Source organism: Tenrec ecaudatus, chromosome 10 (assembly GCF_050624435.1).
Source record: "Tenrec ecaudatus isolate mTenEca1 chromosome 10, mTenEca1.hap1, whole genome shotgun sequence".
In the NCBI taxonomy this organism is placed as follows: Eukaryota; Metazoa; Chordata; class Mammalia; order Afrosoricida; family Tenrecidae; genus Tenrec; species Tenrec ecaudatus.
Window position 1 is genome coordinate 73,878,441 of NC_134539.1, and position 68,172 is coordinate 73,946,612.

At 57.7% G+C, this 68,172-nt stretch overlaps 3 protein-coding genes across 8 annotated transcripts in view; 2 read left to right on the forward strand and 1 right to left on the reverse strand.

The window, feature by feature from the left end:
- The window catches only part of GBGT1 (globoside alpha-1,3-N-acetylgalactosaminyltransferase 1 (FORS blood group)), a 9,364-nt gene extending 5,301 nt beyond the window's left edge, over positions 1 to 4,063 (forward strand). For both annotated transcript variants that reach the window (XM_075560566.1, XM_075560567.1), the window contains 4 exons: positions 189 to 239; positions 321 to 356; positions 1,846 to 1,980; positions 2,974 to 4,063. In XM_075560566.1, the coding sequence (XP_075416681.1) occupies positions 189 to 239; positions 321 to 356; positions 1,846 to 1,980; positions 2,974 to 3,658 (907 nt within the window). In that variant the 3' untranslated portion in view covers positions 3,659 to 4,063. The remainder of the gene's footprint in view (positions 1 to 188; positions 240 to 320; positions 357 to 1,845; positions 1,981 to 2,973) is intronic.
- Positions 4,064 to 15,306: 11,243 nt separating this feature from the next.
- RALGDS (ral guanine nucleotide dissociation stimulator) lies at positions 15,307 to 59,030 on the forward strand. Of its 5 annotated transcripts, none has more exons than XM_075560572.1 (18): positions 35,528 to 35,755; positions 44,019 to 44,129; positions 45,857 to 46,050; positions 46,504 to 46,599; positions 47,523 to 47,716; positions 49,022 to 49,386; positions 49,881 to 50,096; positions 51,423 to 51,526; positions 51,884 to 51,968; positions 53,202 to 53,270; positions 53,585 to 53,671; positions 54,772 to 54,804; positions 55,058 to 55,179; positions 55,305 to 55,400; positions 55,579 to 55,780; positions 55,913 to 56,155; positions 56,714 to 56,828; positions 58,085 to 59,029. In XM_075560572.1, exons 1-18 carry the CDS (start codon positions 35,573 to 35,575, stop codon positions 58,258 to 58,260), a joined length of 2,691 nt encoding a protein of 896 aa, XP_075416687.1. In that variant the 5' UTR covers positions 35,528 to 35,572; the 3' UTR covers positions 58,261 to 59,029. The 5 variants fall into 5 exon arrangements, with proteins under 5 accessions (XP_075416686.1, XP_075416683.1, XP_075416685.1 ...); XM_075560573.1 differs by having other exon boundaries at positions 35,529 to 35,755; positions 46,540 to 46,599; XM_075560571.1 differs by lacking the exon at positions 35,528 to 35,755 and adding an exon at positions 15,307 to 15,428 and having other exon boundaries at positions 55,579 to 56,155; positions 58,085 to 59,030.
- A 5,558-nt stretch (positions 59,031 to 64,588) lies between these two features.
- Positions 64,589 to 68,172, reverse strand: part of CEL (carboxyl ester lipase) — an 8,731-nt gene continuing 5,147 nt past the window's right edge. The window contains exons 8-11 of the mRNA XM_075559551.1: positions 67,542 to 67,728; positions 67,227 to 67,430; positions 65,268 to 65,465; positions 64,589 to 64,934 (exon numbers count right to left, since the gene is read on the reverse strand). Of these exons, the coding sequence (XP_075415666.1) occupies positions 64,589 to 64,934; positions 65,268 to 65,465; positions 67,227 to 67,430; positions 67,542 to 67,728 (935 nt within the window). The remainder of the gene's footprint in view (positions 64,935 to 65,267; positions 65,466 to 67,226; positions 67,431 to 67,541; positions 67,729 to 68,172) is intronic.

Sequence of the window (68,172 nt, forward strand, 5' to 3'; positions counted from 1 at the left end):
AGCCTGACCAGCCCCCACCCCTCTTCAGAACGGGCAGACTGTGGTGAAGGTTAGCGGGTCAGCATGGTCTCTAGGGCAGTACCTGCCCATCTAAAGGTTGATTAATCATGGCTTCATCATTATTCACATGTTGAGTATCTCAGTCACAGGCCCCGACACTAAGGCCTCTTTCTTGCCTCTGCCACCAGTAACATGAAGCTGCAGTACAAGGGGGAGAAGCCATTCCAGCCTACAGCACAGTAAGGAGACTGCCCTTTCTCCCCTTGGTGGGCCCTGGAGGAGGGCCACCTCCCCTCATCGCTGGCCCTTCTTGGTTGCAGGTCAAACTACCCACAACCCAAGCTGCTCGAGAAGAGGTAGGTGTTGGTTAGGGCCTGAGCACAGGGCGTGGTGGTGGGTGGAAGAGTCAGCAGGAGCCCTGATTGGAAGCTGGGGTGGTAGAGGTGGTTCAGGCTGGCATGGGGTCCGGGCAGTCTGGGCCTGTGGAGGCACACAGGCTATGTGTGAATTGAACTTGGGTGGATTTCAACCTTCCCAATGTCACTAGCTGTGTGATCTTAGGCAGGTTACCTAACTGCTCTGAGTTTGTGTGTCTGTGTGTGTGTGTGTGTGTGTGTGTGTGTAAAATAGATAATAACACACCCACCCCTCACCTATTGACTATCTTGTTACCTGATGTTTCACATTTGCAAGATTAGTAAAAAAAAAACCTATTTGGCACATTAATTTGTGCTTCCGACAGTCACAAACACCAAGCTCTGAGGTAAGGACCTTGCTGGCTGTGGCGGTGACGGCTCTGTGTCAGCCTGGCTGGGCCATGACTGGGCACAGTGGTTCCTCATCAGCAGTTATGTACCGATGGAAGTCGGCCGCTGTGTTATGATGTAGTCAGTCTCCATTTTTGCATAACATGGATTTCCCTGAGTGGCCTGGAACCATTTTGATAAGTGAGGAATGGGTGTGATACCTGCCTCATCAGAGACGGTGGCTTGGTGCTGCAATGATGATTATGGTCTTGGCTGCTAACCGAAAGGTCAGCGAGTCCGCAGGTAAAAATCCCTGTAAAGACTACAGCCTAAGAAACCCTGGGGGGTAGGAGTGGGGGTGGGGCAGTTCTACTCCGTCCTTCCTAGGCTCTGTGAGTTGGAATCGACCTGACAGCACCCAACACCTAGAACCTTCTAGGGGCTGGAAGACCAGATGAGGTGATGCTTATAAAATCCACTGCCTTGTGGTTGCTCCACTGTCCGTGCTCCAAACCCAAACCAAACTCACTGCCGTCCGCTCCTGCTTCTGGCGACCCTGTAGAACAGGCTGGACCTGCCCCTGTGAGTTTCCGAGATGAAATCTTCATGCAAGAACAGAAAGCATCACCTTTCTCCCTCGGAGTAGTTGGTGGTTTTGAACTGCTGACCGTGGAGTTAGCAGTCCAACACACAACCCGCGACACCACCAGGGCTTGGAGCTCTTGCTCATTAAGTCCTCAGAAGACCCGTGACATGCCTGATTCCTCCAGACACTGTGGGCATGAACTCCTGGTCATCCCAATCAGACTTGTTGCTGTCGAGCTGATTTTAATACCTATCCAGCCTAGAGGACAGAGTAGAACTGCCTGAGTTGCCATATTTTTCTCGGATGCAGTGGATGCAGGGTTTGAACCATCGACCTTTGGGTTCATAGCTGAGTGCTAAAGCACCATGCCACCAGGCTCTTTTATCCTCACATTCCACATGAGGCTGCTGAAGCTCAGAGACAGGGACAGAACTGCCCTGCATGGGAGGCAGGGCCAGGCTGGAATTTCACAGAGGGGTGGGCTCAGCGCCCCGTGGCCTTCCCTGTTGCCAGACCCACAGAGCTGCTGACACTCACTCCCTGGCTGGCACCCATCGTCTCGGAGGGGACCTTTGACCTGGCGCTTCTGCAGAGCATCTACAAGCCGCTGAACCTGACCATCGGGGTCACAGTGTTTGCTGTAGGAAGGTGAGTCCCAGGCTGAGGTGCAGGACCGTACAGTCTAGGGGAGACATAGTTTCCCAGACCTGGGACCTGGCCTGTCACCATGGAAGGCCTTGGGCCAGATGCTGAACAAATGGGAAGGTAGTCGGTGGTGGAGGTGAGGTGGTGATTGCCTGGAGGAGGGGGCCTGGCTGTGGTCTCGAAAGAGGGAGGAGACAGCCTGGGAAGAGACCAGCAGGGAGAGTTCAGGTATATTTAAAGGAACAGAAATTCAGACCATTGCACATCCGTGGGCTTCCTCAGCCACAGGCAGGCCAGGTACCCAAGCAGGCAGGCCCCAGGAGCCGCTCCTCTCCACTCCCTTACTGTTCTTGCCTTCCTTTCTGGGTTTCTCCTCTGCTCCCCCCGCTCCAACCTGGTCTGACATGGTATTCCCGTTAGGAGCTCCCACCAGACAACTTCCCTGTGGGATTCCTGAGAGAGGGCACTGGCCAGATGATGGACAGCCTACCTGGTGGTCCCTTATTCAACTACCTGTAGCTTGGAGCTGGTCATGAGGTCCGCTGCCCATCCTGCACCCCCGACACCCTCAGCCTACCCACCCTGGATGCCTCCACTTACTTGTGTCTGGGTGACTGTCCTCTTGAACCTCAGTCTTCCTGCCTATAACAAAGGGATTTTAATGCCTTTCTTATATGGACCGAAAGAGGCAAGAAGCCCATAGAGCCTGGTCCAACCCTTAGAAAGCGCTCAGTAAAAGTTAGCCTGGTTTATGACTGTACACATCAATACTGTTAAAAGTGTCTTCCTTACAACAGTCTGGAGACTGGTCCTGTCATTTGAATTTAGGGTCTTTTGGGACAAGGCCGTAGTAATGCAGGTGGTGGGGGAGCAGGGAGGTGGGGCCCATCCTGGCTGACTCCAGAGCTCGTAGCTCAGTGGTGCCAGCACATGGGGGTGTCCAGTTGGGGGGTCCTGACATGGGAGGGTAGATTTGGACTGGGGCCTTATCACCAGGTACACCAGCCTGGTCCAGCCCTTCCTGCAATCGGCCGAGGAATTCTTCATGCAGGGCTACCAAGTGAACTACTACGTCTTCACCGATGACCCTGAGGCCATTCCCCACGTGCCGCTAGGCCCTGGCAGGCTCCTCAGGATCATCCCCATCCAGGATCACTCCAGCTGGGAAGAGATCTCCATGCGCCGGATGGAGACCATCAGCCAGCACATTGTCAAGAGGGCGCACCGCGAGGTGGACTACCTTTTCTGCCTCGATGTGGACATGGTATTCAGGAACCCGTGGGGCCCTGAGACCCTGGGGGACCTGGTGGCTACCATTCACCCGGGCTACTATGGCGTATCCCGGCAGCAGTTTCCCTATGAGCGCAGGCACATCTCCACTGCCTTTGTGGAGGACGGTGAAGGGGACTTTTATTATGGTGGGGCGGTCTTTGGGGGCCGGGTAGCCAAAGTATATGACTTCACCAGGGGCTGCCATATGGCCATCCTGGCAGACAAGGCCAATGGGATCATGGCCGCCTGGCAGGAGGAAAGCCACCTGAACCGCCGCTTCATCTCTCAGAAGCCCTCCAAGGTACTGTCCCCTGAGTACCTCTGGGATGACAGGAAGTCCCCGCCACCTTTCCTGAAGCTAATCCGCTTTTCAACCGTGAATAAGGACACCAAGTGGCTGAGGGGCTGATGGCAGAGCAAGACCTGCCACATCCAGAGACCCAAAGCCTTGCAGCCAGATCCTCCCAGCAGAGCACCTGGGTCCTCCAGTGCTCCCTGCAGACCACCTTGCACTAGGATCTCTTCAAGCCGTGGGTGGGCACCAGCCCTGCCCTGCTTACCTCTCTGCCTACCAGGAGAATCCTGTCAGAACATGGATGGGAGAAGCCCTTTGTGAACAGGGAGATCTTGCCAGTTCAACCCCAGCTGGTTGGCTAACAGACTAAGGTGGGGCAGAAAGGCTGGGGGAGACCCAGGAAGGAACCTTGGAAATGGGAGGGATCTGAGCCAGCCATCAACCTGTGTCCAGCGGCATCCTTTGTCAAGAGGGCTTGAGCCAGTTTTAATAAAGTTGGTATGTGGTGGGCCCTTGCTAGTGGTCTGTGCACCTGCATCTTGATTTGTGCGCTGGCTGTGCCATGCGCTGGAGACCCAGGGGGCTTAGGCTTCAAGCGTACCATGTGCAGTGAGGATTATTCCAGAAAGCCAGGGCCGCTACAACAGATGGTGGGATGTAGTACCGATCCTCACGGGAGCCCTGGTGAAGTGGGAACCTGCTGATAACTGCCTGTTCTCTCAGCTGAGTGTAAGTGTGCAGGACTTTCAACCGAGAACCCGTGGGCTTTTCTGGGTCGGCCCCCGGGCTGGGCTGGGTTTTCTAGCGAAACAAAACCAGTGACACCCATCTACTATATGTAGGAACTTGCTATTAAGAGCGAAATATCCAGGACGCACCCCAGCCCAGTCTAACCCACACCCAAGGGTCAGATGCTAGCTGTGGGTTCCTCCTGGCGCACACAGCTGCTGGCTACAGAAGCCAAAAGGCAATTGGGACACTGGGAGATCACAGGTTGGTGAGTGCGGAGTTGCACAAATCCAACAGTTAGCACATGCCAACAGCTCCCAGGGTCAGCAAGCCTTACAGGCCAGCAGCCCCAGAAGCCAGGCCAGGATCCAATCAAGGAGGGAAGAGAAGAGGGACAAAGAGAGAGACCAGTTTTCCACAGGGTCTCTTATAAATAGGCCACACTCCACCAGGAGGCCTCATCAGGTTGTGACCTGCACCTTATGGGGAGGGTTTACTGCCAAACCACGGAGAGTCCTGACCAGGCCAAATTGTCACAACCCCTATCACCAAGCCATCAAGTGGATGCTGACCCATGGAGACCCTATAGGCCAAAGCAGAACTGTCCCTGTAGGTTTCTAAGCCTATACCTCTGTAAGGGAATCGAAAACCTCATCTTTCTCCCATGGAGCCACTGGTGGTGTCAAACTGCTGACCTTGCGGTTAGCAGTTCAACAAGTAACCACTATACCACCAGTGCTCCCTTTAGCTATCACAGTCCCTGATGCTATCATTGATGATACAGTAGCTGCAGCTGACCTCAGCCCTGTGAAGCATTAGGCTGGCAGGAGGCCCACAGGAAGTGGCGTGTGTCCAGGGTTTGAAGGCGTGTGTAAGGGCAGCCTCCACCGCCTGGACCAGAGGGCCATCAGAGACCTACATTGGTGCTACCCACGACATGGAGGTGGGGCCTGGGGTGAGGGGCTGGGCTGCCTGGTGCCTGCTCCCCTGGAGGCAGCAGCATCTTTCCCACTGAAGATGCAAAAGATAGGGAGCAAGTGCTCACCCAACTGGCTATCCCTGGCAATGCTGGGGACCAGTCTCAGCTCACTCTTTTCTGGGGCCTATGGATTGGATGGTAAGTGGGGACAGATGGAGTGGCCATGTGAGGTGACAGCTTGGGCAGAGAGGAAGGGAGAGGCCCAGATCCTGCTTGACCAGAAGGGCAGAGTGATGGTCCATGTGCCCCCAGGGGGGAACACCTCCAGGCTGGCTGCCCAGCCCAAGGGGAGGGCAAGGCCTGTGGAGCATGGAGGAGGAGGAGCAGGGCCTGTCTTCCAGGAACTGCCTGTACGGAGGTAGAGACCAGGCAAGGCCCCGGCTGGGAAAGCCCTGGGGCTTGGGCAGCATTGGCTTGGCAGGTAGGGAGCTCCCAGTCTAGCACTGAGCCCTGGCTTTCCCAGGCCCTGATGGCCCCTTCTTAGCCTTGGCCCAAGTTCTAGGGGCAATGGCTGTCCCTAACTCAGTCCCAGGGTGTGACTGTATCAAAAGTGACGAAACACAATTCCTGGAGCCACACCAGTCCAGGCCACTTTCTAGAAAGGAATTGAAGGCAGAGGTGCTCTTTGGGTGGGAAGAAGTCAAGGGCCTTGGGTCGTATCTCCTTTTGAAATGTAACAACCAAAATTATAAATACAAAGGCCTTTCCTGTTCTCCTATCTTAAAATGAGGGTCTTGTAAACTTCCTGTCCTATTTTCACAGTAAACAGGTTTTACTCAATATGAGAGGGTACCCCCCCAAAAAAGAACACCCAAACATTTTTTTCCCAAAGCTATGTACTTAAAAAAATGTTTTTCTACAAAACAACCTATCACCTTCAAAGTATCATTACACTTAATACATCTGTCAAATCTGTAATTCCATTCTTGGAATCATTGTTCAAACTCATCTGCTTGGATGGCTCACAGCACCTCCCTCGTGTTTGTTTGTTTTTTTTTCTTCACCTCTTCTACATCCTCAAATCGCTGTCGTTTCATTTTGGACACCCGCACGTATGTTACAGTCCAGCACCATCTTGGCCAGTAGGACCTGGCTCAGCCCATACTGTTCTAACAACCATCCCACCACTGGACCAGTGCCAACTGACTCCCTCTTAAAGCACCTCCTCCGGGAAGCCTGCCTCCTTGTTCTGCGCCCTGCCTCCATGCTCCCATGATACCTCTTCATCTGTGCTGTCATTCGCACTGTGCTGATCTCCTTCCCCAGCCCTCCCCTTGCTGTAAGCTCCAAGAGGGCACAGATGTGTCTGTCTGACCAGGCTTTGGGGCTGTTGTGCCAGGTAAGGCCTTTGAGGTGAGAGTGGCCTGGGTTCAAACCCACACTGGAGACCCAGCCTAGCAAGCTCACCTTGAGACTTCTTGGACGCTCAGTGCCCACAATTCCGAGTGCAGCCGGCAACCCCACCCTCATGGGAGGCGCTGTGGGGAGGCCCTCTGGGGTCTGCCCAGTCTGGGGAGCCCTGGATACCACGTCATCAGCCGTGTGTTAGCATAGAGACCAGGAGCCCACATGGAAAGCTTGGTTCTTTAGAGCCATGTGACGGTCCCTCTGCAGAATGGGGGAGGGGCTCCCTAACAACAGTAACTGTTCTGGTCACTCAGGCCCGTCCAGTCGGCCTGCCTCTCCTTCCTGGGCCCCCTCCCAGGTCCCTCAAACAGGGTTAGGGCTTCAGCCAGGGTTAAGTTCCCAGCCCCAGTCAGGATAAGGGGTGGGGAAAGGCCCCCTGCCCTGCCCTGCCCTAGGCTTGAACTCCCTGGCTGCTGCCTGCTCCAGGTCCTCCTAACCCTAGCCTGTCCCCTAGCTGTCCTTGCGGTGGCATCAGGAGACTAGGCCCGGGGGAGGGATAGTTAGTGGGTCCTGTGTCTCCAGGCTCTCCTGGCTGAAGGGGAGTAGCTCTGAGGCTCCCAGGTCTCACCACCGTAGTAGGTGGGTGCACAGAGCAGACATCGGAAGAGAGGCACGTGGGACCTGCCGCGCGGAGCCGCGGGTGCGTGGCGCGCGCGCGCACGAGCTGTCCGCAGGTCTCGTGCCCGCGCCCGAACGTGGACGCGAGGCCTGGCTGCCCCGCGTGGAGCCCACCCGCGTCCGCAAGCCTTGGAGAGGCCGCGGGACAGCGAGTTCCCGCCCCCCCACCCCCAGCCGGTTGGCGGGCCCCGCCCCTTGCACCTGCGGGCCGGGGCGGGGCCGGGGCGGGGCGAGCGGCCCCGCCCTCCCCGGGCCGAGCCCCCAGAGTCTCGGCGGCACCGAGCGGCGGGGCCGAGCGGCCGGCGGCGCGGCGAGGACAATGGGAGCGGCGCTGGCGGCGGCGGCGACCGCGGCCGGCCCGGAGGGGAGGGCCGCTGAGCCCGGGGCCCGGCGGGGGAGGGAGGCCGCGCCATGAGCCCAGCAGCCGCGCGCCCCCCTGCGCTGCGCGCGGGTCGAGGCGAGCGGCCGCCCAGAGCCCCGGGCTCCGCCCTGGGGCCGGCGATGAGCGGCCGAGGCTGAGGATGATGGTAGATTGCCAGGTGAGTGCCCCTCCCGGTCCGGGCCGCCCTTCCCCCTGGGGAAGACCACACACCCACACCCACAGCCCACAGCTCGCCCCGGTCTTTGCTGAGCTCAATCTGATGCAGTTCCACGTTCAATCTTCATCGTACAATTGGAAAGCCAAGGGCTCAAGAGAGGCAGGGGCTAGCCCCCCAAGGGGCGTGAGGTTGGCAGAGATACGGATAAGGTGGGGGGTTCCCAGCCGGCTAGGCCGGGTCTCAGCCCTCCCTTAAGGAGGCAGGGAGTTGATTTGGGAATGAGAATGCCTGAGATCCGATCGGGGGACCCTGCCCACCCCATCCCCACGTGGGACTGTTTCGTCTCCGCATCCCCTCACGTGCACAGGCATGCCTGAGCACACACGCACGCACGCACACGCTGGTTTCACAGGTGGAGACCATGGGGGTGGGATCAGAGGAAGAAAGACCCCCAGCAGAGGAGGTGACTGCGAGAAACTGGGGGGGGGGGTTAAGAGACACTGCCATGGGGCAGTGGCATCAGGTCTCCTAGCAACGTGCCCATGGGTCTGTAACACAGGGAGGAGGAGAGATGCCAGGCTGATGGGTAAGGGGATCCCCAAAGTTCCCAACGGGTCTGCCTGGACAGGGGCCATCCCTGGTCAACCTTGAGGGGCCAGGGCCGAGGGTTTTGCTATCCACTCCCCTTCTTGCCTGGAAGTAGACTGTGCCCCATGTGGAGGTCCCACTCTCGCCCTCTGTGAATCCGGCTGGGTGAGCACAAGTCCAGCGATGTCCGGGAAGTCAGTGTCCGTCGGCCTTGGGTCGCCCTCAGTGTCCGGCTGGGTTCTCAGGGCCTTGGAGAGTGATTTCTTTTCTCTGGATGTCAACCAAACAGAGAAAGGTTTGAGGCTCTGGAGGACTGAGGACTTGGGGAGGGGAGGAAGGAGCACTGCAGAGCACCGGACTGTGCGCCCAGGCTCCAAATGCAAACCTTGGGGTCCTCCTTTGGAAGTGAGGGGAGAATGGCCCAAGAATGACAAGGATACCTCATGACTGGACAGGACACTCCAGGGTGAGTGGAGACGGGACGGCTTTTGAGCTAGTGCCCTTGCCCTGCCTGTGGAACCTTCCGGGCCCTCTGCAGTGCCCCCTGGGGCTGGGGAGAGGTGCTGCCTTGGCAACCCTGGAACAAAGGTGTGTGTTTTGTTTTGTGGTTTTCTTGTCAGGGCTGCAGTGTTAGTGCTGGCCGCCAGGGGGCAGGCAGCCTCTTCTGCCAGTGGTACCCACTGGACTTTGCTGGAGCAACTAGAGCGTGGGAGAGTCACCCAGAGGTCATTCTGCCCACCCCTTTCCTCAGACTCACACCTCCTCAGACTTCCCTCTCTACCCCCTGTGCTGAGAGATGGGAAGGGCATGTGAGAGCCTCTTATTCAGTAGCCAGGTCCCAGCACTTACTCTCTACCAGGTACTGTGGGTCCAGGGCTGGAAATGACCGCGTGGTCTAGTCGTCCTGCAGCAGCGCAGAGACTGGAGGGGGAATGGACAAAGGCATGGAAGAAAATACAGGACCTGTGGAAGGAAAGAGCAGGTGCTGGTGTGAAAAGTAAGGATGCAGGGAGAGCGGGGCTGGGAGGGGAAGTCCCAGAGGTCTTGCTGAGGTGACATTTATGTGTGACCAGACTGACAAGAGGAACCAGCCCTGCACAAGTCTGGGAACAGTGGCAGAGAGCAGGCACAACAGGTGCAGAGACTCAGCTGGAGTGGAGAGGAGGTTAGAAAGGCGGCCAGTGTGGCGGGGTGAGCTTCGGAGAAGCAGAGCCTGGTGGACTTGTATTCCTTATCGCTGCTGTGTGGCATGACTCTAGAACATAGCGTCTCCTATCACCAAACATTGTATCCCAGTTGCTGTGGACCAGGAATTCGGGCTCCGCCCAGCTCGGTGCCTTTGCCTCTCTGGAAGCTGGGGCTGAAGTGTCCAGTCAGGGTTAGCAGGGGAGAGGGCAGGTTTCCAAGCCCAGTGGGTGTGAGAAGGCAGGCACAGGCCACTCTGTTGCTGGGCTGAAAGTGCCCACTCCACTGTCCTCTCTCCACTCCTGGCTGCGGGCAGTTTCTTGTGAGCATTTGGGTTGAGAATTGCAGTTTCTCTCTGTGTTATTCTGGGTAGACTAGAGAACAAATCCATAGACACCTATATGTGTAGAAGAAAGAAGTTTATAGACAAGAGCAATTGAACAATGAGAAAACATCCCAGCCCAGTCCAGATCAAGTCCATAGGTCTGATATTAGCCCATATTTCCAATATCAATCTATAAAGTCCTCTTCAGACTCATGAAACACATGCAATGATGCCGAATGCAGAAGGTCACAGGCCAGTGAGTATAGAGTCTTTGGATCCAGTGGTGTTGTAAGCATCTCAGTGCTGGGAGGGGTCTCTCTGTGGCTTCTCCGGCTTCTGAGGTCTGGTTGCGACCATGTGGCTTGCCTTCTGCCATGTCTCCCAAAGAGTAGCAGAGAGAAAAAGGTATCTTCCGCCTCCCAGGAGGAAGTACCAGATTTCCCAGAATTCTCAGGAGAAGACCATGCCCACAGAGGTCTCATTGGCTATCTCCAGATTGACAGCCTAGACTCCACCCCTACACTCTTAATCCTTAAATTGACACCAGATTAGGTGACTGCCACACTCTCTGACTGTTGGGGAGGGGCTCTCCTTTGATTCTTTGCCCCAAACCAAATCCATTGCCCTTGAGTTGAGTCACCTTGACTTTACAGGGCAGAGTAGAGCTGCTGGCGCTGTAGATCTTCGTGGAAGCAGGTTGCCTCATCTCCTTCTCCGGGAGCAGTGGTAGGTTCCCACCAGCGAACTTGTGAGCAGCCTGCTGCTTAACCCACCACACCACCAAGGCCTCCAGGTCGCTCCAGGTGTTGAGTCAATCTGGACTCATAGTGACCCTATTGGTCAATGTCTCAAATTGCCATTGAGTCCATTCCAACTCACGGTGACCCTATAGGACAGAGTAGCACTGCCGCTGTGGGCTTCTCTGACTATAAACCCTTACGGGGTTTCGAACTGGTGACCTCGTGGTTAGCAGCCCAACAGAGAGCAGCCTAGCTCTCTGCAGCATATATATTATCTACCGTTGTAGCCTGCTACTCCAGAGTCAGGGATCTGAGGGATGTGAGAAAGACAGACACACACACGGAAGCCGCACTGTCACCCATGAGTTGTCTCTGAAGTGACACCCCATCACGTTGAGGGTAGTCACTAAGTCCAGTCCACAGTAAAGAGGAGGGGATGACACACGGATCCGGACGCCAGGAGGCGGGATCCCGTAGTTCGAGGTGAGGTACTTGGGTCTGGTTTAATAGAATGGAAGGCCTTTGGAGGGCGAGGATGGCTGATTTTCATTTCATCTTAGCCCCTTCCTGGAACAGACTGGGACACGTGGCCAAGATCGCGCTGCCAGGCCCCAGCCCTGCTTTTGTTCGCACAATCCCAGCCCTGTTCTGACTAGTTCTCCCTGCTGCTCACCCCTCGCCACTCACTCGGGACCACAGAGCTGGTCAGTGGGGGCGGCTGGTGGCCCCAGTGCTGTTCTGTTTCCTCACTCCAGAGACAGCCCCCACCCAGCTCATTTGGCCAGAGAAGCACAAGACAGTACAGTGTTCTCTTGCCCGGATGGAGCCCTCGTGGCACAGTGGTTAAGTGCTGTTCTAAGCAACCAACTACACCGGGGAAGAAAGATGTGCAGTCAGATTCTGTAAGGATTTGCAGCCTCAGAACAGTTTGTGGAACAGTTTGACTCTGCCCTGTGGGGTCGCTAAGGGGAGGAATCCAGTCGACAGCAGTGGGTTCATATCTTCAGACATTTTCTGGGGAGCCCTCAGAACCTTTTCTATCCTTACAGACCTAAGCTCAGCTCTCAGTCCAGGGGATCTGGCAGGAGGTGGCCAAAGGTGACACAGAACAGCCTAGGGGAGGCCGACACAGTCCAGGCCACTGTTAGGATCCCATGTGGATAGTCTTCAACTCTTCCTTAGGGATGCCAGCCCCAACCCCCAAGCCTGCCTAGAAGGGCTGGAGGCTCAGGGCCAGCTCTACCCTAACAAGTTCCTCTGTGGCCCCGGGGAAAGCGGCTTTTCCTCCCTGAGCCTCAGCGCGTGAGAATATAGACAAGGTTAGTTGTCTGAACTCAGGGATCCCAGGAGGACCTGGAAGCAGCCCTCCCCCCCTTGGGGCTTCCCTCCTCCCCTGCCATTTATTGCTTTCCCCACTTTCTGTCGCCGCCAGGGTTGCTGTCCTTCCATATTTTTGAACCTCTGATCTAGAGAAGTTACACAAGAGGGGATCCGTCCATTCCTTCAGGAGACACCCCTTTCCCAAGCCCCTGACCATGTCCTGACAGCCGGAACACTTGGGAGGCGATGGGGGCAGAGTTCGTTTGTCAAGAGATTCTGGAAGGTGATGAGCTCTCGTGTGACAGGGGGAGAGGAAGTGTGGCAGTGAAGACGGGGTGGAGGGCAGCACTTGCCTCTGCACCATCCTCATTGTCCTAGGAGGTGTCCCTCATAGGATTCCTCAGCCATCCCTGGACCCTAGACCCGGGGTTGGGGTGGAAGAAGTGGGGTCTGGCCCAGCGGGGAGTATTGAAATGATTCTCCTCCCAAAGGCCAGGTTCCCAGGGGAGGGAGACACTTGGGGTCCGAGGATGTCTCAGGGACCTCATCTCCCAGCAGGGGTTGTGGGGTGTGGAGTCTGACTGGCCCTGCTTCTCTGTGGTGCAGTCTGGCCCAGGACCAGCAGGTGGCGCCGTGTGTCCTCGGTGGACCTCCTGGGTGGGGCCTGGAGCCCTGGTGGAGTAGACAAAGGTCTCACCTTCTAGTTGCCAGGAGACCACGCTCAACTGTAAACAGACAGGAGTACAGCTGTCAACAGACTAGTACAGTCAGGGCAGGGGTGACACACAATGGGGAGAAGATAAAACAGGGTGGGGCCATGTGATAGTGGCTTGGGGAAGCCGGGAGGCCTCCTGGAGGAGGTGACCTGAATGAGGAAGGAGGGCATACCTGGAGTAGTGAGGTGTCCCAGGGGCAGCGGGAAGGCTGGCCAGTGCACTCAGGTTCTCGGGGTCAGAAGTGTGCATTTCATGCTCCACTTGGCCACTGAAGGGCCCTTCTAGAAATATCAAGGGGCCCTTCCAGTCTGATTGTACTTTCCACCTCGAAACAGCTCTCCCGTGGCCGCACGCAGCCTGTGTGTGCACGTTTGGGGGCACACGGAGGTAATGTGGGGATAGTGGGGAGGACTTGAGGATCCCATCTTCAAAGAGACCTTGTCCAGAGAGAGTGACGATATCAGAACCCCCCCACCCCCGCCATTTGGTGGGGTTCATCTTTGTCTTCCCAGCCCACTCTCCCTCTTTTAATATACAGAGAGGAGGGAAGTGCATTCTGGGCTTGGGAGTGGGCCCAGGTCCCTTGCCTTGGTACGGGCTCAAATGAGACGGTTACGGGAGGGAGGCATTGACATGTAGCCCCCTGGACTCTTCTGAACCCTACTGGGTCCTCGGAGCTGCCAGAACCACCACTGCAGCCACGGGGCCCAAGAGCCACTTTATCAAGGGCCGCCCGTCCGGCTGGGCACCTTGGTCTGGCCTGAGGGGACTAGGCAATCAAGAAGGAAGGTGGAAGCAGGGCCATGGGGGGCAGCCGGCCTGAGAAGGCATGGCCTGGCAGCTGGGACCTGTGGCTGCCCCTTTGGCACCGTGGGTGAAGGTTTTCAATTGACAGCCTCCATCCTCACGCACAGGTGGGGACTTGCCCTGGGTTCAGACAAGCTGGGGAGGGGCCAGTCTCAGGTGGGGGAATTGAATTCCTTCTGACCACAGTGGCCTTCCCACTGGCAGGACTGGGCTGAAGGCCCCAAGGTGGTGGTTAACGGGCAGGCGGCGGGGAATGGAGACATAAACAGAGCTAATGAGCCCCTGTGTCCTAGTCCTCGCCCTGCACCTGCCAAGGCCAAGGATTCCTGTCTCTGCACTTTCTCGGGGTTCTGGGTGTTTGAGCCTCAAAAATTCATCTGGGCTCCCACAGTCAGAGGGAGCACGAAGGGGATGGAGGTCTACGGCCAGGTTGGATAGGCTCCAGGTGAGGGGCTCCATCTCCATGCCCAGGGCAGGTCCTAGGACAGCCAAGCTAACGGGTAAGAAAGGAGTGGTAAACATTGCGGCATCCCCTAAAAAATCCCACAAAGCCAGAGGGAGAGTTGCCATGGCAACCCAGAGCCCGTTGCATGGCAACTGCAGGGCCCCCAAAATACTTGCGTGGAGGGAGACTCTACGGTGGGGGCTTTCCACAGGCTTGTAAGTCAGGCCGTAGCGGCTCTGTTCACCCCCACACTCCTTGGGGCTGATCCCCCACCCCCAGCACTGTCTACAAGGACCCAGCGGCCACCACCCCCAGAATCCTTCCTGAGCGAAACCCCAATCTATTCCCCTAACCCCTCCTTCTCCTCGTTGCCCCACCCCACCAGCCTCCTGGCCTCTGGGCCATCCCCTAGCAACAAAACCCATTTCCTGGATACCTGAGTGACAGTTGTCAGCCTGCAGGTCTGAGGGCTCTGGGGTGGGGCACTGTGGGCGTGGCTGGAGGGGAGCCTCAGGCTGCACCCCCTCGGTGCCTCGCAGGCCACCCCCGGCTAGGGACAGGACCGCTGAGCTGGGGTTGACTGGCAGCTGGGTGCAACCTGAGAAGAGGGGTCTGCGAGTGGGACCTTGGCAAGTCCCTTCTCACTGGCTTCCCCGCGACCCCTCACCCTTTGCTGCCTCTTGGGGGGCCCTGGGGCAGGATCAGCTGAGTCGCCGCCCTGGGATCCCCAGCTCCTGCCTGTGCCATCAAAAAGTTCGTGGGAAAAATGAGATGGAAAGATCGTGGAATTTTCCCACGGACTTTCTGAAGCCCCCCGATCCCTGCCCTGTGGTGGGTGTGAACTCTAGGAAAACTTGGTGGGTTCCAGGACAGGGAAGGGGTGGGGATGCTGTCGGAGGGGCAAGAGGGCAGGGAGGGAGGAGCCAGACTGCCAGTGGTTGGACTCTGGAGGGGGGCGTGGGAGGGATGTGAGGCTTTTGGAGCAGTGAGGGTGGGGGTGTTAGGGACTGTTCCATCAAGGAGGGGTTTTGGGGTGCCTTCGGAGCCAGGATCCTCTTCTGGGTGGGAGCGTCCCCACACTGCGTGACCTTGGGCCATATCCTTAGCCTCACTGAGCCCCAGTTTCCCCACCCATCCACCGGGAAGCGCCACGTCTGGTGTGGGAGAGGTCCCCACGCAGCAGCCACTGCCCTGTTCAGGCCGCGTCTTGAGCACGCTCTGGCCAGCAGCTGTGTTTGGCTTGCTGGGGCAGGAGCCTTGACTGGCCATTCAGGGCGGTGGGAGGAGAGGGCGGGGCGTAGGCAGTGCCGATGATGGCCTTTTGCCAGAGTTTCTCCGGAGCTGGGCGCTGCTGGGACCAGACAGGGAGCTGCTGGGACCCTGCGAGAGCAGGCCTCTGTTGTCTTACCTGGTGCTGCCCAGGACTGTGTGCATGCTGGACTCCCCGCTGAGCAGGCAGGCGGACGAGGTAGATGGGGTAGACAAGGTGAGGCCCTGAGGCCCTGGTGGGGTGGCTGCAGCCCCAGAACTCTGTGTATGTGGGGGAGGGGGAGGCCTGGGGGGAGGGAGGCCGCACAGGACAGAGGTCACAGCACAGGGAAGGAATAGAGATAGGAGCTCAGTGACTCCTACTCCACAACTGGTTTGGCTTCTTCTTCCTGTCTAGTGGGTGGAGGAGAATTAACCAAGTTGAAACAGCCCCTGCCCCCACTCCCCCCCCCCCCCCCGCCGCCCGCCTCAGGACCAAAGGGGACAGGATCCACCCCAGAGAGAGAAGGCACCCTGGGCTCTCCCCACCCTGGTGGCCTCATGGCTACACGGTGGGCTGCTAACCGCAGGATCAGCAGTTGGAAACCACCAGCCGCTCCTCGGGGGACACTCACAGGGACAGTTCTCCCCTGTCCTGTAGGGTCGCTGTGAGTCGGCATTACTTAGATGGCAGCGAGTTTTAGGTTTTGAGGTGGACAAAGGGCCATTTCTCTGGACTCCACCTGAGAATCCAGGTGTGGTGGGCCTGGCCAGTTGAGACAAAAGACTCCTAGCCAATGAGTGGCCCTGAGTCCTGGAACATGTCCCTCCCACGTCCATCCTGACCCAGATTGTCCATCGCAAGCAGACTGGGGGAGGGGGGTCTGGTGAGTGCTAGCCCCTTGTTACATTTCAGCTCCACAAAGGGAAGGTAAGAATCTGTGAGGGGTGGCCACCCTTGGGGGCTGCTGCACCTGGGTGAATCTGCCCCCTTGGGATGCTTGCCCCCTCCCCACTCACACCTGGCTGGGCTGTGGCCAGAGGGAGAGGGGACAGCTGAGTCCCCACCAGTTCCCGACGGAGCCTGGGCTCTGGCAGGGATGGGCTCTGGCAGGGAGCACAGGCTAGTGAGAACTTGTGGCCTGGAGGCCAGGAGGTGACAGGGGTATGGTGTTTCGTGGGAGCAACCCTGGACTTTGGGACCTGGATAGTAGGTGACTTGACTTACTCCTCCAGCCACAGTTGCTGCTGTGATCGTGTAGAGAGTATCTAGATATCACCTGGCCCAGTGCTTGGCACCAGAGTCCTCGGCAGGTATTAGGAAATGTCTGTCCCTAGGGAAGGCAGCCGGTCATTACAGTAGACAGCTTGTACAGTTCCAGGCAAGGGGCTCTGCCTTGAATCCACACAGTGCCCCCTGTGTATGAACTGGGGCTGTCCAGGCCTGCTGTGAGCCCCAGCGGCCTCTGCTTCCTTCCTTCCAAAGGCCAGGGTCCCGGCCCCTCTCCCTCCAGACAGGATGCACTGACCAGGAAGCCAGCCCCATGGGGTCATCCTATGATCCTCCATTTGCTCAGACATGGAGTTCAGAGTGAGGCTGCCACCTGGCTGGTGGTCAGGGGGTGGGCTTGTGGGGGCAGCTGAGCAGCGCACAGCGTTGACAGACCAAGCCGGCAGCACTGCCGCTGCCCCTCTTCCCTCTCTCCGCAACCCTTGGGAAGCGGCAGGATTTTCAGAGGAGTTTTCCTCTCAGCCACTTGGGACCAGGAAATCCCTGCACAGGGCGCTGCCGCCTCCTCCTCTCAGCAGCCTGCCAGAAGCAGGCGCCAGGCTGGCACAGGGCAGGTACCCCTGGTGCTGAGCCACAGCGTGGCCTTGGGCGCTGCGGGCCCTGCCTGGTGAGCCTGTGTCCCTTCCTCTCAGGGGCTTCTCCCTGCCTGCAGGTGACCTTGTACACATTTGAGCAAATGCATGAGCATGTCACCATGTGTGTGGCCACCCGTGCCCATGTACCGGACAGTGACAAGCCTGCCTTCCCGGGCGAGTGTGGAGACGTGCAACTGGTGCCTGCAGGAGGAGGACTGTGTGAGGAGTTGTGCCCGCCTGTGTACCAGCTTGTTTGTGTCCCACACCTATGTGTATATGCACCTTGCTGTTCCCCAGACTTGACCATGAGGAAGCCACCGGAGTCCTCACAGCCCTGCCCCTGCCACCCCGAGCATCAGCTTTCTCATCTGTTAAATGGATGGGTGAGGAGCCCTGGAGGCGTCTTGTTTACACACTGGGCTGCAGCCTACCGGTTGCCACCAGCCGCTTCCTGGGAGAAAGACAGGGCTTTCTACTCCTGTGAAGAGTGACAGTCTTGGGAACTCACGGGGACGGTTCTGCCCTGTCCTACAGGGTTGCGATGAGTCGGCATGGACTCGATAGCAATGGGCTTGATTTTTTTTTTTTTTCAAAATGGATCGATGCCCACACCCTCCTCTCCAGTAGTGGTGTTAAAGGCCTTGGCACAGTGTCTCACGTGCCGTCCAGCCATTTGCTGCCCTGGCAGCAGTGTGGGGAGGCCTAGGGGCTGGCAGAGGGACAGCGTGTAGCAGGAGGGTGGGACACGAGCACTGTCTCGGAAACCATCCCTCTGCCCAGCGCTCTGGAAACTGCAGGCTCTGCCCTTGCCCTGCCCTCGGGCAACTACCCTGCCTGAAAAGGGCTGTGGGAAAGAGGGCAGCAGGCGGCAACTCCACCACCTCCTGGCAGCCAGTTGGCGCCCCAGGGCCCTTTCCAGAGACCAGGGCATCTCGAAACCCTTCCCTGGAAGGGTAGCCCTGCTTCCCAGGCCCCCTGCCTCCTCAGGCAGACAGCAGGCGGGCGGCAGTACCCGGGACGCAGTGTTCCTGGCACAGCAGACAGCCTCTTGAACCACAAGGGCTCGTTTGTCCTAACTCCCCTGGCCCTGGAACCCTGGGTATCCAGAGCCTGCTGGGCACAGGAACCTGCCTGTGGGCTTAATCCCCCACCTGCAGATCCCTTCCCCCTGCCTCCCCAGACCCCTGTGCTTTGGAGAGAGGCTTCTTAGTCCAAACCAAACCCCATCAAAGCCTAGGAACCTCTACTGTGAGCAGGGACCCATCCCCCAAGAATTGTTATCGTGGCCAGAATTTAGGAAGGGGCAATACCCCGGATGGGGCCAGAGCCCAACTGACAACACCCCTCACTCCTGCATCACACCTGCCGTCACTGCAGGCTCCTGGGAACCTACAGCCTCCTTTCTGCTTCCCAGAAAGCTTGACTCCCTCAGTCTCTGCCTGTCCACCTCCCTCCTGACTTCTTCCCACCTCGGCTGGCTCACCTCCCCACGCATGTACCTTGGTTTAACTGGAGGCAGGTGGCTGAGATGGCCTTGCTGTCCCTCAGGTTTCTTGCTAGTCCTGGCCTCTGCTGGGGAAGCTCTCTTGGTGCCCTGACCCCCAAAGAACTCTCTGACTTTTTCTTTTTAAAATCATTTTATCAGGGGCTCGTACAACTCTTATCACAAAATCTCTCTGACTTTGAACTCTCCGATTGTCTTAGAGCCCAGGAACTTGGGGACTGGGGCATCCTCTGGTACTCACTGGTCCATTTCAGGACTCCCTGAGAACCCACTATCTACCAGGCCCTGTACTAAGGGACAGAGTCCTGGCTTTCAGGGAGCTTCCGTTCAAGTTCCTCAACCCTGCTATTTTAAAAAGTGGGCAGGGGACACCTGCCCAGCTTAGAACCGAAAAAGAAAACAAAACAAAAACCAAACTCTCTGCCATCACATCGATTCCGAGTCATAGCAACTCTATAGAACAGGTTAGTACTGCTCCTGTGGGTTTCTGAGACTTTAATTCTATGGGAGTAGAAAGCCCCGTCTTTCTCCCTTGGAGAAGCTGGTGGTTTTGAACAGCTGACCTTGCAGTTAGCAGCCCAATACATAGCCATTATGCCACCAGGGTTCCTTCTGGCTTGGAACACTAGTAGGTTTTCCTCTGAATCGTAGGCTCTTTCAGGTGGTGCCTTGTGTGCACGTACAAAGGACTTCAGAAAGTTCACGGAGCGATGGAATGGGAAGACCTTGGAAGCCCGCCACCCTCCATATATATGTGTGTGCTGGGGTACACATGCGCAAGTGTATTGTATTCCTGTGCCCTGGTAGCAGCTGTGAGGACTCAGTGCATGCAGGCCTTTGCTCCGGGTGCTTGCAGGGGGAGGACAGCGTGGCTGCTGCCTCCAGGAAACCTGGATCCCGGTGGGTTTGTTGCTGGGGAGACATGGCCCAACGCACGGTAGATGGTAAACCCTTGGTTGTATTTCTGTTCCTCTTTGGAGTCTTCACTCACGTGTTGCTCTTTCAACCTTCCCGTCCAGTTTCACACCACTGCACACCCACCTCAGTTGTGTCCCATCCGCCTCCCTCGACAACTCTGCGCTTTTTCATCCCACTTCATTTTCACCTTGAAACGTGTCCTAAAGCCCAGAGCCAGGGGGTTGTGCATGGAAGCATTGGGCTGCTAACCTCAAGGGCGGTGATTCAAACCCAGTCAGCTACTCCAGGGGAGAAAGGCGAGGCTGGCAGCTCCTGTAAAGATTTACCGGCCTGGGAAGCCCTAGGAAGTAAGTAGTTCAACATTGCCCTGTCGGGTTGCCAGGAGTCGGAATTGATGGCTTGAGTATTCTCCCTGGTGTACTGCCAGTGTGGGGACAGTGCTAGGGACACAGCACAGCAGGTGGTGCCTGTGGGCTCTGTGAGTGTAGGAACTGCTCTCGTTGTGCCCGGGGCCACTCTGTGGCCTGCAAAGTTTGTCACCGTTCTCGGCAGCATCAGAATGGAAATGCTTTGCAGCAACTTGGCATAGCCGTGACACGCTTTCCACTTTCTGGATGTGAAAGTAGATAGGACACAGCATCTGCCCATTCAGTGCTGGTTTGCTGGTTTGTTTTGTGGCGACCTCTGGATGCATCTCCCCTTGGCCAGCCCTGCATGGAGCACTAGAACATGAAATTACTCGCTCTTCATTGCAGAGCGTGTCCGAGGCTGCTTCGAGATCACGTTTTTGAGCATGTCTCAAATTCCAGGTCCTGGGCCCACCCCCTCCTATCCCCTCCTCCACATTTCGTTTTGTCCTGGCCACATTTGGAGGCATCTGTGTTGATGGGCTGGGAACCTGAGGCTCAGTAACAGTTCAGACTTGCCTCCTTTGCCCACCCAGGTGGCAGGCTTGGGATTTAAACCAGACTCCATCTTTTCTCATCTCTGCAGTTGGAGAGACCAGGCCGGGGGTCCAGGGGGTGGGTATAAGGTGGGCATGCTCGGCAGTCCTGGGCAGTGCTCCCGTAGCACTGGTGCTGGGTCCTGCCGGGGCACGAAACCTGCAGAAGCAGCTGCGCCAGGACCCTGCTTTTTGGCTTCTCAGCTTCTTGGCAACATGACTGTGGGCTGGTGAGAGGGGCCACAGGCAGGAGAGCCCCGTGGTGAATCAGCGCCAAGGGAAGCTGACCGCTGAGTGACCCGGCCACCTGAGGTGGGGCCAAGGCCCAGATGCCAAGTAAGCACAGCTCTCCTCCTCGGCCTTCTGCTCACGGCCTGGGCGGCTCCCCCGCTCCATGCTTCCCACATGTATGTTTCCCATGGGACCCCCAGGTTTTCCAGGCTGGAGCAGACAGAAGCAGGGGCCTCAAAGTTTGGGACCATCTCCTACTCCATCCTCCCCCCCCCCATCACTTGCAAAGCCTCCCTATTTAACCATTGGGTGTGGGGGGAGATTAAATGGTCCCCGATTTGCTGTGTTGTCAGGGAATGACAGGACAGAAGTGTTGGCTTGTAATTAACTGGGCTGGGAAGGTTATGGGTGGGGGTGGAATGTGGGGGTGAGACAGGAGGGGAGACAGAGGTCGGGAAAATGGAAGTCAGTGTACTGTGCCTCCGGACAGACTGCCCACCCAGCGGTAAGGACACCCACCCATACCCCCAGGGCTGCAAATCCACTTAAGATCTTTATCCCTAGGCCACATGGGAGCGGAGAGCAAGCTGCCCGAGGGAGGGCAGGCATAGGGCCACATGTGGCCTGGAAGCTGGCCACTGTGCGAGTTGGAGTGGGTGCTTGCCTCCTCTGGGCCTCAGTTTGTGGCTGCACTGTCTCACAGTCGCTGTGTGGGTGCTATGTCCCAACTCAGCACTAAAGGTGGGGCCAGGCTGTGCTGTGTTGTGGGGTGGGGCCGAGAATTAATTATGGTTCCAGGGCTTCTAAATTATCACCTTTGGGCTATGTTTGCCAAGCTAGTCCTCTGTAGGTAGTCATGGGGGCAATAGATGCCCCCCAGACATGCATGCTTTCCCGGCTCAGTGGGCCAAGGTTTAAGGATTGGGTCTCAGGACTGGCTGTCTCAGGAGGTTGTGCACAGCCCGGGCCCAGAAAGCTGGCGGTGGTCCTGTGTCTGAGTGGCAGGTCTCAGATTTCAGAAACAAGGAGGGAGGAGACTTGAGCTGCCCCCGCCCACCCCTTGGACCAACCCTCATCAGGTCAGGGGGCTGCAGGAAAGAGGATGAAAAGCCTGGGCCAAGGCCTTTCCTATCTACTTCCTGGACCGGATGTTGTGCTGAGCAAACAGCTTTGAGGTCAAGTCACCACTCTGGCTCTGAGTCACCGCGCCTAGCGACAGCTACAAGGTGTTTATAAACAGTAAACCTCGCACCAGCCAGGGCTCATCCCCCCAGAGAAGGGGGCCTGCAATGAGGGAGAGCCTATTGGCTCCTGTGCACAGTGGGGAATCCAGATGGGAGGTTCAGCAGGACCCCCATGAGTTCCCCCGATGTCTGTAAAAGCACTGGGGTGGGGGTAGCACGGGGGTTATGCCGACACGCATCTGTGCGTGCATGTGCATCTGTAGGCTGGTTTCGCTTGCTCTGCGGCTGGCCAGGTGCATTGTGCCAAGGCCCCCTGGGTAGGTGGCCGGGCATACTGGGAACATCCAGGCAGCGTCTGAACACAAGAATTGGTGTAGTCTGTCCAGCCCACTCAGCCCAAGTTCCCTGGGCGGATGCTCCCAGCCCCCCAAGCCCTGGCTCTTTGTGGCTGGTCCACGTTCCAGGCAGTGACAGTGATGTGGTACATCATGTGGTGACTCCCAGGCTGCAGGGAACAAAGGCGCTTCTACTGGCCCTGGCTCTGGGGACTGGGACCATGTGTGTGTGTGGGAGGGGGCTGCAAGCCTCCCTTCCCACCCACCTCCCTGAGGGCTGGTGTTTGTGGGCTGCAGCTGGCCCTGCTCCTCCCTCTCCCCCTCCCCCTCCGCCAGGGTTCACTGCCCCACCCCCTGAGGCAGCTGGCCACCTGGACCTGGCTTGGAAGGAGTGAAGCTGGGAGTGGGTTCTGAGGATAGAAATAACCTGTGCACAAGGTACCAGGGATCTGAACCTTTTGAACCTGACTAGAGGCTGGGCTGGGGGTGCAGATTGGCCATTGCGAGGCTAGGGAAGGGCGAAGCAGGCCCTGGTAGCCAAGAGGCACTCAATAAATGTTTATTGAATCAGCTCCTGTAAAACACGCCCTCTCCCCTCACAGAGCAGCCTGCTCCTCCCTGCTCACAGCTGAGCACTTCTCCCAGGACCTCTGTGAACGGCCCTCCACCCACCAAACACCACCATACCCACTGGTCCTTCCCTGCCACCTTGCCGGGAGACCAGAGCTCAGGGATGGCCCTCCTCTCTTCCCTCCTTCACCGAATGCCCCCAAAGGCTGGGGTGGTAGCAGGCAGAGGTGCAGGGCAGCCCAGCAAGACTTCATCACCTCTGGGACGCTGTCACATGGCAGCCCTGGGGGAGAGGTTGACATTGTGCGTGCGCACCCTGCTATCCAGGGCTGCCTCTGGCCACGTACCCCATTCTCATACTGCCCTTGGTGTCCTCATGGCTGCTTTCCCCAGAAGAGGAAGAGTACATTCCAGAGGGTGGGAGCCTAGAGGCTTAGAGGCCAAGCTTTACAAAGCACCACAGGCCGCCCACCCCTGTGGACCACTCTCCTGGGATCTGGTTATAAGATCCATTCTGAGCTCCCCTGGGCAGCCCCCAAATGACTGTTCCAGAGCTTGCTCGTGGGGGTGGAGTCCGGCCATAGAGCGCCCAGGCAGGGGCAGTCGGGCCAACATATACCGAGCATTTATTAGGGGACAGGCCCGTCACCTCAGCGTACTATCCTCAGGTGGCCACGTGGGCTAATCAGGAGTCAGGGTCTGCTCAGGGTGCACCGTGAGCCAGGACTCAGCATTCTTGTGGGAATCCTCCTGCCTCTGCACCTACAGAGGAGAACCCTGAAACCGCAGACCCTGCATCGGTGACCCAGAGGCCCTGCATTAGTGTAGCCGCCGGGATTCGAACCCTAGGCCTGCTGGTCAGCTTGCTGCGTCTGACAGGTCAGGGTCTGTGCCAGCAGCAGGACGCCACGCTGAATGAAAAGGACGCGAGCAGAATTGTTGGCGAAGGGACATAAGGGATGATGGCAATGCAGCCAGGGCCACGCTGGAGGACCCCGTGGGTGTCCAGCCTCTCCCACATGGTGCTCTGTTAGTAGACAAGAGTTCCCCACCCCCTTCCACTCCTCTAGAGAACTCACACCCCACAGTTTACCTAACTCTGGTCTCCGGAATCTTTTCTTCCATGAAAGGAAGTCTGCTGCAGGAGCTCCACTGGGTGGGAGGGAGTTCAAGGTGGAAAGTTCTGGGTGCAGCTGGAGGTGGGGATAGAGCAAAGGGACCGGAAGAGGTAGGGGGTGAGGGCTTGGGTCTGCGCTTGAAGACATTTAGACAGCGCTCCCCGTCCTCTCCCTGGTAGGAACAGATCCGGAGTGTGAGGCTCAGAGAGAGGAGGAACGTGCAGGTCCCACAGGGAGGCTGTGCTGAGCAGGGACAGGAACAAAGTCTCGGCTCAGCTGGGTCCCCTGTGCCCCACAAAGCCACCGGAAGAGGATGTGAAATGCTCTGAGAGGCAGGGCCAGGACAGCAAGAAAGACTGGTGGGGCTTCAGGTCAGGGTGTGATGCTGGGCCCTGGTCACCTCCGCCAAGGCCTGGGGGCCTGATGTGCCTGTGGGGCAGCAGAGAATCCCCTGCCCTCCTCCTGATCTGCTCCAAGGATCTGCACAGCCAGCCCACTGCCCTCCACTCACAGTCAGGGTCCAGATGTCCACCTGACCGTAACCCTGGCTCTACCTGGGTAAGTAAGCAACCCAGCCCCTCAGCTCTGGCTTTGCCCTGCACTTGCTGGGACCTGACATCTGATAGGAGAGTCCATCGTCCCTCCAGAGCTGCTGGACAGATGTGGGATTTTCCCCCATGGGGCCAGTTTTTCCACGTGTGAGGTTGGCTGTGTGTGGTTGCATTGAGATGAGAAGAATGTGGAGCAGGCAGTAAGCTGTCTTTGTTTCTGAAGGTCTGCCCTTCCTAGTAACGTTGGGTGTCCTCTCTGAAATGAGGGTGATGGCCGTGGTCGGTGGGGTTGTGGCTGCTATTGCTTTTTACGACCGTACTTGGTGAAATTAAAAAGCCAACAACCCTGGGATTGTTCCCCTCTTCTCCCCGCCACTCCCCACCCCCCACCCAGTTTAAAGTAGAGTCCCATGTCGGTGGCGAGTACCCGAGGACCTCCGAGGCCCTACTGCCTGGGTTTCGGGAACTGAGGGTTATAGGCAAGGACCTGAACCCATTGGTGGCGTGGAGTAATCAGAGTCCCCTTCCACCCAACTGGGCTGGGCTCACACCATCTGGGAGCTCTACGTCTGAGCCGGGGTGGGAGGGTCCCAGTCTGTATTTTGTGTGGCTCTGGGCTGGACTGCTCGTGGCCACAACCCACCCTCCTTGGACCCCCAGGCAGGGTGGTGTCGGGTGGGAATAGGGTCTTAGGGTAATGAAGGAAAGAACCAGGTCCACCCAAGTGGAGCAGGCCTGAGATAGGTCCCCTAGGACACAGTCCTGCCTACTCTGCCTACTCTGACTAGCCCAAGGCCTAGTAGGAGCGGGAATTCCTGGCCCTGCCCGTCACAGGAGCAGGTATGACAGCCATGCGGGTGACACCAGGTGTAGGCACTTGGGTACTCCACTCCACTGGAGTGGACAGGCAGGGTGGCAGACTGGCAGAGGGCCTCCTGGGTACCCTAGTGCCCCCACCGGCTCCCACCCCTCCATGGCTCGGGAAGCAGGCCCGGCTGACACTCGGCCTGCGGTGGGCAGGGGGAGGAAGACCTGGGTGCTGTTTGCCTTTGTCTCCGTGGTGACGGCCAGGCGACGTGCCGCTGTCCGCCAGGCCACTCTCCAAAGCCCAGCACCTTTGCCAGCAGCACCGTCATCCCCCGTCCCTTCAACCAAGGTGAGTTTCCAAGGCAACCGCACCTCTACCTGCCGAGGAGGCTGGGCAGGTCACAGACAGGGCTCCAGGCTCCTCGGTGATTGCCCGCCAACTTCTTCCCCTCCTTCCCTGACAGAACTGGTTGAAGGAGTTTACTGGCAGCTACGGGGCAGTCTGCTTGCCATTTGATGTGAGGGACAGGGTGGGGGTGCCCACGCCGCTGGCCTCCCTTCCTGCTCCCAGCCTGGGCCAGTTGGTCGGGGAGGGCCATGGCATGGGTACCGTGCATCTCCCATGATAGAGGGCTTCGGTGTGTGGTTCTGCCATCTGCCCTCCTGAGGACCTGTGAACCAGATGGTGGTGTGGTTACTGTGCTGCGATGGAGGAGCTGAGATAAGGTTAGCCGGCCACCCGCCAGGGCAGCAGAGACACTGGGGAGAGCCAGGAGCTCGCAGGCAGGGCTGCTGTCTCCTGCCAAGCACAGAGGTGAGACTCTGCCCACCGCCTCCCTGTCCGTAGCACCTTGGTACACAGTGGTTATTTGTTGGGCCGCTGAGGTCAGCAGTTTGAACCCACCAATGTTCCTTGAGAGAAAGACGGCGCAGTCTCTTCCCTTTAAAAGTTACAGGGTCGCGATGGGTCGGGATTGACTCAATGACAGCGAATTTGCTTTTACTGGTTTTTTCCTGTTAGGGCCCCAGGGCCTGGGGACAGGTGTAGGGCAGAGACTGTGGGATGCCCTGGGCCCTTCCTTCCCACAGAGGGGCGGGCCATGTGTACCCAGCATGTCCACCTTTGCCCACGCTGTGGCCAACTCAGCTTTGGCCAAGGATGGGACCCTCTGTCTCCACGTCTTTCAACTGTTTCCCTCCTTGCTGTGTCTCTCTTGCTCCCCACTCACCCCCCTACCCCACACTGCCGTGTTTCAGTCCAGAATTTGAGTCTCCTCATCAGTCTGTTTCTCCTCTCCCTCTGCTTCTCCGCAGAGGAGCCCACGTGGATCTGCTAACCACAGGTCAGCAGTTTGAAATGACCAGCTACTCCTAGGGAGAAAGAAGAGGCTTTCTCCCATAAAGATGTATAAAGGTAGCCTCAGAAACCCACAGGGCAGTTCTCCCCCACCCCACCCATAGGGCCACTGTGAATTGGAATCAGCTTGATGACAGTGAGTTTGGTTTGGGGTTTGGCTTCGCCTTCCAGGAAGGAGCCCTAGTGGTATAGTGGGGTATGTGTTGGTCAGCGGTTCAAACCCACCAGCTGCTTCAGGAGAAAGATGAGGCTGACGGCTTCTGTAAAGATTTATAAGGCTGGAAACGCACAAGGGCAGTCCTGCTCTGCCCTGTAGGGTGGCTATGAGTTGCTGCTGGTGGGTTTTTTGTTTTTGGCTTTTGGCCTCTCTTCCTCTCTCTTTTATGCCCTTCTGGGCTGTGTCGCACGTTGAACTTGGTACCCCTTAGGGCTGTCGATGACCTGTGGGTGTGTCGGAGCGAGCCCCTTAGGATTAGGGGAGAGTTGATGGAGTATCCCCCTACGGTACCCACTTCTCACACAGATGCAAGGGCCCTGCCTACGGGCCTTCATGGGCACACTCAGAAGTCAAAGGTCATGAGCACCCTTTATTGGGAGGACAGCAAGGTCCCACAGTGATATTGCAGCTGAGCTAGGCCCCTCTGCATCCAAGTCCTGACTCCCAGGCTTCGGTACATCTTATGCTGGGTGCCTCAGGACAGTGATGCCCAAGGAGGTCAGAGGTTTGGGGTGGATGTGGTTTCCCATCGCTCTGGGTGCACCCTTTCCCACTTCTTGATCAGCGCTCAGCTCAGCCCAGCTGAGCCCCTGGGACTTCCCCTGGGAGAGGGAGGCCCCTGAAGTTCCTGGGAGCCCAGCTAGAGGGAGTGCGTCACCTCCGCCAAGGTGTGTCCTCGCCGCTGCCGCCCACCCACAGAAGGCCACCCTAGGACCCAGGCAGTCCAGGAATGGTGACGTTGGTGCTAGGAAATGACCAGGGAACCAGGCCAGGCCACACCCTTCTCGGGTCCTTCCTGGCCTCTAAAAATAGGCCGCAGTAGAGAAGCAGATGGAAACCTCTGCCGGCCCAGGGCCAGTTGAAAGGTTGTCCTCAACATCTGGCCGGAGTTTGGGGACCGAGCTGTGGTCTCACTCTGCCATGAGCTCCCTCGGTCAAAGCCCAGTGGGCAGATAGGCACGATGTGCCACCGCCTGGAAGCTGCCCTCTCCCCATCGCTGGCCCAGGCTGCTGTGTGCCTAGTAGACGTGATCGAAGCTGCACCCAGCTCGATTACCCTCGAGGCCCTGGGCTACGTCTTGACATGAATGCCAGTTGGAACAGCATGTATGACTCACCTCTTGTGCCCGGCAGAGGGTTGGGACGTATGGGAAGCACAGGTCGAAGGAAGGAATGACTGACGGGGGACAGGTCCAGAGTGGAGACAGCCTAGAGTGTGTTTCTGACTGGGTGCAGTGAGAGACTAGTGTGGAACACTGGCTGGAGCCACACCACACAGTGGGTGTTTGGCAGAGGGCACTGGGAGGCCCCTGAAGGAGCGGAGATCCTTTGTCTGGGGACCAGTGCTGGGTAGTGGCACGGAGAAAAAGGGACCGCAGAGATTGGACCTGAACCCACATGCCTGGGCCCTAAATGGAAGCTGCCACTCAGGGGCTGCGTCAGCAGATCTGTGCATCTGCGTAGCACACACATGCTCAAGGCTAATGGATGTGTGCCCATGCAACAGCGCTTGGCTAGCCAAACACTACACACGAGTGAGTTGGCTTTGGCCTGGTTCTCGGGCCCTGGCTGGCATCTGCAGCCTGCACCTCTTAGCTTATTTGCAAGGAGCATCCCTGTGTGTGTGTGGGGGAGGGGGGCACGAAGTTGAGATATGAGCCCAGTGAGGAAGGAAGGGAGAAACAGCTCAGCTGGCACTGGGCAATACCCCCAGGCTTTGTTGGGTGCTTTATCCTCTCCAGAGCGCTCCAAAGAATTGTTCCCTTTGTTCCTCCCAGCAGGCCCTCCTTCACGGGCCTGGATCTCTAGGAGTGCCCCTACCTCCAGCACCCCCAGGCTCCTGTAGCAGCCAGTCCAGCCACTGGGACTCGGCTTTCCCAAGGCCCACAGCCTGGCCCCACAGCAAAGCCCCCAGTGCTGTCAGCTGTGAGGTGGTGGCAGGGCTGAGGTGTTGCTGCTATAGCCCCCCTGGCCGGGGTATGTCGCTCCCTGGGAGGCTTCTGGACACTAAGTCCCCAATTGTGTCCTTGTCCTTGTTTTAGAACTATGGGAAACTGGAAATAGAAACAAAAGTAGAGAAAGTGGCTTAATAAGTCCCATTGCCCATCCTCAGATCCTCACAGGTCATTCTTGCTTCACCCCCTAGAGCCTGTCCTGCTCGCCCCCCAGTGTTTCTGCAGACCTGGGTGTCTGTACCATCCCTCAAGATGAGTTCCCATTTAGCCTCCCAGTAACCCTGCCAGCACTCTCCCCCCGAAGAACAGACTCTGCGATGGTAGCAACCCCCCAGCAGTGTTCTGATAGCCCTGTTTGCCGCTTGTTGGACCGAGCATGGAACTGGTTAGCATTCTCTCCCACCGTAGACTATTCTCGACCAGGATTTCCTTATGGAGTCTTGGTGGCGCTGCCAGGTAAGTATTGGACTGCTAACTTACAAGGATCTACCTACCTTACAAGGTTCAGCGGTTCAAACCCACCAGCCACTCTGAAGGAGAAAGATGAGGCTGTCTGTTCCCATAAAGATTTACAGCCTCGAAAATACTATGTAGAGGAGTGGTGTAGTGGGTTACACATTGAGCTGCTAGTCCCAAGGTCAGCAGTCCAAAACCACCAGCTGCTCCACCAGGAGAAAGATGAGGCTCTCTACTCCCGTAAAGTGGTACAGTTCCGGAAACCCACAGGGGCAGTTCTACCCTGTCCTACAGGGTTGCCGTGAGTAGGAATCGACTAGATTGGCAGCAGGTTTGTTCTTTGCCTCTGTTCTTCCCTTCCTGGCACGGAGGCCTTCTGTTTGTAGGTGTGCATCCCATTCCTGAAAGAATCCTAGAATCTCCCCTCCGGCGCGCTTTCCTCTTGCTTCCTCATGGTCCACGCTGCCAGCAGAGGCTGTCAGGATGGTGAGACTGAACTGCCGGGACGTGACTGACTGTGCTGCCCCTTGTCTGACCTTTGATCAGCCCCGTGAAGTTCACAGCCATGCTCCCAGCTCCGTGACCCTTCGTGATTTCAGTTGCGCCCACGTACCCAGGCTCAAGGTCCAACGATGGCAGAGCATGGCTGCTCAGATCTTGCCGTTTGGCCGTCTTCTCAGTGTCGTCGGTGCTCTTGAGTCGGCCGGCTAGGACGTCCGTGCGTGGCGCTGTGCAGCGCGGGAAGAGGGTGGTAGGGGAAGGGAGCCCGTGTGAGCTAAAGCTGTGCTTTCAAATCGTGATCCAAAGTCCACACGCGGCGTTTGCTTTCTGTCCCTGTCCTTTCTTTTACTCTGCTCCTTCCCTCTTCTTTTTGTTTTCCTCTACCCCCTCCAAAACGTCAGAGAACCCCATAATCTGAAGGTTGCTGACTGCATCCTCCTGGGGTGCTACCGCATTCCTCTGTCTCCCGGGTTGCCCCCAAACTGGCAGTTCGATCTAGAAGCTTGTTGGGACACAGCCTTAGTTCCTGGCCTGGGTGGCACTCTGCTCTTGTGTCTGGTGATGGCACAGCCCGGGCGGGTTTTGCGGTGAGGGACGTAGGGCTTAAGAGATGGCCTTGCACGCAGGAGGTGCCCAGGACTCCAGCTCCTGTTGCTTATCATCTTAAGGTGGCGTCACCTGCCGGCCCGATGTCAGGGCCATGGGTGTCACATCCCGTGTGAGCTGCTTGGTCCCTGGCTGGTCCCGCCATCAGCCATCACACTTGTTCCCATTCTTCTCACTTCCACAAAAGAGGAATGGAGACTTACAATGGGGGTGAGGCGACCTGCTGGGAGGTCACAGAGTCAGAAGCAGGCGGAGCTGAGATGCCAGTCCAAACCTTTCTGTGCCAAAGCCTGCCCTCCACCCTCCACCGCCAACCTGGGAGTTAGGGCGTGTGTGTGTGTGTGTGTGTGTGTGTGTGTGTATGTGTGTGTTGGGGGGGGCGGGATTTGCAGCTGAGCAAGAGTGCAGGCAGGTGGGGTGGTGGTGGGGGGTGTCCAAAGGGGAAGCAAACAAGGCAGGGAGGGGAATCTGGTAAAAACAGACAAACAACCAGAGAGATGGGCTCAGTAATTGAGACCTCAGTCCCCCCATGTAGGTGATGCTCCGGCAGAGAGATGGGATGCAGCCTGGCTGGCCCCGTTCAGGGAGAGTTGGTGATAGTGAATGGCCAGGCACCCCTGGGCCAGAGAGGTGGTGTGCAGTGACCAGCACGGAAGACCAGCTACACCTGACCTCCTCTAGCCTCTTTATTGCCCATAGGCAGGGATCAGACATGCCTCCCTGGTCCGTCCTTCCCAAGGATTCTTACCCCAACTGTTCCTCTCAGGCCACTTGGCATCTGCCGAAAATTCGTTGTAATGGCCACACAGAACTCACAGACAATACTGACGGCTCCCGGGGTTTATTCTGGAAGTTAATAGGTTGCCACAAGTCAGAATCAGCTGACAGTAAGGCTCTGTCATGGATCCTCCTCAGCCAACAGCCACGCCTCTCTCTGGTCCTCAGCCTCTCAGCCTTTGCTTCCATGGGCCAGGAAGCCAGCCCTGCCTGTTGCCCTGTCTCTCAGTCCCATAGTCTCGGCTTCCTTGAGGACTAGGTGTCCTGTAGGCCCGGCGCTGCTTTTCCGGAGTCCCCGGTGCCTCCGTCTCCGGTGCCTCTGGTCTGGCATCATCTCAGACAGAGAGCTCGCTGTGCTCTTCCAAATGGCCCTGCAGTTTTGCTCTGTGTTCCAGGGGACACTTGGCACCTAGGAAAGCCTTTGGTGGAGGTGTGGTTCTAGTCTTTTCACAGACGGAACCCTCCAGGAAACCAAGAATGGTCTCTTTAAGTCACACCCTCTAGTAGAGTCTCAAGAAATAGGGGTGCAGTTAGGTTCATACCCCCTACTGAAAACTGAAACAAACCCACTGCCCTCTAGTCCACTCTGACCTGGAGAAGCCCGATAGAACAGAGTACAGTTGCCCATGTGAGTTTCCAGGACATTAACTTTACGGGAGTAGTATGCCTCCCCCTTCTCCTGAGGAGCGGCAGGTGGTTTTGAACTGCTGGCCTTGTGGTTTACAGCCCAACGCATAACCACCATGCCCACAGGGCTTCTGACTCTACTAAAGTCAGGCTTTAACCTCAGCCTTATGTTGATCATCTTGGAAACCCACAAGCACAGTGTGACCCTGTCCTGTAGACTCACTGTGTGTCAGAATCAACTTGATGGCTGTGAGTTTGGGTTTGGGGGTCAATCCTGATCATTAGTATAGTCGAGAACTCCCTCCAAAGTGAGGTTCTAGGGATCAGCCTAGACTACAGAATTACAATATATCACATCATGAATTATGGCTGGAAGGGTCATATTATTTGACTCCATTTCACAGTGACACTGGAGACACGCCAGAGTACCTTCCTGAGCCACATGGCCTCATGGACCCCTTCCTGGCTGTACAATGGGCATGGGCTTGCTTCCCAGACCCTGCTCTCTGAGAACGAGACAGAGAGAAGCAGGCGACTGCCTACTTCTCTCAGCATCCTCTGAATTCCCAGCATCCCTGGAGGAAGGGCTGGGAGGAGGGTCTGTGTGTCAGTGACCCCCTGGTTGCTCTTTGAGAACTTTTTCTTCCCAATAGCCTGCCACCTACCTCACCCTCTTGAGCAGCAGAAAATGGAGGCCACCCACAGGCCTCGACCTCAAACCAAACCCACCCACCTTGCCTTCAGAAACCCCACATCTATGATAGGTTTCAAGCACATTTTAGACAATTCAGAGATTGAAGAAGAGAAGGTTTACTCCCCATCCCCGCGGCCCAGAAATAGCCCCCGTTACTTTTGTGAAGTAGATCCTCCTAGGCCTCTTCCTATCAGCTGCCTATCCCAGTCACGAGGAGCCCCCATGGCCGAGCGGTTACACGTGGGGCCGCTAACTGCAAAGTCAGCAGTTCTCAACCACCACACCGGACCCAGCCGCTCCACGGGAGGAAGACGGGACTTTCCGTTCCTGCAGGAGTCACAGTCTCAGAAATCCACAGGGCTGTCCCATCCCGTCCGACAGGTTCTCCGTGAGTTGGCATCGACTCGATGGCAGTGCGTTGGTGGTGGTTTTCCCATCATCGTGACTGCCCTGTGTCATGAGAGTGGTTGTTACCGGTGAATACTGGCTGGGATGGTGCTTGGGCTCCCATTTCATCAATGGGTCTGTTGTGGGCACTTGCGTTGATTCCGTTTGGCAGTGAGATCAGGGCCTCCAGAAACTCATCATCCACAGCTCCGATTGTGGATTTCAGAAGCGTCCTTCGGGTGGGATTAGCTGGTCAAAGGGCATGAACGTTTTTAATGCTCTTTGATATAAACTGCCAAATGGTTCTCCTGCCTGTTTTAATCAAGGCTTTGTTTGCCTTGTGCCCAAGACAGAAAACTGCCTGGCATATGTTCAAGCTGCCCAGGCAGGTGCCCTGTGGACATCAATTTCTGGTGCCCTGCTGCCCATTGACATCTGAGGTCCGGCATAGGCACGCAGTCGGTGTTGTGAGACATGCGTGTGGAAAGGGTAGGCTGGTCCTGCCCCTCATTTTACAGATGGGGAAACAGAGGCGCAGTGGGCTGGGCCTGGTGTGGGTGGCTGCTGGCCTTGCACTGACACTTGTGGGAGAGGCCTGTGCTCTTGTCCACTCCACCAACGTTTTCACAGTGCCTCTGGTGACCTGGTGTTAACCCCAGGGTCCCTCTTCCTTTCCCAAACCCTGGAAAAGGCAGCGAGGCTCCCTAAGCCCCTTGTGACCCCTTGACTGCTCACTGCCATGAGGCAGTGGGCTCGAAGGTGACCAGTGACTCCAGATCCACATGGCATTTGTCACTCTGGAACCCTCTTCCAGCCCCCACCCTACCCTGTACCCCCGGGGGTAATTGTTGGTCTCATACAAATGATTCTTTTAAAGGTACCCAGTATTCACTGGCAATATTCTTTGTTTTATGAGCCAGTCTGCCTCCTGCTTGAGTCTCTGAAGGCCCCCAGCGCAAGTCATCCCCTATTCCAGGTCTCACCCACCTCCGCCCCAGCCCCCCAGCTCCCAGGGTAGCTATTGTGCTGGAAGGAGATTACAAACCAAAACAAACGGCCATTCGACAGCAGAACTGTCCCTGTGAGTTTCCAAGCCTGTCACTCGATGGCAGTAGAGAAAGCCTCTTTCTCCCACGGAGCGGCTGGTGTGTTCCAGCTACTGACCTTTGCACTAACAGGCAAACCCGTAACTCATGGACGAAGAACGTGCAGCGCAAGTCCCAGCAGGGGGTAACACGCTGCATGCCCCCCTCTCGATCCTAACCTGGCCCCAAGCACATAACACTCGGGGACTTTCAAATGCACACACTAACCCACCCATTCCAGTACTCACCAATACTGGCCGGTCAGGCCATCAAGCCTTACAGGAGTTACTTAATATAATCCATTAACAACTCTTTGAGGAAGTGGTTTTCATCATCTGTATTTTCCACATGAAGAAACTGAGTCCTCGAGAGATTCAGCAGCTTTGCCCGGGTCCAGGGAGGGGCAGAGGTGGAGTTTGTCTTCATCACACAGCTACATGTGTTTATGTATGTACACACATGCAAACAACTCGTGGGTGCCCCCCAAAAGTATTTCCCCCCCTCTAGGAAAGCATTGAGCAATTCACTCTGAGTTTAGTGCATCCGGTGGCGTCTCCTGGGAAGGTTCTCTCTGGTCACAGTGAATTTTTTTTGTAAAAACAGTTTCATTCAAACCTCATTTTTTTGTGATGGCTGATTAAAGAGAACAGCGTGTGACTGAAATTTTGTTTCCTGCTTAGGAAAAATGCCACAGAAACTGTTGTGATGTTGAATACAGCTTATAAAGAGGGCGCTATGTGAAAATCTCAGATGTATGAGTGGTTTTCTCATTGAAATGTTGATTGATAACAAACCTCATTCTGGATGTTTGTCAACATCCCGAATGGATGAATATGTCGACAAGAAATCAAAGATCGCGATGATGCTTTTTTTTTTTTAATGTGAGGGGGATAGTGCATTTGGAGTTTGTTCCACCAGGTCAGAATGTTAGTCAAGTTTTCTATTTAGAGGTTCTGAAGAGATTGTGTAACAGTGTGTGACCAAGAAGGCCTGATTTGTGGCATATGGGGGACTGGTTTTGCCACCATGACAATGCACCAGCTCCCAAAGCCATCTCAGTGTGCCAGTTTTTGGTAAAAAACATCATTCCTCTCTTGCCTCACGCACCTTACTCACTTGACCTCGTTCTGTGAGACCCTCCTTTTTTCCCTGAGAATAAAGAGGGACATGCTTTTGAGGATGCAGATGAGGTGAAGAAAAATATGAAGGAGGTGCTGTCAGCCATCCAAACAGATGGATTTGAAAAATGTGTCCAAGAATGGAATCGCAGATTTGACAAATGTATTCAGTGAAATGGAGAGTACTTTGAAGGTGATAAGGTCGTTTTGAAAAAAAAAAGAAAATACATAGCTTGGGGGGATTCCCAAGGTTTTTTGGGGGGGGCGGGTATCCCTCGTTTGTGTACACACACACCCATTCAACTCATTCTCTCTGACGTCGCCTTTCCTCCCGGCCCCGCCCCTCCGCCAACGTCACTTTGCTCCTCGGCCCCGCCCCTGGGCTCCGGAGGCCCCGCCCACAGCGCGGCCCCGCCTCCAGCCTAAGCTCAGCGGGGGCCGGCCTCGGGCGCAGAGCGCAGGCAGCGCCGAGCCGCGCGGGCCGCGCCGCCGCCCCCGCCGCGCGCCGGGCTGGCCCCCCGCGCCCGCGCCGCTCCGGGCCCCGCGGCCGTCCGCCCGCGCCTCTGAGACCGTCCATGGTGCAGCACATGTGGGCCGAGGCGGTCGGGCCTGCGGGCGGCGCCGAGTCGCTGTTTCCGGGCTCCCGACGGAGCCGTAGCGTATGGGACGCTGTGCGCCTGGAGCTGGGAGTCCCCGACAGCTGTCCGGTGGTGCTGCACAGCTTCACGCAGCTCGACCCAGATCTGCCGCGCCTGGAGGTGGGTGAGCCAGGGCAGGCCCGAGGCCAGCCTGGATGGGTGAGGGGGGCGCAGTCCGGAGCCGACTGATCCACAGGCAGAGCCAGGAGTAGAAGGGGCGCGTCCCTCCTTAGAGGGTCACCCCCATTCTGTATAAGTGCATTGAGATTCCTTCCGCCAAAAATCCACTCCCTTGCTCGAGCCCCAGGACAGCCAACAGTTTAGGGGCCAGAGCTGGTTTTCCTGCTCCCCCTCGCGCCCCCTCCCCCCAATCCCATACCAAGGCCTGCCCTCACCAAGCCCAGGTGGGCCTCTGAGCTGCTGGCCATATCCCTGCTGTGCAGACACTGTTTACGTCTGTGGTCCCGCCGGCCGGCCGGGCACTGGCTGTGAACTTCCGACTGCGGCAGCTGGCTCCTCTTTCACCTGCCATACTGTAAGGGGTGGGTGGGGGTGGGGGCCACAAGGCACTATTGGATTTCCCGGTGAAGAAGGTGTTTAGGGTTTCAGAACCCTAGAATCCTCAGAAGCAGGTGGGCCTGTAAATGCCCTCTGGAGAGACACTGGGGTTGCTGGAAGAAGGGGTGGTGGAAGCAGCACATCAGGTGTCCGGGCAGTGGGGATGAGTTCCCCTGGGGCCAACGGGGTGACTCATTGCTGCTCCATGAGAAAAAGTGCCGACACCCTGAATTTGTAAGCCTATGGGAGGATCCAGGCAAGAGGGAGTGTGTATGCCTGTCACGATGGAGCCAGGAGTAGCTAGCTGGGGGGTGGGGGGAGAGCCGGGACTCTTGTTTATAGTGTGTAGTGGGTGAGGGGATCCAGTGGGCCACACCTGGTGCAGTAGAGATAGCGAAATGCAGGCAGTGTCTCACCCCAACTCTGCCTGGGTCTTAGCTGACAGAGGCCACCCCTGACCCGGGGTTTAGAGTAAGTGTGGGCTAAGGGCTCAGGTCCCTTGGTACTCCCCCAGCCCCTTCATTGCTGTAGGCCACTTGGTATTGTAATGGCCAGCGACTGTCAGGTCCCTTGAGCCTAGACCCTCCAGGGCCTGCATGGGGTCTGGATGCAGATAGGCTGAAGGGTAGAGTATGGTTCCCTGCCCAGCTTAGAAAGTGTGTGGGGGGGGTGGAACTCTTGAAGGGGGAACCCAGGGCTGGGAGACCCTTTCCTTCTGCACTTGGCAGGTGGCAGGGCCAGGCATGCCCCCCATCCCTTGTTCCCCCAGAGCTATAGTGTCATGGGCAGCTGGAGCGGGACCCCCAGGATAATGGAGTGGGAGCCTGACACCCGTCTGGCGCTCATCTGGCTTTGATTATGTCTGGCAGCAGCTCGTGCTTTGTGTGCTGGGAGGGTCCGGCCTGAGTGCACACAGGGGCCCCGCAGGTTCTTGGCCCAAGAGGTGGGACTCAGCTTGTCCTTCCCTCCCACCCTCTCTCTCCCCCCACCCCCCTCCAGCGACACCCAGAGGAGAGAGGCTGATCCGAGCTGCCTCCCTGCCCAGGAAGAGGCCTTCCATATCCCTCGCTGTTGCTCTCCCTCATCCGGCCTCAGTGCTGGGAGCCAGCCTGTGGCCACTGTTTAGAAATCAAAGGGGAAGCTTCTGGGGCAGGAAAGCCAAGGTCCTGGCAGGAGAGAAGGCCACTGCGGGAAACCAAACACAGTGACCATTTACCATGGGCCGTGGGGAGGGGGCAGGGAAGTCCCTGTCCCTCCTGCCAAGAGCGCCGCCCCCTTCATCCCCCTCCCCCACTCCTGTTCCCCAGCTGATTTCCTGGCTGCGGTAGCTGCCAGAGCTGAGCCGCACTGCCTGTGGGCCCTGGCCCCTCTGAGAAACCACCAGGGCTGTCTGCCTTCCCCTACCCCCATCCCCATTTCCCTCCCAAGCTTCCGGCCAGCCCTTCCCTCACGGGCTGCCAGATGTCCTCCCACATCTGGGCATCCACTTGTCATGGGGCTCTAACCAAGCCAGACTCTGTGGGTTGTGGGCTTTCCAGAAGCCCCGTAGCCCATGTCTCTGTACCCAGTCAGACACACTTAATCAGGTGAGAGGTGCTCTTGAGTGGGTAGCACCCACAGGCGCTATCAGCTCATTCCATCGGGCTCAGCCGGCCCTCCAGAGCAATTGCTAGTCCACTTCATGGGAATCCAAGGGTCGGAGAGGCCACGCCCATGGCCCAAGAGCACTCACAGCAAGAAGTGGCACAGACAGAATTTGGACACAGGTGGCCTTCTGCACCAGAGTCTGCTGTGAGCAGGGCCTGCAGGTGGCAGAGGGCAGAGCTGCGCTGTCAGGACAGTTCTACGTTTAGGGACCAGAGCTGGTAGCCATGGGGAAATAGAGCCTGGCTTAGGCCTCCCATAAGCCCCAGAGCCTGGGTGAGGAGCAGAGATGTTTACAGTCCAGATGAAGGCCAAAGGGCTTTGGGCCAGGAGGAGGAGGAAGCTAGATCCCCAGGGTTAAAAAATACTAGCTTATCTGACCCAGGGCTTTATGAGAGGCCCATCCTAAGCAAATTTGTATGTATGACAGTTTTTTGAGATCTGTTACTGATAATAGTCCATTTAAAAGATGAGCCAAGCAAGGCCCTACAGGTTAATTGGGCCACACAAAATGCCCCTGAGCTAGTAGTAAGGGGTAGAATGAGGATTTCAACCCAGGCGGTATGACCATATGTGGAATGGATGTAAGGATGCCTCCTCTCCTCTGCGGTCCCAAGAGAAGAAGGGGGCAGCCAGGCTGGCGGGGGCTGGGCCCTCGCTCATGAAGGGCAGGCAAGAAGCCTTTAGGTGAAGCATGGCTCTGTCTGCTGGGCTGTTTCCCAGGAGGCTCAGAGGGCACCGGGGCAGGTATGAGTGGCAGTGGGGCAGCACTGGTGGTGGGGCTGGCAGCAAAGTCTCAACCTAGAAGTTGCCTGTTTCCAGGTGCTATTCTGGGTGGCCCCTGCCTTCTCCTCAGCCTGGCCCTGTGCTGGCCCAAGGCACACTCCTGAGGAGCAAGGCGGTCAGTTTCAGGAGGCTGCACCCAGCTGTTGGCAGTCTGCCTCCTGGGGGCTGCTGGCTCCCCGCCCAGACGGCTCCCACAGCGTCACACAGCATGATGTGGCCATGCCGCCCTAGGTCGGGCTGCAGCCCCAGAAACGCCGTGTTCCTGGACACACAGGCCCGGCAGAGCAATCCGATTCAGAAGAGACGGAAGTTGAAACCTGGGGCGATGCGCAGGAGTTGCTGAGTGGGACGGGAGCCAGAAGGGGCCTGGTGAGCTGGGCAGGAGGACAGGGCCTTGGAGCCACACTTGAAGAGCCATTGGCCGTGGGGCTGGGCAGGCACATGCCACTCGAGGGGCCATTCCGTGTCTGGACAGTCTTCCCTGCAGGCGTGTCTAGAGGTATGGTGCCCTTTTGAACCACGAGGCCCTGTGGGTATCACTCTAGAACACTCTAGAACAGTGGTTCTAAACCTTCCTAATGCCATGACCCTTTAGTACAGTTCCTCATGTTGTGACCTCCTCCCCAAACAAAAAATTATTTTCTTTTTTTTCAAAAAATTATTTTCGTTGCTACTTCATCACTGTAATTTTGCAACTGTTATGAGTCGGGCGACCCCTGTGAAAGGATGGTTTGACCCCCAAAGGGATCGCAACCCACAGGTTGAGAACCTCTGCTCTAGAGCCCAAGCTACTGCACCCAAATAACAGCCAGGCCCTCGAGCTGCCCCAGCTCTCCAAGCCTCAGCTTCCACATCCACAAAATGGGCACAATGCTGTTTCCTCCTCATCAGGCTCTGGGGGGTATACACATCGTGCCTAGCACAGTCAGAGCCGACAGCCCTTGTCTCCCCCAGTGTGCTTCCTGACCAGGCATCCTAGGTCCTGGCATTTTGTCAGCACTGCTGGAAGCAGTGGCAGGCCTCCCGTCCGTGGGACTACTGGTACCCGGGGCTCTCGGGACACATGGGTTGGTGCTCCCCAGGCCTGGTTCTTGCAGCTCTGAGCCCGTCCCAGTCCCCATATAGCAAAGCAAGACCCACACCTGGGTGTGTTCACATAGGACATGGGTTCAAATCCCTGGACTACCTGCCATTTCCTGGCCCTGTGACCCAGGCAAATTTCCTGAGCAGTCATTTCCTCGTCGGTCAGGTGAGAGGATGATGTGCACTGTGAAGGGCCTGGTACCCGGGAAGTGCTGGGTGCTATGGCTGTTACTCTCCCAGACTTGGGAGACACGGACCCCCTGCTCCCCAGCCAGCCCTGACCATGCCCTTTCCCCAGCCCAGTCAGCCAGCAGCCCACCATGAAAGGACAGGGCGGAGGGTGGAGAAGGACCTCATCTTTCTGGTTCCTAACTTGAGCCTTGGTTATTTTCCTCTTTAAACATTGGAGTGTCAAATAGCGGGGCTCAGGCTATGGGAAGGGTTTTTGGGGAGATGGTTGGCTTTGGGGGCTCAGTCTAGTTGGTCCCCAGACTCCAGTTTCTGGGGCCGCTAGCTCCTGCCTGAGAGCCACGGTGTCTGAGCTCTCAGAGCCACCACCTCCATCCAAGTACTGCAAACTTGCATTCCTGGGGAGCAGGCTATGCACTTGGGCTCAGGGCTGGACAGCACCCCTGGGGGGCGGGGGAAACGCCCTCAGGCTCTGGAGGCGTTCACAGTCTGGGGAAGAACCAGATTTGGATTTGAGCAGTCCCAGGTTCCCTCCTCAGCTCACATACCCTCTACTTGCCTCGATCTCCCATTTCTTTACTACGGGACCCAGAATGCCCCGGGAGTCAGTCTGGAGAGCCACTCTCTGCAGTATGTTGATGCTCTATCGGAAAAAGCTAAAAGATGGGAAGCCACTGTGTTCCGCCCCCGCCCTATAAGACATGCTGGCAATGCCAGGAGCCTCTGGCAGGTTTCAGACAGGTTTCCCAGTCAGGGCTGGTTTTCTGCTCCTGGAAGCCGTGGCCTGGTGCATCAGGACTTAGTTACTCAAGGACCTCACTTGTGCCACGCCCTCCCCACCCCCACTACGTTCCATCTGCCGCCCCGCGGGTTGTGTGCATTGTTCTGAGCTGCGCTCCCATGGCACAGCCAAGGCTGTAGGCCCGCTGTGGCTACCGCTGTAGGGTGCTAGTGACCCTGAGCTGCTGGCCAGTGGGTGTGGCAAAGTCCCTGAGCCAGTGCACAGGGAGGCCCCGTGATTTGACCCCGGCTAGGAGGTGGGGGTGAGGCTCCACATGTAGCCCTGAAGGAGACTGGGGCTGGCTCCTGCACCCCTCCCTCTGCTTGAGCCCCTGGCCTGCAGTCCTTCAGAGCCACCCCAGTGGCAGGTGTCCAGGCCCAGAAGTCCCCAGGGTGCAGGGCTGGGGCGGAACGCAGTGGGTCACTGCAGGCTGCAGGCCTGCCTTGAAATAGGCGGATTCATGGCCCCTGCTGCCCTGCTGTTGGGGCTCTGAGGGGCTTGCGCTGTGGCTTCTCTCTCTCTCTCTCTCTCTCTCTTTCGCTCTCTCTCTCTCTGCCTGCTGGAGCCACAGCTGCCTGCGAGCCTGTCACTGTGAGAGACTGATCTGGTGACACTAACCAGACACCACCCAAGCCGGTTTCCCTCAGGCCCCAGTTCTGGCCCCTCCTCATCAGGGCCTGTGGGGACGATACCCCCACAGGTTCCTTGACCGAAGTGTGGAAGGCCTGGCACTGTGTGGAGAGGCAAGGCTGCCACCAGGGTCCCAGGACCCAGGGACGACAGGAGGACCAGTCTGCCCAAGACACAGCAAACCATGTGACATCCTCCCCTCCCCCATCGCCAGCTCAGACCAGTGCTGCTGTGGACGCCCCCTCTGTGGGAAGGCATTTTCTCCGCCTCAGCTGTTTACTAGGCCACCCGGCTCCTCCCCTCCCTTCCGCGCCCCCAGACTGGCAGAGTGACCCTGCAGGGCCTGGCATGGCCCAGATGAGCTGCCGGCTGCTGGGCATGCTCACTGACCGAGCACAGAGCGAGGCCCCTCTAGAGCTGGGTCCTGCTCCAGCCCCAGGTGTGGGGCCAGCTCCAACAGAGCCCCAGGCTGCCACTCTGCCCGCTTGGCCTCCCTGCCCCGTGACCCTGCTGCCCGCTGGGAGATGGGTATAGTGGTGCCTGCGCTCAGCCTTGCCCTCGCGGTCAGTCTGTTCCTGTCTACACCGCGGTTTCACGGAAACCAGAGTGCTCAGCTGGGAGAAGGGAGACAGGGTGGTGACGCCATGCAAGCTCTCTTGCCCCAGGCGCGTGTGGTTCAGGGTCCCTCCCCCCACCAGGCTGGCAGAGGGGGCCATGGGGGAGGGGGCCGGGGATCACATGACAGCTGTGCAGGGCGGGGCCAGCCGCTCAGCTGAAGCTGGGGGCTGTGGCAGCTCCCTGTCAAGCTTCCATGTAGATCCGTGGCCGCAGCCCTGCTGTGGGTCCTCGCCACCAGGCCCAGGAAACACTTCCATCTGGCATCATTAACGTGGAGCCCTGCTGGGCGCCAGGCACTGTGCTGGGCTCACGGGGGGGGGGGGGGGGGCGCCAAGTACTTGACAGCCAGGACTGTGCGCCTGTGAGGCAGGCAGGGCCGCAGGCTGGCTTCCTTGCCTGCCCAGGAAGAGAGAGACACAGAGAGGGACTTGGCTGTCGGCTTAGGAGAGGTTGCTGGGGATCTGGTCTTGTCGTAACCAAGAGCCTCTCCATCATCGTGAGTCCCGTCTGCGGGTTCTGTGTGGCCATTGAAACCCAGCCTCGAGCCCTGCAGGGAAGTAGATTACCGTCAAATATGGGCCCCGTCAGCACACCCCAAACCCATTGCCCATTGTCAAGTTGATCCCGACTCCCTGGGCCCCAGGGGCACAGAGGAGAACTGCTGGATGCTGTCAACTTTATGGAAGCAGGCTGCCAGGCTTCTCTTCCTGGGCACTGCCGGTGGGTTAAGCCTGTAGGTTGGTGCTCAAGTGCATACTCCGGGACCTTCCAGCTGGGCCACTTGGGACTAAAGGCCCCAAGAAAGAAGGCAGGGGCCCTTCTGGCCTTTGTGGGGAGCACGGTTCAATCACGTGGGGGAGGTGGGCGAGCAGCCGGGCCCTGGTCCAGAGGACAGGCAGCAGCCTCCAGCTCTCCCCAAGCCCTGTGTCCCCAAGGGGCGGTGTGCTCGTCAGAAGTGGCACGTGAGAGGCGCGAAGAGGGAAGTCGGCATCTGTTTGGGGCTTTCCCGCCACCCGTGGCAGGGCCGGCCCTCGAGCCAGTGTGGCTGGCGAGGGGAGGCCTATGCGAGGCTCGGCACGTGGCTTCCTTGGGACTTCCAAGAATCAGGGCTACCCCACCCTCCAGAGCGGGCAGAGGGTCAGGAGCCCTGCTTGTTCCAGCAGCTTTCCCATTTGTACGGAGCCCAGAGTGGGCGGGCAGCCTCGGGTCAGAGGAAATGGCTTCCGGAGGAAGGCTCCGTGCCTCTCAGGGGTGGGCAGGAGGTGAGAGGGCCCCAGTGGTCCTGCCGTCGGGGGCGGGGGGACACAACCCACAGGACACTGGGCACCTGGGCCCCCACCCAGGAGGCCAGCTCAGACTGAGGGCTGGAAGGAAAGCACTGCCACTGGGTCACAGGCTCCCCCTGTGCCTTCACCTAGACCCTCTCTCACCCTGTGGTGAGGGGCTCGCCCCATCCCAGCCGTAGCCTTTGAACACCGCCCCAGTGCCGGTCAGAGCCCGACCGAGGTCTGGAGTTCTTGGGAGCTCCCTGCCGTCAGCACAGACCTCAGGACTCCCCTCGTCACATCCTGCCCGTGCCCGTGTTCGTGGTGACAGGGAGCTGAGCGCCACGGCCGCCCCAGTGGGTCCGAGGGCACGAGGCAGCAGAAGGGGAAGGAAGTGACTTCGGATGTGGCTGTGGGGACTCCCGAACCTGCCCCAGGCCCGTGCTATTGGTCTGGTGACTAGGAGATGCTGGGTCAGCCGGGAGCCGCGGAGGCAGGGCAGACGGCATGTGACCGTGGCCAGGGGGCCCCTGCTCCGGGAGAGGCACCTTCTCCAGGCCGAAGCCTGCCACGTGCTGTGGGTGGTGTCACCCTTTTTCCTCGGCAGCATGCCCTGGCTCCTCAGCCTCTACCTCCCCGTCTGGGAAAGGCACACACAGCCGTGTCACACCCCAGGTCGTGGCTGGTGGGTGTAGAAAGGCAGATGCTGGGCACAACACCCGTCTGTCTGATTCAGGCCGAAGATGACTGGGTGGTATGCCCTCCCCATGGCAACGCCCGGGCAGGCCCTTGATGCCTCCCTGCCCGGCTGCGGGCACTGTCTCTGCAGAGCTCCACGCAGGAGATCGGCGAGGAGCTAGTCAACGGAGTCATCTACACCATCTCTCTGCGCAAGGGGCCCGTGCATCATGCCGCCAACAAGGGCCAGCGCTGGCTCGGGGTGAGTTCGGGTGAGGCAGGAAGGGCGTCCTCCCAGCCCTACCCAAAGGGATCTGGCCACCCTCCCCAAAACACAGTCCGCCCCATCCCAGCTTTGGCCGAGTAGAAGCCGCCTTCCCCAGCCTGGCCATGGTGCTCGTCACTGTTGGGCGCCGTGGCCGTGGCCGTGGCCATGCCTGCAGCAGAACAGCATCCTGCTCCTGCGCCATCCTCACATCGTTCTGACGCTGGAGCCCGTGGCTGCAGCCACAGTGCCGATGCATCTTGTGGAAGGTCTTCCTCTTTCCACTGCCCCTCTCCCTTACCAAGCGTGGTGTCCTCCAGAGCTGGCCTCTGACCACATGTCCAAAGCACGTGATGTACCCAACGCAGGGACATTAGGTAAAGAGTGCTTTCGTGTCACGCTGCGCCGTGAGCACTGGGGCGTGGAGCTCCTGATGTGGGCCTTTTGAGTTCACGGGCCACACATGTCCTGCGTAGCAGTGTGCTTGTTGGTCCCTCCACGTCCCCTGCAAGCCTTGCGTTCAGCAGGCTTGAAGGACCCCCAAAGGGCAGGGCTCATGACATGCCCACTGCTTCTCTGCCACTGAGAATATTTGATGGGGCCACAGTGACTCCTGGCCTGACTTGGCCACAGTCTGTTCCCAGAGAGAAGCCTGGTCACCACGGTGCTTCAGCCCTGCCCCAGGACCGGCCGCCTGCCTTTCTGTTGCCCTAGCTGCAGGGCTGCGCTGCGGTCCTGAGTGTCTGAGCCCCCGCCCGGGACAGACCCCAGCAGTGGGGTTGCTGAGTTGGAAGGATGAGTGTGTTTAAAATGACATTACCCTGAGCCAGAGCCCCGACTACTTCCTCCAAAAGCTGCAGCACCACCTCGGCCACCCTGCATCCCGGGAGCCTGGCTCTAGGTGGTAGCCGCTCTTTTAAGATGTTCTGCCAGTCCAGTGTCAGGGTGGACCACACGAGGACTTGGGTGACCTTCCGTTTGCTCGGTGACCCCTTTGGGTTTTCTCTTGAGTTGTCTCTTTGTGTCTTTAGCCTTGCCAGGTCTTGGCCAGGCTCACTGCAAGCTCCTCAGGCTCCTTTTAACGTAAAAGGACCCGTGGCTGTGTTTGTTCATGCACCATCTTCCCGCAGGGGTCCACTGAGTTTGCCTAAGACACTTGCCCCACTCCTCCCCATGTTGGGGGGCAGACCAGGCAGAGAGGGACTGTAGTAGAGAGGGACTATCCCCCCAGCGCTGGCCCTGGACTGTGTCCCACATGACCTCGTACGGCCACTTAACTTCCCTGGGCCTCTGTTTCACATCTCTAAAATGAGCCTCGGTAGAGCGATGGGTTCTGCAGTGGGCTGCTAACTGAAAGGTCGGCAGTTTGAAACCAGTAGCTCCTCCTTGGGAGAAAGAGGAGTTTTTTTTACTCACTCTCAGAACCCCCTGGGGCCCGACAGGCCTGCAGTGAGTGGGACCCCCTGGATTGCAGTGAGGTTTCTGGTCTTTGGCTTTCACGGGGAGGGAATAGGCCTAGAATGCTTACTCCCCTGATACAGTGACCTGAAGGAACGGGTTGTCTCATCACCCCCACCCCCACCCCGACTCCGTGCATTCTCCTTGGAGAGACCAGCACCTTTTTCTGCTGGAAGCCAGACCCTCCTGCCATCAGTCACCAAGGACCTGGCTTGAGTGCCAGCCCCTGGCCTCCTGACCATGCCCCTCCTCCGCCCCATCCACAGTATGAAAATGAGTCGTCCCTGAACCTGTACGAGACCTGTAAAGTACGGGCAGTCAAGGCAGGCACCCTGGAGAAGCTGGTGGAGCACCTGGTGCCTGCCTTCCAGGGCAGCGACCTCTCCTACGTCACCATCTTCCTGTGCACCTACCGAGCCTTCGCCACCACCCAACAGGTCCTGGACCTGCTGTTCAAAAGGTGAGCACCCTGGACCTGGACTCGGGAATGCCACTCCATCTCTGTCGGCTCATCCAAGAGTAGGCTAGAGGGGCCACCTCCTCGGCCTATGGGAAGAGCTTACTGAAAGGAGGCTGCTGGGGTGGGCAGGGGGTGGGCAGCAGCTGTCCTATCCCCTACAAAGCTCTGTGCCTCATCCTCAGTGATCCCCCCCCCCCCACGGCCTTGACCAAGCTTGTGTTCCCATATGGAAAAGTGGCTTGAGATTCTGTCTACTGGGTCCCTGCCCTGGGTATAGCCAGAGCAGGGATCTCTGGGGGCTGGCAGAGAGACCCCAGGCCTACTCTATTAGCGGGTGAGGTGCTGGCTGGTTTCGTTGCTCAGCAAACACATACTGAGCAGACCAGAGGCCCTGCCCTCGTGGGTTTGCAGCCTAGCGTGGCGTCAGACGGTAACAGCAGGCATCGTAAGCAGGTACGGTAGATGTGACGCCCTCACGGCCTCCTCTAGATATGGATGCATCCTCCCATATTCGGATGAGGATGGCGGACCAGAGGAGCAACTCAAAAAGTAAGTGGACCGTGGGGCTGCCCAGAAGAGGGAGGGGCGGGCGGGCAGAGCCCAGGGCCCCACACAGCGGAGGATTCCCCCTAGAGGAATGAATTCTGGGGCTTCCCCCTTGCAGAAGGAAAGAGGTCCCAGAGAACTGGGGGTGGAACCCCAAAATGTCATGGACTCCTGGGTGAGCCCATCACCCCCCCCCCCCATGCTGCTGATGCACTTGCTGGCCCCAGAATAGGAGGCTCAAGGAGCAGGCTGCTCCCGAATCTCAGGAATCTTAATTGTGGCGTTCAGTTGCTTGGCAGGGGTGTGCTTGGGCCCCACCTTTGGGGAGGGGAATGTCTGACGGAAGATGAGTCCCACAGAAGCGCATAGTCCAAGACCGTGGCGGGCCCACAAGCCAGAGGCCTGCCCCTCGAGGCAAGGACAGACCTGTGGGACATGCATAGAGCACGCACCAGCACCCTGCAGGGACCAGCTCAGACACATACACCACCATCAAGTCCATTCCGCCTCATAGTGACCCTGTAGGACAGGGTGGAACTGCCCCGAGACTTTAACTCTTTACAGGAATAGAGAGCCCCGACTTTTTCCCGAGGAGTGGCTGGTGGTTCCAAACTGCCGACCTGGTTAACAGCTCAGTGCATCACCACTACACCACCAGGCCTCCATGCAGTGAACAAGCACACACAATCTCCGACCCCCTTGGAGTTGCTGTCTAGCGGGAGGGGTTCAGGAGAGACAGGGGAGTATGGCACAGTCAGACTTGATCAAGAACTTGGAGTTGAGAGTCCTAGCGCCCTGCTGGCTGACCGGCCATTTCCAGGACACCCCGAGGACTGGGAAGAGCATGGGCTAGCCTCGCTGAGTCAGGGACAGACAGTGCCCCGGGCCCAGCCCTCTGAGTGCGCTACCCGCTCATCTGTCTGCAGTGCCATCTCCTCCATCCTGGGCACCTGGCTGGACCAGTACTCGGAGGACTTCTGTCAGCCCCCGGATTTCCCGTGCCTCAAGCAACTGGTGGCCTACGTACAGCTCAACATGCCCGGCTCGGACCTGGAGCGCCGGGCTGACCTCCTCCTGACCCAGCTGGAGCACTCTGAGCCCACTGAGGCAGAGCCAGAGGGTGAGGAGGATTCAGGGTGGGCGCGTGTAATCTTATGAGGTGGGCCACACAGGAAGGAGCTAAGAGGGGCCTCAGACCTCTCATCCAGGGCATGGCAGCCTGGGCAGTCTCATCATGGGTGTGTTTGTTGTCTGCCCTTGGCAAGGAGGCAGGAAAGGCAGTCATCCCAGGAATATTTCTTCTCGAGCACTTCAGTTGCCCACCTCACTCTACTTCTGCTGCTGTGTCTCCCACAGGCGTCTCTGCTTCTCAGCTGGGCTCTACACTTCACTGCAGGGGCCACAGAGGACTCACAGAGCATGCTTATTGATGGTGTTAGTCTGGGTACTTTAGAGAAACAAATCCACAGAAACTCATATGTGTAAGAGAGAGTTTTATATCAAGGGGAACTGCACATCAAGAAAACATCCCAACCCAGTGCTGCCCAAGCCCACAAGTCCAACAATAACCCATATGTCCGACACCAATCCACAAAGTCCTCCTCCTTCTCACAAAACACACACAATGATGGGGACTGCAGGAGGAAAGCTAAATCAGTGAACGTGTAAGCATCTCAGCGCTGGCAGGAGTCTCCATGCTGCTGCTCCAGCACCCAGGGCTGCATCGGGGCAGGTCCATGCGGCTTCTCCTTGGGGATGTCTTGCAGGAAGTGAGCCTTGCCAGCTGAAGCAGGGAACTGGCTAAAGCAGCTGCACCTTGGTCCAACCATCACAAAGAAAGAGAACACGAACTCAAAAGGCTAGGCTCACTGAACCATTTATCCCTCCGCCTTTCAATTAACCCCACAAGTGTTTATTGGCCAGGTTGGCACAATAAACTACCTCATCGATTACAGGGTTTGTTAGGAAAGCTAGCAGGCGATGGCTCAGGCAAAAAATGCTCAAGATACAGTTCTATCAGGATAGGCTCCGCCAATAAATGCCCAGAAGGCATACAACTCTGCTGTGAGCTTGAACCCAAGGGTGCCCCAGCTCCATGAATCAGCAAGTCCAGCTCCCCCCGTTGAGGTCCCAGAGCGAGTCCACTCCATAAGCCAGCCTCCTGCCCCAAAGGCTTCAGCTCCATTTGCTCTGTAGGCCAGGAAGTCCACTGCCCTCTGCTCTGGCTCCTGGTTCGGCTGCTGATGCTCCTGTCATCAAAGTTGTCTTCACAATGAATCCTGCTAACAGACACAAACGTATCCGATCAGTGTCTTCCCCCACCTTCACCAACCCGGACCCATCAGGAAAAGGTTGTTGGGTGGGAGTCAGAGAGACTAGAAGAGCCTCAAGAAATAATTCCCTGCCCTGTGTGCTTCTCGTCCAGCTCCCGCTCCCGCTCCCGCTCCCGTTCCCGCTCCTGCACCAGCTCTACCTCCAGCTCCAGAGCCAGCTCCCACACCAGCTCCAGAAACACAGCCAGCTCCAGATCCAGTGTTGGAGCCAGAGCCGGATCTCGAGTTGGAGCCTGCTCCCGCACTCCCTCCTGCACCAGCTCCAGAGGCATCTCCACCTCTCCTACCAGCTCCCACTCCACCCCCAGCTCCGGAGCTAGAACCAGCACCAGCTTCAGCACCGGAGCCTGCCTGCTCCTCCCCCGGGATGACGGAGAACGGGCTGAGTGAGGAGAAGCCGAACCTGCTGGCCTTCCCTCCAGAGCTGGTGGCAGAGCAGTTCACACTGATGGATGCGGTGAGCGGCTGGGGCTGCCCCAGGATAGCCGTTCCCTGATCTCGGGGGTCCAGATCGCCTCCCCCTTCCCCGCTTACCGGTTGTGTGACCTGGGTGGTTCTGGTGCGTGAGGCAGCATCAAGAGGAGGCGGGGTGGGCCCTTGGCTCACCCTCCCACCCCTGGCCAGGCCTCGCCAGGCTCTGCGTGTCAAGCCACCTGATGGCTTAGAGACCCTCTGGCTCACACTCAAGCAAGGCCCCTAGTTATGGTCCCATGGGGAGACTGGTGGAGGGTGCTGCCTGTGGCCCTGTACCAGTCGGAAGAGGAGCGGAGTGAATCTCCCTCTCCTCCCTCCATCATTGGGTCCTGGGCGCCCTCATGTGGGGTTCCCTCAATGGACAAAGAGCAAAACCCAGAGACCCCAGCAAGGCTCAGCTCACTGGACTCCCCCACTCCATGCACTGGCAGGACTGGGGCCAGCAGGCCCAATGACATTCCCGTCTGTCCTCCCTAGGAGCTGTTCAAGAAGGTGGTGCCCTATCACTGCCTGGGCTCCATCTGGTCCCAGAGGGACAAGAAGGGCAAGGAGCACCTGGCTCCCACCATCCGGGCCACTGTCACCCAGTTCAACAGCGTGGCCAACTGCGTTATCACCACCTGCCTCGGGGACCGAAACATGAAGGCTCCGGACCGGGCCAGGGTGGTGGAGCACTGGATCGAGGTGGCCAGGGTATGCCACGAGATGCCCGCTTAGTGTGGGCCAGCCCCTGGGCTTGGACCTGCTGCAGGGTCAGCCAGGCGCTGCTGCCGCAGTCCTGCTGGGGGCTCCCACCGAACCTCCAGCTGCCTGGTCAGCAGATGATCCCAAACTGATCCCAGGCTGCAGATTCCAACCCCACTGCTGCTTGAGGTGCCATCCAGCCCACCCGGGCTCACAGTGACCCTGTGTACAGTCCCCGTGAATGCCATCCTCCCAGGACCAAACTGGCTGCCGTTGAGTCAGTTCCGACTCACAGTGACCCTGTAGGAGAGAGTGGAACAATCCCTATGGGTTTCCAAGACTCACTTTTTATGGGAGCAGAGAGCCCCATCTCTCTCCCTCCAAGGACTGGTGGTTTTGAACTGCTGACCTTGTGATTTACAACATAGTGCATAGCCCCCTACGCCACCAGGGCTCCCTGATTCCTTCCTTCCCAGACCACACTCTCTGCCAGTGAGTTGGCTCTGCCTCCTAGTGACCCTTTAGGACAGGAACGACTCCTGTAGGTTTCCGAGATTGTTCATTCTTGAAGGGAGTAGAAAGCCCGGTCTTTCTCCCTCAGAGAGGCTGGTGGTTTCGAACTTCTGACCTTGAGGTTAGCAGCCCAATGTGTAACTGCTACATCACCAGGGGCTTAACTTCTCCTCCCAGAAAATGTAGACCAAAACTCGAAATCAAAAAGACCAGGCTTACTGGTTGGCAAGAGCCTGGGGGAGCCCACAAGACTGTGACCCTTAGTCACCCACCAGTGGGCCCCTTGTCAACCAAACAACAGACAGGTCTGTAGTGGAGGGCTAGCATGAGGGAGGTCTACACACCTTAGGAGAAGCCACCCCGTAAGACCAAAGGAACAAAATTCTGGAAGGGTGGGAGAGGAGGAGGGCTAGAGGCCAGAGACCCAGGGAGGAAGTTGGCTAAGTGAAGCGACATGAAACAAAATGTGCCCCAATGGGCGGCTGGGAAATGCACCAGCTCTGCAGGCCTGGCACCAGTTCACAATAACAAATTGGAAATAAAATCTGGCCCCCTGAGCATGTCACCCTTTGGATGCAAGCTGTACCCTCCAGGGCTCCTGGGTCTGCCTGACCCCAGAGGGGAGTTGCCAGCTGACCAGGAGGAAGCTGGGGCAGCCAGCCCTCATTCAGCTCATTCCCCTCCCAAACCCAAACCACACTCTCTCCCTGCCGGCAAGTCCATGGCCACTCACCACGACCCTCGGGCAGGGCAGGGCAGGGCAGGACTGCTGCGTGTGGGTTTCCTAGCCCGCGACTCCACCTGTCCCTCCTCCTTCCCCAGGAGTGTCGAATCCTCAAAAACTTTTCCTCGCTCCACGCTGTCCTTTCCGCGCTGCAGAGCAACTCCATCCACCGGCTGAAGAAGACCTGGGAAGACGTTTCCAGGTGGGAAAGGGACCTCCCCACTGGTGGGAGGCAGCCAGGCCCCCTGTGGGGAAGGCTGGGACAGCCGGGCCAGGTCACCAAATCGCCACCTGACCTTGGGCCCAGGGTCCTGCCTTCGGCCTTGGTTTCCAGACAGGTGCAGGCTTGGCCAAAAGATATGCAAGGTTTCCACTTCACCCAATGGAAACGAGGCTGCTTTGAGCTGAGCTGCCCAGCTGGGTTGGAAATGGGCCTGGGGTGGAGTGCCCTCCTCCCCAGCCCCATGCCACCCCGGAGGCCCCAAAGGGACCTGTGTCCAGGCCCTGCACCTGAACTTGAAGACTTGTACTCACTCTCCCTCTCTCTGCCCGCCCGCAGGGAAAGCGTCCGAATCTTTCAGAAGCTCTCCGAGATCTTCTCCGACGAGAACAACTACTCCCTGAGCCGGGAGTTGCTCATCAAGGTACCGAGAGGCCGGGGGGAGAGGCGGGAGACTGGGCCGGTGCCGCTTGTTCACTTGTCCCCCAAAGTCTCTTTGAAAACGGCCCGGCCTTGTTTGACTGGACTCGGAGGGAGAGGGTTGGGTCCATAGGCAGATGGGGTCCGTTTGGGGCCAGGCTGGAGGATCTGGTAATCGGTTACCATAGCAACGGCTAGGCTGTCCCTGGAGATGGACATCACAGCAGCAGCCATGTGCCAGCCCCTCTTGTCCTGGCTGAGCTGCCCCCAGGCTATTGGGTGGGTTGGATTTGGGGTGGGGGTGCAGAGGGCCATTGAGGTCCTTCCTTCTCTATAGCACCCCTGCTGCTGCTCTTTGTCATCCAAGGAGGGGTCCCCACGGGGCAGGTGGTCAAAGGGGCTGCCCAGCCTGAATTCTGCCACCCCTCCCTCCCTCAGCAGGCACTGCCCAGCCTCATCCCACCACCTCACTAGCAGACAAACCCACACTGCCCTGTGCCCCACCTCCCCCAAACCCCACACCACTGCCATGGGGTCAGTGCCCCTCATGGCACCCTATAGGTCAGGGCAGAGTGTCCCCTGTGAGTTTCCAATACTGTCACTCTGGACAGGAGTAGACAGTCCCATCTTTGTCCTGAGGAGCGGCTGGTGGTTTCAAACCGCTGGTGTAGACTGCAGTCCAGGGCATAACCGCAGCGCCTCCAGGGCTCCTACCACACAGAGAAGACAAAAGAGCCCACCGGGGCCCCCACCAGAGCCCTCATGGGGATGGGAACTGTTCTTGCAGGGGCGCTTCCTAGAGGGTGCTGGCACGGTGAAGCCTTAGGTGTGGTCTCAGGTCCAGCCTGGGGCAGGGACCCCAGAGGGGCCAGGCCTCCCCAAGAGGCAGGTCAGTAGGGGCGGGGCCTCAGTCTAAGAGGGAGGAGCTGGCCCTGTTCCTTATGGGGAAAATCGGTCATGTAGTGATCACCTTGCCCACCCCACCCCCTGGGATGAGGTTCAGGGCAGAGAAGGAACTGGAGAGAGTGAGTGAGGACGGCGAGAACACAGACAGGGCTCTGTGCGTCCCAGTCCCAGATGACCAAGCACAGGCCGGGGCCCCTCAGACATACTGGGAATGACCACAGGGCCTGTTGCACCCCGCTGACCCATGCCAGGCATCTAAGACGCAAGGTCAGGGCTGATGGGGAAGGGGTAAGGGGAGGGGAGCCTCACTGACCTCCCCCCGACCCTGCAGGAGGGCACCTCCAAGTTCGCTACGCTGGAGATGAACCCCAGAAGGGCTCAGAAGCGGCAGAGGGAGTTGGTGAGTGGGAGACGGGGTTGGCATGGGCAGTGGGCTGCCCTCCCATCCGCCCCTCTTATTCCTGCCCATCTCCTGTGGCCACAGTGCCTGAAACGCCTCCCACAGGCTAGACCTCCCCTGGTGCCGGGTGGGGGGCCAGTTCTTGACCAGCTAGCAGGGCAGGGTGTGCAAGGACTGAGGGCCAGGGCCTGCAAGAGCCGGGCTCAAGGTGTATTGGGACTGCGGAGGGGCCCAGGAGATACAACCATGTGGATGCGCCCAGGGTTGGCCTCGGGAGGTGACTGCTGTGTGCTCATCCCACCTTGATGTCACAGGGCGTCATCCAGGGCACTGTCCCCTACCTCGGCACCTTCCTCACTGACCTGGTGATGCTGGACACGGCGATGAAGGATTATCTGTATGTGAGTGAGCTGGGGGCCGGGGAGCGGGGAGTCAGAGGGGGTGGGCCCCTATACTGAGCTCTTGATCGCTCAGCACTTGGCGTGGGGTCCTTGTGAGCTGAAGCTGTCCTGCCTATCTGACTAATGAGTAAACAGATGCTTGGCAGAAGCCACCAGTCCTGGTGCCCTGGGCAGGAAGCTGCGAAATGGCCTGCCTGCCAAGGAGCCCTGTTGACAGAGTGCATTACCCACTGGGCTGTTCACCCCAAGGTCAGCGGCTCAAAACCACCAGCCATTCCTCGGGAGAAAGATGAGGCTTCCTGTCCCGGCAGAGAGTTCAGTCTCAGAGCCCCCCAGGGGCAGTTCTAGGGGACCCGTAGGGATTCGCCCAGCAAGGAGACGACACAGTGTTGCCTGGGCTTTGAAAGGCGAGGACACATCCCTGCCAGGGGCTGGGGGTCCTGCTAATGGTGGGAAGTTGACTCCTTCATGGTCAGGCAGCAGGTGAGTTACCAAGTAGGCTCTTCCTGCCGAAGGCTGCTGCAGACTCTAGCTTTCCGAGTCTCCTGCCCCTTGAGCCCAGGAAAACCCAGCCGAGAGCCAAGCCCGGGATACAAAGGAGCTTCCGAAGGTTTGGGAAAATAGCAAAAGTTCAAACTGAACCGACTGCCACTGAGTTGATTCCTACTCATGTGAGCCTGAGTAGACCTACAGAGAAGTGCTCCTGTGGGTTTCCGAGACCATGAACTCTCCTTCCTTGAAATGATTTCACTAGCGTAGAATTCATTATCTATACAATGCAATCGTTTATTTTTATTAAGGAAAAATGTACAGTTGTCGCTAGAGACTGTAACTGTCTGTATATCTATCTTCTATCTGAGACTGTAACTCTTTATGGGCGTACAAAACCTTATCTTAGTCCCATGGAGCCAGCCTTGCGGTTAGCAGCCCAGTGTGTAACCTGCCAGGCTACCAGGGCTCCTGGAAAAATTCCAGGCCCTTCCCATTCTATCGCCCCACGAACGTTGTGAAGCCCTTTTGGAGGGACAGTGCAGTGGGTGCGGGACACTGGGGGTGCCCTGGGGGACCCTTTCTGATGGTGATGGTGGTCTGCCTTCCAGGGCAGGATGATCAACTTCGAGAAGAGGAGGAAGGTAAGCCGCGGTCTCCCCTGTCTGCAGGCGGTGGGGGGAGATGGGCTGGACGCAGCCCTTCTGGCCTCCTTCCGGTCATTCCAGAGAAGGGATGAAACTGAAGCCTGGCCTTGGAATCCAGGGCAGCTTCCTGCAGGAGGGGCTGTTGGAGCTGGCCTGGTGCGGGGTGGGTAGCTCGATAGAAGGGGATCCAAAGCTTGCTCCCGAGGCCCCTCAGCACCCTGTCCTGCCCTGCCCTTCGCTCCCGCTGCAGGAATTCGAAGTGATCGCCCAGATCAAGCTGCTCCAGTCGGCCTGCAACAATTACAGCATCGCCCCAGAGGAGCACTTTGTGGCCTGGTTCCGGGCCATGGAGCGGCTCAGCGAGGCCGAGAGGTAAGGCCAACCCAGGCCGTCGGCAGCAGGCAGGCGTGAGCGTCCCCTAGCGGCCAGCGCCAGAACCTCCAGCCAGGGCCCCTGCAGGCCGACCTGAGCCTTACGGCTGCCACTCTGTCCCGCAGCTACAGTCTGTCCTGTGAACTGGAAGCCCCCTCGGAGTCAGCCAGCAACACCCTCAAGGCCAAGAAGAACACGGCCATCGTCAAGCGTTGGAGCGAGTGAGTGGTGGGCAGGGGAGAACTGGGGGTGGGGGGGCAGGGACAGGAACCCCTCACCTCACCCGTGGGCCTCGGCTTCCCTTCTATGAAATGGGGTGGTGCTACCTGGCTCCCTGTGGGGGCCTGTTCCTGAGTGAGAGCCGGCGAGGGTGGGCAGTAAATCAGCCCCTCCTTCCAGCCGGCAAGCCCCAAGCACGGAGCTCAGCACCAGCAGCAGTTGCCACTCCAAGTCCTGCGACCAGCTCAAGTGTGGGCCTTACCTCAGCAGTGGGGACGCTGCGGACGTGCTCAGCGTGCACTCCGCCGGCTCCTCCAGCTCCGACGTTGAGGAGATCAACATGAGCTTTGTCCCGGAGTCCCCTGACTGCCAGGAGAAGAAGGTGACTGCCTGCCCCAGCCCCCTCTGCTCCCTGGGCCAGCAGCTTCTAGAAGCTTCCCCACCCCAACCTGGACACCACCCCTCGGTGCCCCCACAGGGGCCGGGGCTCCCACTCATCTCGCTGTCCCCTCAGTTCTGGGAGTCGGCCTCCCAGTCGTCCCCAGAGACGTCCGGCATCAGCTCCGCCTCCAGCAGCACCTCGTCCTCCTCGGCCTCCACCACGCCAGTGGCCTCCACGCGCACCCACAAGCGCTCCGTGTCTGGGGCCTGCAGCTACAGCTCCTCACTGCCCCTCTACAACCAGCAGGTGGGCGACTGCTGCATCATCCGCGTCAGCCTCGACGTGGACAACGGCAACATGTACAAGAGCATCGTGGTGAGTGAGCCGGCATGCCAGCTCCCCGGGGCCCAGGCTGGGCAGACCTGGCAAGCTCTGCAGCTGGAGCAGCAGGGAGACCAGAGGTCAAGGGGCAAGACCGAGGCCAGAGAAGTGTGTTGGGCTGAGTCCCATCAGGCCCTATGGGCTTTCACCAGAGTAAGAGGGTGTGGGCAGGGGGAGTTCAGCATAGAGAGGCAGCTGATGACCTTCGGTTTCCCTGTGGGGAGGGTGGAGCTGGTACCCAGAGAGGGGAGGCGGCGGTGGAGGGAAAACCCCTGCTGTACAGTGTAGTCTCTGAGGTGGGGCAGTGATCAGGTTGTGGACGTCACTGGCCCCATCACACACCATCCTGCATTGTGTGCATCACTGCCGGAGCTAGCCAGCCGTCAGTGAGCGGTCATTTGTAGGACCCTTGTTCTAAGCCTTGTCTACTCCCTGGATCCTGGACCCAGCACCCATCCACACCCTCTGGGGTCTGTGAGTCTGTGCTCCGTGCAGGGTTGGCTCCCAGCAGTCCCGGGGGCTGTACACTCCATCTCTCGCTCCTCCCTTCAGGTGACCAGCCAGGACAAGGCCCCCACCGTGATCCGCAAGGCCATGGACAAACACAACCTGGACGAGGACGAGCCGGACGACTATGAGCTGGTGCAGGTCATCTCGGAGGATCGCAGTGAGTCAGGGCGGGAGGGCGGCGGTGGGCTCAGAACACACCAGCCACCACCAGGCTAGCAGCAGGAGGCACCAGGCACACACATAGACCCGCCCTAGGGCAACTCCGAGACTTGGCGTCTCCTGGCCCACCCTGCCACGCGCCCTTCCCTGGGCATGAGCCAGGCAGTGAGAAACCGAGTGCGAGGGACACTCTGTTCTGGGAGGTGGGCAGAAGGGCGGACCTCGAGGCTCCTTTCCTTCAGGGGTGCCCATGGCCAAGACAGAGACGTGGGTGAATCTTGGAGACTCCTGACCTACAGGCTGGAGCACGAGCTATGTTAGCACCCCTGCGTTCCTGATACTGACAGCCAGCAGGGTCTCCTTGCTCTCCTTAGAGGCTCAGGATCTGAAAACTGGGAAAGGGAATGAATGGAAAGGAACCAGCACACGGGCAGCCTGGGCTCTGAGCCCTCCGGCCCGCTGTCTTGCCCAGAGTGGGGAGAAATCGGCTAGCAGGTCAATCCACATGGTCCCTGGGGGCACATAGTCTGTGTGGGCACCGCAAGAGTCCGCGGTCACCCCTTGCCATCACTGTATTTTCTTTTGGGTGAGCTGATCACCCAGCCATTAGACTCAGACCCACCGCGTGGCATCTACTCCGCTCTCAGAAGCCCTATAGGGAAAAGTAGGGCTGCTCTCTGGGGTTTCCCAAGCTGTAGATCTGGAGAGAGGCAGGCAGCCTCGACTTGCTCCCAAGGAGCAGCTGGTAGCTTTGAACAGCCGCATGCTACTCCCAGCCATTAACCCAATTGGGAGTGTCACCCACAGGCCCGCGAAGTGGTTTTCTGAACCTTACAGCATGTTGGCTAGACGAACTGTGTGGACCTCTGCAGGCTCATCCTGCTGGGGGTTGTGGAGCTCCGTGGAGGTGCAGATTCGTGTCTTTCATCAACTCGGGGAAGCGGTTGTCCTTCATTTCTGCAACTCTTCTGTCTGCCTCTTTCTCTCTCACTTTCTGGGAGTTCCGTAGCGCGTGTATTGATCTGCTTGATGGGGTCCCTCGGAGTTGCTCTTTAAGCAAAAGTCCTTAGGTTTAAGCAGCACCTACACAGGAAGCTCTGATTTTAGAACCCTGGGCGGTCCTGGAGCTGGGCAGGAGGTCTCCAGTCTCTGGCTACAGCCTGCCTGGCAATCAGCAGCGATGTGGAGACCCCCCCACTCTGGCCCCAGCCTCCTCTGTGCACACTGACTGTCTTTCTGCCTCTCCCCGACCAGAGCTGAAGATCCCGGACAACGCCAACGTGTTCTATGCCATGAACTCGACCGCCAACTATGACTTTGTTCTGAAGAAGCGGACTTTCAGCAAGGGGGTAAAGGTCAAGCACGGGGCCAGCTCAACCCTTCCACGCATGAAACAGAAAGGACTCAAGATGGCCAAGGGCATCTTCTAACCAGCCTCTGGCACCGGCCAGCCTCAGGGCCACTCTCTCCAGGGCCTGGCTGGCCAGGTAGGGAAGCACGTACAGACTAGAGGGGCGCAGGCCAGGCAGGCACCTCCCTCCGAGCCTGCCAGCCAAGGCCACCCCGGACTCCAGTTTCACCGCCGAACCTCTCCTGCCACCGGGCATGATGCCTGCCAGTCTCCAGGCTGATCCGGACCCCGTGGACCACTCCCTGCCTTAGGTGCCTTCTGCTCTCTGGGAACCAGATGACTAGCCAGCCTTCGCCACGGAGCGCTGCCAATGGGTATGGTGCTCTGGCCCGCCGCTGGGCACTGCCCTCTTTACACGTCCCTCACACCCTCATGGGTGCGGGTCACTGCCACCTGGGCCCACGGGCACCCCGGAGCACCCACTCACTCACCGCATCCGACCACTGCAGTTCTCTCCAGGTGCCCCAGGGCACTGCCTGTGACCTTCCCAGGGGGGCTGGCCCCGCCCACCGCCACCCTCGCCTTTGCCAGGCTGCACCAAAGAGTCCGCGTCGGGGCCATTGAGAGTGAGTCCCCAGCATGCACTGCTTCCGGGCCCAAGGCCACACAGCGCGGGGGAGAGGGCGGCCTTGGGGGAGAGGTAGGAGGGAGGGGGGAATGAATATTTGTATAAAGGCAAAAACAAAACAAATGTTTACCGACTGGGGAGGGGCAATATTTATTTGTTGTAAATAGCAAATACTAGACTTGAATATTATATTAAATTCCCGTTTCTACTACAGCCCGGGAGTAGCAGTTTGGTTTCGGTTCATCTCCACGTCCAGACCCTGGCCGGCCAGCGGGGCTATGGTGTGTGAGGGCAAAGTTTACTGCCTTGCTTTCCCATGGAGCCAGGCCCAGGCTGGCGGAAGGCTCGGTTTCTCCAGGGGTCTGGGCAGCTGAGAGAAGCCCAGCAGGAGGAACATTTATTTCCTCCCATTAGCTGCCAGCATACCAATGTGGTGACGCAGTGAGCTGGCTCGTTCCACTGTTAACCACAAGGTTAGTAGTTCAAGTCCATCAGGTGCTCTGTGAAAGACAGGTGAGACTGTCTGCTCCCATTAAGATTTACAGCCTCAGAACTCCCAAGGGGCAGTTCTACTCTGTCCTTTAGGGTCCCTGAGCATCAGAATGGACTCTGGCAGTGAGTTTTGGAGTGTCCCCAAGGTGCGACATTACTGCATCGTGAAGGCACCGTTCGGCCAAGAGGGCAGTGACAGCTACCCAGATAAGACCATGTGCCGTGTCTGCCACCTGGGTCCACCTCCATCTTTGACGGGGTCTGCTCCTTACACCCAAGACTCCTTGACCAAGCCAGGAAGTGCAGGGTGGCCACAGTGGTCACAGGCAGGGCCTGGGTGCCACCCTGCCCCAGGAGGGGAGGGGCTGCCGTCCAGCTCTGGCTCTGCTGTGAGAGGAAGCAGGACTCCGGCTGCACTTGATTCCTAGTGGGAAGGTGTGACGTCACTTCCTGATGTCAGGTCAGGACAGTGACCACTGGGCCAGGGGGTGAGGGCAGGTGACCTGAGGTGTCCTGGGCCTGCCCACCTTCCATTTCAGAGAGTCTCGGAGTGTAGCTGTCTGCAATCAAGTGGCTGCTGCAGTCTGGCTTCTGCACATATCTTGCTTTTTCTTTCCTCCTCTGATTTGTTTTTAAGTGAAACCCCATCCTGGTAGCCCCTCTCACAACTGGTAGTGCAGAGTAAAGAGCCGGGGCCATCTGAACGTGGAGGGCACAGACAGGAAAGAGAATGGAGCGTGTCCACAAACATGTTGACAGCCCCGCGGAGCTAGTCACAGCTGACCGCAGGCCTCCATGGACCTGAAATGCATTTTGCCACAGTTGTGGCAGCCTGAATTCCGGGTCGGCCGGCAGGGCCGTGCTCCGTCTGAAGGCGCCAGAGGAAGCTCCTTCCTCGGTTCTTTCGGCTTTTAGAAGCCCCACGTGTGCCCAGCTGTGGAAGCCAGCAGCCTCTTGTCCATCGTTGCCTTAGGCCTCGTCTGCCTTCTGTATAAGGTGCCTGTTGGGGTTTCCCCCCAGCCGCTCTCAGACCAGTAAGTCTGCTTTTTAAAAATAATTTTATTTTACGATGTTAAGTTTGTTCCACATTTTTCTGTCCCTCTGTCCAGAAGCCACCCCTTTTAGGGTGGTCAGCATAGTAGGTGGGCACCATCCAGTTCTTCTGATCTCGGGGTCACGGAGATTGGACTTTGCATGTTCCTTAGTCCTTGGACTAATGGTCTCCTTGGCCATTGACCTTTGCTCTTCTTTGCTCCGGATGGGAAGAGACCAACAGGTGTACCTCAGAGGGCCACTTCCCAGCCCTTAAGACCCTGCTGCTGCTCAGCAAAGTCATATGCAGAACATTGTCTTGGTGGCCTAACGATATTATGCCAATTGGTCTTAGTGACCCTTACGACTGGGGTCCTGAGCTAGTGACTCTTTCCCTCAAGGTGTTCGGTTACAGTAAGCAGTTTTCATAACTTTGCCCTCAATTCAAAAACCAAACTCCACTGTCTGAGTCAGTGCTGACTCCTAGCAACCTTTACAGAGCAGGGTAGAACTGCCCCTGTGAGTTTCGGAGTCTGTCATGTTTTCCGGAGTAGAAAGCCCTGTCTTTCTCCCGGAGAGCTGCAGGTGGCTTCCAACTGACGACCCTTGCAGATTGCAGCCTAATTCATAACCACTGTGCCATCAGGGCTCCCTCTTGCCCCAATAGGCTCTGTTATATCCGTGGGTATATTTGCAGCGTGTAGACTGACACAGAAATATTTTCTGTCAACTCCCCATTCATGAGTATGATCCCATTTGCCTCCCTCCCTTTGTTCAGCGTGAGTTCTAGCTCATAGACGACTGCTATTACTGTTCATGGAATTGTGGCTATAGTAGTATTTACTCAACAGTGTAAGTCCTATGTCAGTAATTACTCATTTAAGTGAACTCATGCTTAGAGATAGCTATAAATCCATAGATTTAGATCCTTTGAAGTGTGCATTCTTGTGTGACCAAACACATCTAGACATACACACTCCAATGAAGATTTCCTAGAAGTAAATTTATTGGCAAAGACAATGGAAAACAAACAAAACTAAGGCTTTTTATTTGTATTGTCGACTATTCTGGGCAAAAATTAAGTCACTGTGAACCTTCTAGAGAATATTGAGTACTTACCTTTTTTTTAACCTTCTGAACACTAGATGTATGGATATGTAGATTTATATGTATATAAATCTTTATATATAACATTTTCTTGAACTTAAAACTAGATTTGTAGATAAACAACTATGTTGTGTGTCTGTGCTAGGCTAAAACTCATCTCTCATGATGTCTTAGTCCGCGGTGCCCTCCATAGGCATTCAGTAGCCATCAGTGTGAGTTTGGAATTTTATTTGCATATGTGCATAGATTCAGGAATCCTAATGGTCTGTAGGACTGCTAACCACAGACTACTGCTAACCACTGCTTCAAACCCACCAGCCACTCCTAGGGAGAAAGATGAGGCTGTCTGTGGCTATAAAGATTTACCGTCTCAGAGACCCATGCAACATCAGTTCTCAACCTGGGGCTCGAACCCTTCCACAGAGGTCGCCTGATTAATAATCATAATAGGAGCAAAATGACAGTGATGAAGTAGCCACGAAAATAATTTTGTGGTTGGCGGTCAGCACCACATGAACTGCATTCAAGGGTCACGGCATGAGGAAGGTTGAGAACCACTGCTCTAGAGGGTCGCAATGAGGCATCAACTCAGTGGCAGTGAGTATGTGAGAGATCACATATGTACACGTGTGTGTGCCATGTATATGTGTGTGCCTATAGGTGCCCTGGTGGCAACAATGGGTAATCCCTGGGCTGCTGACTGAAAGGTTGGTGCTTCGAACCCGCCAGCTGCTTTAAGGAAGATGAGGCTGGCTGCTTCTGTTCGGGTTCACAACCTCAGAAAGCCTGCAGGGCAGTTCTGCTCTGTGCTCCAGGCTTGCTGTGGGTCCGAATCCACTCAGTGGCAGTGGGTGCTTGTTTTTGTTTGGTTGGGTTTGAAGCCATTTTCCATGAGGGCCCACTCTATCCAGTATGACCGCGTGTTCCTGTCTGCCAAGAGCTGATTCCCAAATAAGTTCACGTTCAACAAGTACCAGGGCTTAGAACTTGAACATATTTGGCTGGGGGAATGACATGCTTCCTGGAACCCTGAGGGCACAGTGGGCCACAGGGTCAGCAGTTCAAATTCACCGGCTACTCTGTAGAAGAAATGTGAGGCTTTCTGCTTCCTGTTAAGATTTGCAGCCCAGGAAAACCAAAGGGGGCAGACCTGGACTCTGCCTGAGAAGGTTGCTATGAGTCAGAAAGGGCTCAATGGCATTGGGTTGGGTTCTTTGAGTTGGCACAATCGAATCCATAACAAGTCCCTTTCCTCTTTGACCCTATTGAATACCCTTGGGTCACTGTGAGGTTGATGTCTATTTACACTCTTCCCCACGCACCTCTGCCCGCTGGACAGCCATGGAGGGGCAGGGGCTCAGGTAAGAGGGAGGAGATATGGCGACCAGCATTCCTCTAGCCTCACCTCAGTGTTTGTTACTGTGTGATGTGGTCCTCAGAGCACACAGTGGAACGGTAGAGTGTGTGCTACTGTACCAGAGGAGCGATTAAGGAGTACAGCCCCAAACCAGGACCCAGCACGTGAGACAGGGCAGTGAACTTCCCAGGCCACAGGAAATAAAGCTGACTTTCTTGCCCCTGGAAGCTGACTTAGGGAGTAGTGTGTCTCCGGGCATGTAATTGGAGGTGCTTGGTCTGCTGACCCAGGAGCTAGAGCTTCGTGTTTGGGCCCAAGTTTGAGGCAGAGTGCAGTTCTCTGGGCACGTCTTTCCAGTCCCAAAAGAACTTGGTAACACTGTCCGGGCAGAGAGAGGCCAGGCCAGGAGGCCGAGGGCCAGAGAGAAGAGGCTGTCCTGACAACCATTTCTCACCTACATAGCCACCTGCTAGCTTCTTTAAAAAGCCCACCATTAAACACCATAATCAGGAGTGGTCTGTGATTCTGTGTGGCCATCGCAGTGAATCCCCGAAGCCAGTTGAGAAGAAGTAGAGGGTGCCTTGGGGAGAGGTGGTACGGAAGCTGTGGGGTCAAGGCCGGTCTGACTGCAGCCTGTAGGCATCAGTCTTGGTCTGAGGTGGACTTTGACCCTCCGTCCTTCTTGTGGAGTTGGAGGAGGTCAAAAGCCACCCCAGTCACATTCTTCTTCACTACAGTCAATTCACGCGTCCAATAATGAGATGGTAGATACACGAGGAAAGTGGGCCTTTGCTGCCTTTCTGACCCTCGTGCCCGAGGACAAGATACTGCTTTGGTTTTGGTTGTGTTCATGAGGGCATGCCAGGGTCAGGTGGAGCGAAACCCAATCACTTCTGAGATTAAAAGGAAGAGAGTTCACACACACACACACACACACACACACATACACATCATATTAAAGTTGGTAAGCCAAGGGACCAAAGGGGCTGCCCAGGGCTACTGAGAAGGAAGGAATTGCCATGGCGGAGACCCAGATTTGAACTTCGGGCTTTGAGAGCTGTTTTGTGCCATTGTTCTCCGGCAACCCTAGGTAACTTCAGACTGGTCCCTACTATGACTGCAGTCAGCCACCCCTCCGACACTGCCCAGCAGGGGAGCCACCCTGTGTCCTTTGCTTCCGAGAATCCGCTGTGCTATTTTGTGCACTTCGTATCCAGCTGGGGCAACACAACCAGCTTCTCTTCCCTGACTGGGTCCCCAGACCACAATCAGAATACAGAAGCCACTCTCTGCCCCACCCTCGGGACTTGGGGCATAGCTGGGTTCTGTTGTCTCCAGAGGAAGCCACCACCTGCTCTCCCCCCCATCTCATCCCCCGCTCCCCCTAAGACAGTCCTCTACAGAGTCCAGCTCCCCTCCCTGGTTGCCTCTGCCTTTTGGGGCCAGAACCCAGCCCACCAGGAGCCAGCAGCCTGGTATGGAGTGGGGGAGGGAAAGCTTTGGGGTAGCCCACAGCTGAATCCTGATGCCGGGTCTACCGTGTCATATCTCAACCTGTCCCCAAGTCCCCAACAGAAGCATGGGACTCCTGGGAACTTGGAACACCAGCCCCAGTCCTGATGCAGTCTCTGCTGCACAGAAAAGTGGCTGTCCCTCCTTCCTCTAGCTGGGTCTTGGGAGCAACAAGAGATGCCAAACAGATGGGTAAGGCTTTATTCAGGAAGAGCATGAGAGCTGGGGGTCTCTGGCGTCCCACCCTTTTGGCCTCTTGGAGCCAAGCCTCCTGAGACTTCAGAAGCCGATAACTATGGGCATCTGACCCTCGGAGTTGCCCTCTGGGGGGGCGGGGGCAGCCTCAGAGTCACCCTCTGGGGGGGCGGGGGCAGCCTCAGAGTCGCCCACAGGTGGCAAAGGGGCTTCCTCAGCATCCTCCTTGGGGGGCTCGGGGGCGGACTCGCCGCCCGTCACGGTGGGCAGAGCCTGGTAAGTCTGGGTCCAGTAGTGCAGGTAGTCGGTCCTCCAGTGCTGCTTCATGGAGTTGCTGTCAATCTTCTTGTTGATCTCCAGGTAGTTGCCATTTTCCTGGGTATAGGGCTCCCAGTGTGTGGGGACGGCCGAGTGGCCCGTGTTGGGGTCCCTGCCGAGTGAGAAGAGGTTGGATGGGGCTGGAGCCCTGAACCCCGAGCCAGCACTGCCTTCCTATTGGGCCTGGGAAATGCTTGCTAGCTCCAGATCCGAGCCCACAGCAAAGGCTCTCTGTGTCCCCGGACACCGCGGTGCCTGGGCGCTCTGAGGGCCGGTGCAGAGGGGCGCGCACATGCGGCGGCACTGACCCTTCTTCGGCAGATGGAGACACAGGTTCGTGAGGGGATGTGACTTGCCCAAGGTCTCCCCGTGGGTATGTGAGGGTGCAGAGACTCCTGGGCTGTAGGACTAGTGTCTTGGGCCTGGGCTCAGCCCCAACCCTTACCCAGATCTGGCGAAGTTGGTCCAGTAGGCGATCATGTTCTTGGAGACCGTTTTGTCTTGAGGCCGGTAGCCCAGGAGGGTTTGGAAGGGCTTCCCGAAGACGTACTGGATGTCGTCCGCGTGGTCAGCGCCCACCCAGCTGGGGTAGACGGGCATCCGAGAGGGGTGGGTGAACAGGTAGTTGTAGGTCTTGGCACTCCTGAGGACGACAGGCAGAAAGCACTCCGATTGGTAGGATGCTCACCTGGCTGGCCCAACCTGGAAAGGAACCTGAGAGGAGAGTCTGGGGAGTGTGGCCAAGACAGAAGGGAAAGCCGCAGGCAGATTCACGATTCTGTTTCCATTGCATGTATCCTCCACGCGAACCCACGAGGAGCCCTGGGTGCGCACTGATTATGTGCTGGGCTGCTAACCTCAAGGTCAGCAGTTCGAAAGCACCGGCCACTGAGGGAGAAAGGTGGGGCTTTCTACTCCCACAGAGTAGTCTGGGAAACTCACAGGGGCAGTTCCACCCTGTCCTGAAGGTCGCTGTGAGTCGCATCCACTCAGCAGCCGCGCATCTGGTTATTTTTGGTCTACACACAGGGTGGAGGCATCTTCCTCCTATAACTGAGTACCAAGAACGCTGTTTCCACTCGAGTCTCTTCTCCCCATTCTCCGTGTGCCTGGACAAGTTCTGTGCCCTCTGCTCTTCTTTCTGCCTCGGCTGTCGGAAGCTCAAGGCTGAATGGACCGCAGAGCTCTCAACTGAGACTGAGGGGTTTAATTGCTTTCTCCTCCTCTTTAAGCAGCCTGGTAATGAGCCTGGCTGTTAGCCAAAAGGCTATCAAGCTGTGTCCACCCCGAGAGGCCTTGGGGCTACTTCCCAAAATTCAGCCATTGAAAACCCGACGGACACAATTCTACTCTAACACACACACGTACGTGTTGGAGTGAATGCACTCACTGGCAACTGGCTCCTCCAGTATTTACTGGGTGACCCAAGCCCTGGTGGTTCACTGGTTAAGTGCTCGGCTAGAGTCAGCGGCTGGAACCCCCCCCCCCCCGCCATGCCCCGCGGGGGCAAAGACCTGTGATCTGCCCCCACAGAGATCACAGCCTCCGTGTGCCACTGTGACCTAGTGCAGAGGCCTCCCTCATCCGATGGCGTGCCTGCTTCGGTGTCCTTGTTCGCCTCAAATTCTACCTGCGACTGGGGTCTCTGGTGGACGCTAAAACAGAGGCGTCGTCAGAAAACAGGATTGCCAAGCTCTGTCTCCTGGTGGGATGTCTGGAGGGTCTGGGAAAGTTGGCACCAGAAAAAAAAAGGTCATCCCGTTCTCATTTCCTTGGGTCCGCAAGGGCAAGCAGTCCTGGTACTACCAGGAGGTACCCCGTGTTTGGGGGCTCTCAGAACTGCATTAAATCTTGGAAGTCCTCATGTAGCCAGGGTCCTGACTGTGACGCCTCAGATGCCATTACGACCTTCGAATGGCTGCCCCCTCCGCATGGTATGTCTTTGTCCCTATTAAGATTTCATGATTGTTCTCCTAAATGAAAAAAGAGAGATGACAGCCTAGGAGATCCTATGAGGCAGTTCCGCTCTGTCCAGTCGGTGCCATGGCCTGGACTTGGATGGCACGTAACAGCAGTGCATAGCGCCCTCAAGGATAACTGAACAAAAGTCATTGTTCAGTGTTCTCACAGAGGTGGAGGGTAGACTTAAGAATGCCCTAGGGGAAGGCCAGCCATGGTGGAGGGTCTTGGTAGTGTTTTGTAAACCCCTGGGGCTGGAAGGGGAGGAGAGGGCCTCTGGAGCCTTGTCACATGGGCAGGGACACGTGGGGCCTGGCCAGCGCTCTCCCAGGCACCCTGACACCTGTGAGCCACCCCCTGATGAGGCCCCGCAGGAAAGTGCCGCATCCCAGGCAGGTATTCTCAGGGAGCAAAGCCCACCCCCATACCACGCCCAGGTCCTCACTTGGCGTTGGCTCTGTGCTGGGCCAGAGCGATCTTGGTGGGTACCAGGAAGAGGATGTCCGTCTCAAAGTTCACCACGGTCTTCTTCTTGGCCTCCTGGGATGAGTCCTGGGCCCAGGGCTCGGTGTAGAACTGGAAGGAGGCTTCGGCACCTTTGAGCCCCTTGGTGATGGTGAGTCCGCTGACCAGCTTGTAGAAGTCCTCACTGCAGGGACCAAGCAGGAACTGAACTCTCCACCCAGCGGGTGGCCCCTCGCACATGCTGCTGACCTCCTCACCCTTTTCCCCATGCCTCTGCGCCGGGCTTCCTGCTTACTCTGTGATGGTTTGGGACTTCTTGTCAATCGCCGGCACGTCGATGGAGGAGAAGATGTGGCCGTCCATGTTGTTGGTGCCCGCCATGTAGTCGATGTCGGCAGTGTTGCCATACAGGTTGACCGGGTCCTCGGGGATGAAGTCTCCATCAATGACAGGGAGGAACGCCAGGTAGTGCAGCATGGGGTCTGGGTGGGAGAGCCGACACGTTTGCGCCCCTTCCAGGCCCCCTCTGAGCCCTGCCTCCACTTCGAAGGGGGCACCTGACTCCCTCCCCAAGAGGCTGCTGGGGCCCACCTCCCGCCTCTGGTCTGAAGTAGAGTTTCTCAGCCTGGACCCGATTAACACATTGAGCCAGATAATTCTATATCATGTGGTGGGGGGTGGGAGGCTCTCTGTGGCACCCCTTCCCTGCTGGTGACAGCAAAAAATATCTTCAGACATTGACACCTGTCCCCTAGGGGCCAAACCATCCCCGGTGGGAACCACTGGTCTGGAGGCTGCGTCTGTCCTCGTCCCCTCTCCTCTCGGGAGGAGATGGAGGGGCAACTGAGGGGAACAGGGCACCCCTCCTCCAGGGCTGGGTTCTAAGCTGTGAGCCTCAAATTCTGGGAGGTCCACAGTACATTCCA

What these genes read in the sequence shown, in the direction of transcription:
- RALGDS (XM_075560568.1), top strand. Translation starts at nt 35,573, where the DNA reads ATGGTGCAGCACATGTGGGCCGAGGCGGTCGGGCCTGCGGGCGGCGCC. An exon ending in CGGCTCAGCGAGGCCGAGAG is followed by an intron (nt 55,180 to 55,304) that starts GTAAGGCCAACC and finishes TCTGTCCCGCAG; the next exon opens with CTACAGTCTGTCCTGTGAAC. An exon ending in ATCGTCAAGCGTTGGAGCGA is followed by an intron (nt 55,401 to 55,578) that starts GTGAGTGGTGGG and finishes CCCTCCTTCCAG; the next exon opens with CCGGCAAGCCCCAAGCACGG.